At 35.2% G+C, this 72,089-nt stretch overlaps 3 protein-coding genes and 1 non-coding gene across 6 annotated transcripts; 3 read left to right on the top strand and 1 right to left on the bottom strand.

Moving 5' to 3' along the window:
• Positions 1–8,668: 8,668 nt before the first annotated feature.
• LOC146929079 (uncharacterized) lies at positions 8,669–10,103 on the top strand. The gene is made up of 2 exons (XM_085707208.1): positions 8,669–9,082; positions 9,996–10,103. Exons 1-2 carry the CDS (start codon positions 8,669–8,671, stop codon positions 10,101–10,103), a joined length of 522 nt encoding a protein of 173 aa, XP_085563334.1.
• Positions 10,104–16,263: 6,160 nt separating this feature from the next.
• Positions 16,264–19,947, top strand: LOC146929078 (transcription initiation factor TFIID subunit 11-like). Its single transcript, XM_085701158.1, has 4 exons — positions 16,264–16,661; positions 16,764–16,851; positions 19,273–19,372; positions 19,550–19,947. Exons 1-4 carry the CDS (start codon positions 16,294–16,296, stop codon positions 19,675–19,677), a joined length of 684 nt encoding a protein of 227 aa, XP_085557284.1. The 5' UTR covers positions 16,264–16,293; the 3' UTR covers positions 19,678–19,947.
• Positions 19,948–29,894: 9,947 nt separating this feature from the next.
• Positions 29,895–40,135, top strand: LOC146929077 (uncharacterized). 3 transcript variants are annotated; one of them, XM_085701161.1, is made up of 16 exons: positions 29,895–30,031; positions 30,896–30,973; positions 31,975–32,024; positions 32,157–32,210; positions 32,384–32,436; positions 33,068–33,140; positions 33,497–33,558; positions 33,911–33,979; positions 34,604–34,709; positions 36,467–36,531; positions 36,709–36,809; positions 37,610–37,705; positions 38,792–38,859; positions 39,005–39,050; positions 39,650–39,732; positions 39,834–39,895. In XM_085701161.1, the coding sequence occupies exons 1-15, from the start codon at positions 29,909–29,911 to the stop codon at positions 39,728–39,730; spliced, it is 1,125 nt and encodes a 374-aa protein (XP_085557287.1). In that variant the 5' UTR covers positions 29,895–29,908; the 3' UTR covers positions 39,731–39,732; positions 39,834–39,895. The 3 variants fall into 3 exon arrangements, 2 of the variants coding, with proteins under 2 accessions (XP_085557287.1, XP_085557289.1); XR_015005958.1 differs by lacking the exon at positions 38,792–38,859 and having other exon boundaries at positions 39,650–39,731; positions 39,834–40,135; XM_085701163.1 differs by lacking the exon at positions 38,792–38,859 and having other exon boundaries at positions 39,650–40,135.
• Positions 40,136–59,617: 19,482 nt separating this feature from the next.
• On the bottom strand, positions 59,618–59,724 carry LOC146929076 (small nucleolar RNA R71). The gene has a single exon (XR_015009057.1). It is a non-coding gene; the product is annotated as a small nucleolar RNA R71 (small nucleolar RNA).
• Positions 59,725–72,089: the final 12,365 nt, after the last annotated feature.

Below are 72,089 nucleotides of genomic sequence, written 5' to 3'. Positions count from 1 at the left end.
TTTGTGATCATAAGTTGGTTTTGTTCCTTTAATTGGATTGTAAGGAATTATGTGGAAATGTGGCAACTATGTGTTGATTTATGTGGAGATGATTGTTGATGTATATATGTGACAAATATATGTTGATTTATGTGGATATGATTGTTGATGTATATATGTGACAACTATATGTTGATTGAATTGTGGATGTTGTTGATGATTGTATATATGTTAAGTGGTGGTGAATTGTTGTCGATTGCATATATACTAAATGTTGATGATGATCATTTTATGAATGAATGGTGGTGAACATGTTTATGTTATGTTGTTTGTTGAACATGTTAAATGTTGGTGGTGAATTCATACATGCTAATTTTAATGGTGATATTGTTGGTGAATGCATGTATGCAAAGTGATGGTGATGGCGAGGTGAATTGTTTATGTGAACATATGCATTGAGTCGAGTCATATGTTCATGCATTCATGACTGATGGTGGCGGATTTTATATCCAATTGAGGTGATTACAATGTTTTTGTTGCATCGAAGGTGACGACCTTGAGGTGATCTGGTACCGCATGCATCTAAAAGAGTCTAGAACATTGCATGCATTTGAATTGTTGATAAGTTGTGTCATAATTGAAGATGTGACTTGGTGAATTTGTGCATTGGTGGATTTTGATGAATGTTGTGATTGTGTGGATTAATGAATTTGTACATTTGTGAATTTTGTTGATGATTGTGAATAATCGAACTATGCTCTAATTGCATGTTTCACTTGCTTGTGCTTATACACTTGGTGAATCTATTTGATGATAGTTACTTTGGTAATACTAATGAGGTGAGAATTGTATATATATATATATATATATATATATATATGATGTGTGATGTTCTTTGATAATGATGATGGCTTGCTTATAACTTTGATATGATGAATTGTACTTGTTGAGATAAGCATGCTAGATGAGTAATGAAGTGAGTAATGTTTTCATTGATTGATATTGATAAATGATGAGCTTTTGTTGACGACTTGATTAAATATGTCTGTTATGCTATGATAATAATGTGATAGCTTAAGGTGCAAGTGATGGGGGATAATAATCATGTGATGCTAGTATTCTAGGAGGGATGGTTATGTATATGATATATGTATGAATCCTTGAATGCTATGTTTATTATTTGTTGATTATGATTAATGTAATGCTTACCCCCAGTGGTTTCGACCGCCTACCTGTCTGTATGGATGGGTAGACGTTGTGCAGGATTAGTCGCTTGGTGAGTTGCTTTCGGTGGTTGTTTGGATAGCGGGAGCTAGCCTCCATTATCATTTTGGAGTTATAGTCTAGGGCTCTGATTAGGTTGTGTTGGTGTCCGTAGTTGTCTGTTAGACTTATGTTGTTTTGAGATGTACTCATTGTTGAGATGTGGAGAATTTTTATGTTGATGTTATTTGACCATGACATGTTTTTATATTTGGAGATTTATGTTGTATTCGCTGCGACTGTTAAAATATTATATATGCCTGTATGTTGAGATGTTTGGTTATTACATGAGACGTAGCGTCTATTTCTAGAATATATTTGTATGTTCGTGTGTTTTATCGCTTTAATAGAAGTAGGGCGGTTACATGGAGCATCCGGATAATCTCATCTGAGGTATGTGTTTTATCAATAGTACTCCTTTGATTGCAATTATTGATACTGGTGCTACTCATTCTTTTATCACGGTTAGTTGTGTTGAGCGTTTGGGTTTGGTTGTGACTCCGTTGTCTCCAATGATGGTTATCGATACCCCGGCTAGTGGTTCGGTGACTACTTCTTTAGTGTGTGCTAAGTGTCCTGTTTGTTTTGGTAATGTTGATTTTGAGTGGGATCTTGTGTGTCTTCCGTTGAATCATATGGATGTGATTTTTGGTATGGAATGAATGTTGACTTTTGGTGTTAACATTAATTGTTTGACCAAGGGTATAACGTTTTCTAAGCCGGTAGCTGAGGAAGGTGGGAAGTTTTTGGTCGCAGAGCAAGTAAAGAAGTATTTAGACGGCGAAGCTTGTGTATTTATGATGTTTTCATCCTTGAAGGAAAGTAGTCAGAAAGGAGTCGATGATTTACCGGTAGTGCAAGAGTTTCCAGAAGTTTTTCCGGACGACATTACCGAGTTGCCGTCGGAGAGGGAAATTGAGTTTGCAATTGATTTAGTACCAGGAACGAGTCCTATCTCGATTGTGCCTTATCGGATGTCTGCATCAGAGTTGGGTGAATTGAAGAAGCAGTTGGAAAAGTTGCTTGATAAGCAGTTTATCAGGCCGAGTGTTTCTCCGTGGGGTGCTCCAGTGTTGTTGGTTAAGAAGAAGGATGGAAGTATGAGGTTGTGTTTGGATTATCGGCAGTTGAATAAGGTGACGATTAAGAATCAGTATCCACTTTCGAGGATTGATGATTTGATGGATCAACTGGTTGGTGCAGAAGTGTTCAGCAAGATTGATTTGAGGTCAATATATCATCAGATTAGAGTGAAGGCAGAAGATATATCGAAAACTGCGTTCCGAACAAGGTATGGACACTATGAATATTCTGTGATGCCATTTGGAGTGTCTAATGCGCCTAGTGTCTTCATGGAATATATGAATATAATATTTCATCCTTTTCTGGACCGTTTTGTGGTGGTGTTCATCGATGATATTTTGTTGTATTCGAAGTCGGAAGAAGAGCATGTAGAGCATTTGAGGATTTTGTTGGGTGTCTTGAAGGAGAAGAAATTGTTTGCTAAGTTGTCGAAGTGTGAGTTTTGGTTGTGTGAAGTGAGTTTCCTTAGTCATGTGATTTCTAAAGGTGGTATTGCCGTGGATCCGTCGAAAGTTGATGCGGTGTTGCAGTGGGAATCACCTAAGTCTGTTTTTGAAGTTAGAAGCTTTCTTGGTTTGGCAGGTTATTATCGGAGGTTCATTGAGAGATTCTTTAAGTTGGCGTTCCCATTGACGCAGTTGACTCGGAAGGGGCAAACTTATGTTTGGGATGCTAAGTGTGAGAAAAGTTTCCAAGAGTTGAAGAAGAGGTTGACTTCAGCTCCAGTGTTGATTTTGCCGAATCCAAAGGAATCGTTCGTTGTGTATTGTGATGCTTTTAAGATGGGTCTTGGTGGTGTGCTCATGCAGAATCGTCAGCTTGTGGCTTATGCTTCGAGGCAGTTGAAAGTGCATAAGAAGAATTATCTGACTCACGATTTGTAATTAGCGGTCGTTGTGTATGTATTGAAGATTTGGAGGCATTATTTGTATGGTTCTAAGTTTGAAGTGTTCAGTGATCATAAGAGTTTGAAGTATTTGTTTGATAAGAATGAGTTGAATATGAGGCAAAGAAGATGGTTAGAGTATCTTAAGGATTTTGACTTTCAGTTGAGTTATCATCCCGAAAAGGCGAATGTTGTTGCTGATGCTTTGAGTAGGAAATCGTTGCATATGTCTTCTTTGATGGTTAAAGAGTTGGAATTGATTGGGCAGTTTCGAGATTTGAGTTTGGTTAGTGAGTTGACGCCGGATGGTGTGAGGTTGGGAATGTTGAAGCTGACGAGTAATATTTTGGAAGAGATTAGGAATGGTCAGAAGGAAGATTTGAAACTTGTGGATCGTGTGGTGTTAGTTAACCAAGGTAAAGGTGGAGACTTCAGATTGGGTGAGAACAGTGTTTTGATGTTTCGTGACCGTGTTTGTGTACCAGATGTTCTTGAGCTTAAGAGACAGATGGAAGAAGGTCATAGAAGTAGTTTGATTATTCATCCCGGAGCGACTAAGATGTATCAGGATTTGAAGAAGTTGTTTTGGTGGCCTGGTATGAAGAAGGAGATCACAATGTTTATGTATGCTTGTTTGGTTTGTCATAAGTCTAAGATTAAACATCAAAAACCGTCGGGTTTGATGCAACCATTGTTTGTGCCAGAGTGGAAGTGGGATAGTATCTCTATGGATTTTGTCGGAGCGTTGCCGAAGACTGTTAAGGGTTTTGATTCAATTTGGGTGATTGTTGATCGGTTGACGAAGTCAGCACATTTTGTTCCTATCAAGACCGGTATGTCTATGGCGAAGTTGGCTGAGATCTACATTGAGCAAATTGTTAGGTTGCATGGAATTCCTTCTAGTACTGTGTTGGATCGGGATCCGAGGTTTACTTATAAGTTTTGGGAGAGTTTGCAAGCTGCTTTGGGAACTAAGTTGAGGTTGAGTTTTGCTTATCATCCCCAGACTGATGGTCAGACGGAAAGGACTATTCAGAGTTTGGAAGATTTGTTGAGAGCTTGTGTGTTGGAGCAAGGTGTCAGTTGGGTTGAATGTTTACTGTTGATTGAGTTTACTTACAACAACAATTTTCATTCTAGTATCGGAATGACAACGTTTGAGGCCTTGTATGGTAGAAGGTGTAGAACTCTGTTGTGTTGGTATGAGTCAGGTGAAAATGCTTTGTTAGGACCGAAAGTGGTGCAAGAAACTACAGAAAAGATTAAGATGATTCAAGAGAAGATGAGAGCGTCTCAGAGTAGTCAGAAGAGTTATCATGATAAGAGGAGGAAGGACATTGAGTTTCAGGTTGGTGATCATGTGTTTTTGAGAGTGAATCCTGTAACCGGTGTTGGTCGTGCTTTGAAGTGTCGGAAGTTGACTCCTCGTTTTGTTGGACCGTTTGAGATTGTTGAGAAGGTTGGGGTTGTAGCGTATCGGATTGTGTTACCACCATCTTTGTTGAATCTTCATGATGTGTTTCATGTGTCTCAGTTGCGGAAGTATGTGTATGATGTGTCTCGTATGATTCAAGTGGATGATTTGGAAGTAAGAGATAATTTGACCGGTGAAACTTGAGCAGTTAGAATTGAGGATCGTGAGGTGAAGCGTTTGCGTGGCAAGGAGATCGTTTTGGTAAAATGATTTGGGTTGGACCAACTGGTGAGAGTGCCACTTGGGAACCGGAGAGTAGGATGAGGGTTTCGTATCCAAGGTTGTTTCCTTCAGGTAATTTTCGAGGGCAAAAATTCTTTTTAGTGGGGGAGAGTTGTAACAGCCCGATTTTTGTTAGATTTATTTTATTATTTATTTATGTATGTTTATATGTGCTCATATGTGATTATTTGCCTCTGTGTGTATTTTTGGGTTGAGAATTGTAGAATTTGATGTTAGAAGGGTATTTTGGTCATTTGGAGAGTAGGGGTAATTTAGTAATTTTGATGAAGACTATTTTTAGTGCTTAGTGATAGTTGTTATATTACTAAGTTACTAGAGAGTGTAGTAATATATCTTTTACCGGTAAGTGACCGTTAGTGCTATATTTTATCGTTAAGTGAGTAGTAACATGTTAGGTTGGAATAGAAATGGGTTAGGTCCATTAGAACATTGTTAGTTGAGCCTAATTAGATAGAACCTATATAAACTCTTGTTTGTAGAGAAAGTAGAGTTTTACCAACATTTTCATAATTGAGAAGAGATAGAGAGAGGAAGAACAAGAGAAGATAACGGTTTGAAGAGAAGGATCTAGAGAGAGCTAGAAGAGGCTAGAGAATCAAGCTTTGGGAGCTAAAGTGAAGCCCTAGTTGGAGATTGTGAAGAATTAAGGTAAGGGGGTTAGAATTCAAGCATAATCAATAGTTGTAGTTAATCCCTAATTCTTTGATTAAGTGATTAATTTGATTTTAGATGTAGAAATTCGTGCTTAATTGTAATGATATAACTATATGCATGAATTTGAATGATAATTGTGTTGTTGTTCTTGAATTTGTATGTCAAAATGGGTAGATATGAACATGATATGTTTTTATGTGAAATTAATGATGAATGATGTTGTGGTTGTTAGATTGAGGATGAATTCATGATTAGATGTTGTTGTTGTTAAATGTGTTGTTGATGAATTGATGCATTGGGTATCATGAATTGGTGAATTGGTGATGATGGTTGTTCTTGTTGTTGAAAGTTGTAAAAGTTTGGTGAATTGGTGAATTTTGTTATGTTGATGTTTTAATCTCCAAACTTGTACATGTTTAAGTGTTTTGAAGCATATATGACCTATAAACATCTTTGGGATTAAGTTTTGGGGTTTGGGAGAATCAAAATGGGAATTTTGGATGAAAATGGGTTGGAACCCGTAACTGAATTTTTGACAGTCTGAAGGAGGACGCTTAAGCGTTCTCACGACGCTTAAGCGAGCGACTAGCATGCTGCCAGCGTCCTCCAAGAGTGCACAACCCAGAGTTACTTGAAGTTGGACGCTTAAGCATGCAGAGGACGCTTAAGCGTGCTACTCCCAGTTCAGCCACTTTTGAATCTTCGTTTCGTGCACTTGGGGACCAATCCGAGACTTCTAAAATGTTTCTTTTAACTTATTTAACCTCTGTTTATGCATTTAATCCTACTGGAACATGGTTTGAATCGAATTGGACTTGATTTTGTGAATTTCCACTTAACTTTTGAAAAATGGTCCAAAACGACAATTTTCCGAAAACTCGTTTTTCTCCGGAAATTGAAGTAGGGTTAAGGTTGTATAAAGTTTATATGAATTCTAAAAATGGTTGTGATTGATTTCATAAAGTTTTAACATATTCTGCCATGAAAATGAGAATTTTTATGAAAAGTGATAAAGAGAGACGAACTTCGTGATTTTCATGATTTCGTCGCATTTGGCCAGTGAAACGCCAAGGTATCCTTTACTGCACTCATATGTGGCCTAGAGGTATACTTAGTTGAGGCATTGGAACTTATCTACTTGGTTTTGGCTCAATTGCTCAATTATTTCTAATGTTGTGATTTTGAGAGACGAATTTTGATAAAAATGGTTTTAAGAACCGATTGTCCCATGAATCCTTTATGAATAGATTGATATGATTATGAGATGATGTATGGATGGCTGTTAGGTGATGAATATGATGTTTGTGATCATATGTTGTATTTGTTCCTTTATTTGGATTGTAAGGAATTATGTGGAGATATGGAACTATATGATATAGTTGGATGATGATTATAGCCGTTGATTTATAGCCGTTGATTATAGCCGTTGAATCGATGTGAACATATGCATGGTGAATTGAGTCATATGTTCATGCATCATATGTCGTGTCGGATGTTATATCCATATTACCATTGACTATAGCCATTGATAATGATGTTTTTGTTGCATCATGGGTGACGACCTTGAGGAGATTTGGTACCACATGCATGTATGTGTCGAGTTTAGGCGCATATCATATTGCATGAGTCTTGATTGTTGAATTGAATGATGAATGTTGATGATGAGTGTGCTTATGAATACATACTTATAATGATTGAAGTTGTTATATGAATATGTATATGGAGGTTAAATGTTCATGATGATTAGAGGAGAATTGAACTGTTATTTATGTCAAGTTAATTATATTGATTATGATTGATGTAATACTAACCTCCAGTGGTTTTGACCGCCTACCTGTCTGTATGGATGGGTAGACGATGTACAGGGGTAGTCCGCTTGCGGTGAGGGCTTGGATAGCAAGAGCTAGCCTCCGTTATCATTTTGGCGTCGTAGTATAGGGCTCTGATTAGGATGTGTTGGTGTCCTTTTGTTATTCTGTTGGATTATTTTATTATTGAGGTCTACTCATTGTTGAGATTTGGAGAATTTTATGATGAGATGTTATTTGACCATGGCATATGTATTGATTTGGAGATGTATGATTTGTATCCGCTGCGACTGATGAGATTATATATATGCATGCCTATTGTTGTTTTTTATGAGACGTAGCGTCTATTTCTTGAATATTTGTTATATTTGCGTGTTTTATCGCTTAAATAGAAATAGGGAGTTACAATAAACAGAAATAAAAAGACATAAGAGTAAGAAGAAGTCATTTTATTAATATATGAACGATACATTACAATAATTTTCAAGCTTTTTAAGCTTATTACATAATATCCTAAAACTATTTGTAATCTTATCCTATTACATAAGCTATACCAGTGGCTCCAGCCACTAGTGGAGAGGAAAGAGGGTGGGAGGAAAGAAGATGGCGGGGAAGAAGAAATGATGTTGGTGGGGAGACAGAGGGGGCACAGGGCCCCTAGGGAACAAGAGACCATGATGGTCAACATGACACCTAGGCAAACCAACCTCACACCCAGACTGACCCCTTCCCTATTGACCGATCATATGACCCCTGATGGATTTCCAAAGAGGTCTCTTTCTATGAAAGGCCAACGATGGAAACACATCGTTGTAGAAGAGGAGGAGAGGGTGGGAGAGGTTTGTGTGAGAAATGGTGGGGGAGATGGATGGTATTTATAGGAAGGGAGGGTTAAAAAACCATTGATGGTAGTCAAAAATGAGTAAAAACACGGTTTATGAAGCTGACCACCGCCCATAACGTTTATAAAACGCTTTCTTTGTCGTGCAGACTACCGGCCAAAACTTCTGCTGCAGTCCGGAATATATAATCCGGATTACACATGGATTCCGGATTACGTATTTCGGAAAAAGACGATAATGGGGTGTCCCAAAGGGAAACTTGGGACGCTGTGTATGGTGAGGGTTTGTTCGGATTTTAGAATCCGGATTACTTCAGCATTGGATTCTTCTATGTGCCTACATTGCACCGACAATTTTTGTGGTCCACAGCGCCCAAATACCTCTATAAATAGGGGTCCCTGTTTTCATTACAAGTAAACTACACCAGAAAAAAATCATGGAATTCCCTGGCTTTGATCCGAACACCAAGCTAGCGACAGTCAACTACAATGGTGGAACACCACCCCATCTATTTAGGATTCGCGACGATGTCACCCTCTTCGGGCTGAAGGATGAGCTGTATCAAATCAACCGTCAACTCAACCACAGAGACACAAGGAGGGTGGTCGGTGTCGAATATCGATGTCCATTGTTTGACTCAGCCGAATCTCTTCGCTTCAGCCGGATGAAACTCACAAACGACAACGATGTGAGAACCATGTTCTCTGTCTTTGGTCAGCACAGAGCTAGAGGACCGACCGAGTTGGATGCTTCGTTGGTTAGATCTGCTGAACAAATTCTGAAAAGTTTGCACCGGCCCAGGAACTATGAAGAGATCAGGGCTCTGCTGGAGGGACCAGAGGAGGAAGAAGTTAGTTTAGATGATCCGTGATAATGTGTTATGTTTTAATTAATCGTGTATTTTATGTTGTTTTAATTACGTGTTAGTTATGTGTTGTTTGATTAAGTTGTTGCATTATGTTTTGAATAATATATATATATATATATATATATATATATATATATATAAATTATTTAAACTTTCATTATGTTTTAATTTACGGCAAAGATGTTCATTTAATCGATAAAATAGCCAAAGTTATGCTTTTCGGATAACGAAATCCGGAACAACATAGGGCGTAAGTGTGTTTCAGAAAACGTAATCCGGAATGACTCAGCATATGATTCTTTTGTATGGACCACATTGCACCAGGAACTTATGTGGTCCACAACATCCAAGGGCCTCTATAAATACATCCTCTCCGGTTTTCACCTTCAATACCATCAAAACACACAAACACACCAAAGCAAACCATGCAAATTTTTGTCGCTGTTTTAAATATATAGATATCTATATAACGGCATGATGAAGATCCTCAGCAAGCTGTCAAAAATATATAGATAGTCCTTGATGCCTCATTGATAGATATATAACTCAAAAATATCAAGAGGTTTCTATGAGTTAGATCTTACTGCCTGGCAGATGAATATGTCATTTGGCAAGGCAGCAGGATCTAACTCAAAGAAATCCTCTTGAAGACACCTTGCCTTTCTTCATTGTGTTGCAGATCTAACTCCAAAGAAGAGGTTCTTATGAACTCGATCATGTCGGTCTGCCGATCGTAACATGTCAGTTGGCAGACTGGCATAATCGAGTTCAAAAGCTCCTCTTCGAACACCTCCCCAAAAGATTCATCATTTATGTTATTATGGTTTTTTTAACTTTTTATTTGTCTTATGTTGTTTCTTTTTATGTTATGTACCGTTGTTCTATATTTTTCCAGGCCATTCGCCAAGAAATGCTCGAAATAAAAGGTCTGGTGTGGTCCGGACTATACAATCCGGAACAACTTCATTGTTTCCGGATTTCAATTTTCGGAAACCCTCAGTAACATTTTGGCCGGTGCGGTTTCACCAAATGTTAGGCCGGTTAGTGGAGTTTTAATGCATTTTTTTACGGCTTTGAATATGGAACACGTTTTATTTGACTGTAATTAAGACCTATGACTTATATAAGGCTATAAAAAGGCTTGGATCTTCAACATTTTCCTTCATTCTTCTTCACCTCCTTTCTTACATTTTCTTCAAAAAATTTAAGTTTTTTAGGTAACTTTTAGGAGTGTTTGTGGTGTCATGGTCATTGTTGACCGCTCATACGACCCCCTGCAATTGCATTGCAACTTATGCGGGGGGTCGTATAACGGTCAACAGAGACCCTTGACATCAAAGAAAGACATAAATATTCATAGCGTATGCATCCAGATTTTATATTCCGGAAACACTAACAATCTGGTTCGGAAAATATAATCCGGACCAGGGGTATTTTTGGAATTTTTACAGGACCCGTGAGAAGGCAGCAGGGTGGGAAAAGTAATAGTCTATATATATATACACTAGTGTGTATACCCGTGGACCGCACGGGGAAAATTGTTTTTAAATTAAAATTAAAAATAAAATACTTTATTTTTACCAAAAAAAATGTTTTTTTTTGGTAAAATTGTTTATTAAAAATATTTTTTTTACCAAAAAAAAAATACTTTATTAGAAATTGTTTTTTTTATTACCAAAAAAAAAAATACTTTATGGTTTATATCCTACTACATGGTTTATATATTTCAAAATGTGTTAAATTTGAAATAAAATATTGAGATCATGAAAAATAACACAAAAATAAAGAGGATTTATAAACTTCATCCTATATCTAAATAAATTTAATAGGAACAATAACAAAAGTTTAGAAGACCCTTAAAAAAACATCAGTTAAAAGATGAAATGCTCCCTTAAAAAAATGCAATGCACGGAATAAAATATGATAATACGGTTAATGATTTAGGGGAATTTAATAATACATTTTTTTTTACAATAATAATACTTTAATGTTCCCCTAAAAAAATAACATTTGCTTTATTGTTGAAACATACATTATAATTGCTCAAAAAGAAAGAAACATACATTATAAAAATTTATAAATAGATTATTAGATTACATAGTATTTTAGGGAAAATTTCGTAAATTACATGGTCATTATATTCTTGTCAAACTTTATTTAAACTATTGTCTCCTTTTTTTTCCTTCCCGAAGGGAACACTCTCCCTTGGGTTGCATATACTCCGTCGAAAGAATTCTTCACTCCTTTTGTTTAGTCCCATTGCAACAAATCTCTGCACATCACTTATGTATGTAACTTCTTCAGCAGCCACTCTGAGAGGAAAATAATCGGGCAATACATAAGTAGCATAAATTTAAAACTAATTTATGTTAATTGGAATATGGTTACAACTCCTAAGCGCTTTGGTGGCCTAGGTATTCGTGAAGCTAGACTTACTAATTTAGCTCTGTTTGGTAAGTTAGTGTGGAACATGTTTTATAATAAAGATAAATTATGGGTGAAAGTTTTTTCCCATAAATACATGGGCAACACATCTTTATGGATAAATAAGAAACATAATAAATCATCAATCACTTGGCGCGGTATTCAACATGCCATTACAAATTTTGCTGCAGGATATAGTTTTCGTGTAGGCTCAGGAGACTCATCGATTTGGAATATTGACTGGACACAACTGGGTCCCCTCTGTCAATTGGTCTCATTTGTTAACATCAGTGATTCAGTTATGTGTTTGAAGGATGTGTGGGAGGATGGTAGCTGGAACTTGCAAGGTCTTGCCACTATGATACCAACCGATATTGTTCAATATATTCATCAGCTTCCAGCTCCTAATAACTTGGATGTACGACTTCCAGATGCGTGGACTTGGAGACATGCAAAGAAAGGTGAATATACTTGCTCGAGTGGATACTATTGGCTTCTTCAACAAAATAGAAATTGGAATGTGAATTGTAACATGAATTGGCTTTGGCGCCTTAAAGTACCAGCAAAACTTCAGCACTCTCTATGGCTTTGTTTTCATAATGCCCTCCCTATTAATGCCCGTCGGCATCATTGCAACATGGTAGCTTCTCCAAGCTGCACCCGTTGCTCTTCACCCATAGAGGATATTCTTCACTGTTTACGTGATTGCCCGCACTCTAGAGAGCTTTGGCTCAGCTTGAATATGGGGCGCTATAATAAATTTTTCTCTGAATTTGATGTTAAAGTTTGGCTTCATGAAATGACAAAGAGTACTTTCGCTATTTTGTTTATTACAGGAGTATGGTATGCTTGGTGTTGGAGAAACAATACTATTTTTGAAGATCAACATTGGCGTATTCAAGATGTGGTGCGAAAGACCTTTTTGTTACATGATGAATGCATTTCTTACTATCCCAATCTTGGTTTGGACCCACACTCATCACGCCTCTTAGCTCATTGGATCCCCCCTCCGGAAGGTACACTTAAACTCAATATTGATGGTAGTTTTCTAGAAGATTTGGGTTGTTTAGGTGCTGGTGGTGTTGTCTGCAACCACAATGGAGATTGGATAGCTGGTTTTTCTCACAATGAAGCTGGAGGTGATGCGTTACTAGCGGAGTTACGTGCTATCCAGATAGGTCTTGATTTTTGTAGTCTAAAAGGCTATGTCAAAATTATTTGTGAGAGTGATTGTTTGGAAGCAGTTGACCTGATTATTGATGGTCGTGATCATACCTTACATACTTATGCTACTGTCATCCTTCATATTAGAGATGCTTTACATGAAAATGTTAATACAACATTGGTGCATGTTCTTAGGGAAAAAATATGTGTGCAGATTTTATGGTTAAGGAAGGATCACATGCAAGGTGCTCTGCTCGCTGGAACTGTCCTCTGCCTGACATAAAATCTTTCATTCTGAGAGATAAGCTTGGAATTTAGTTTTTCCTCTCCCTCTTTTTTTTTTTTTTGCCTCGTTACTTTGTAACACTACCAAAAAAAAAATTTAAAAGTAATTTCGTTAAAAAAAAAATTAAAATTAAACTAACTTGGAAGTTACAACATGTTTACATTTTGTGTGTGACCAAATGAAGTGTATAAATTCTTATCACACGTTGAAAATGTGATTAGGTTTTTACATGATTAATTTTCAAGCTTCAATATGATCAATAAATTTGTTTCGCGTTTCCTCCACATTGTCAAAAACTCCTATCATCAAGAATTTTTTTATCAGAAAGTACCTAGCATATTAGACCAAACGGTCAAAACAAAACATACCCCATCAGAAAAATTTAAAAAGTATCTGGAAAATAAAAGACAGATGAAGTTACAACGGTAGAAGAAGATATACAAAAAATGAAGATGAAAACATGTGAAATTACATTTTACCAAGGCTCCATTTCAATTGAATTAAGCAGTTTTTACGAAGAAAAAAAAAAAAAAAAAGAGAATTGTACACTATATACACATATTGAAAAGAAAACTAAAGTTGCACATGATGAACCAATCCCACTTTACCATAATCTTACTTCAATTTCCAAATGTTTGCTAAGAACGGATTCTCGTGGTAACAATGCATAGAAGCCAATTCTTTGTCAAAAATGCTCGGCTGCAATAAACAGGAAAAATAACATACACAAAATATTATACCCAAAAAAAAAAAAAAAAGAACATACACAAAATGAATTAACCATAAACAACAAATTTTAATTAGGCAAGAGACTTCTATAAAAAAAAAAAAAAGGCAAAACTATATCATCAAATTATGACCAAAACCGAACAATCACTGCCAAAATTCAGAATTGGGCCTAATCAATTGGAAGGTCTGATTTAACGGTAGTAATTTTTTTGCTTTCCTTATGAAAGTCTATTAAATTTGAATGACCTATAATATCATACTTAGATATCACCAATATAATTGAACATTCATGAAGAATATTAATCTGAATACACAATCTTTCCATATAAGCAATTATCAAAACACTTCATTTTTATTTCATACTTTTGAAACCCCACGTCCGTAAAACCTAAAAAAAGTGTGACATTCTATATAGCCTTGCAAATTCAAACTCTATATTCACCCTTCATACCCCTAATCCAAGTAATTTTGAAACAACTAATTTAAAAAAGGGCAACCCGGTGCACTAGAGCTCCCGCATATGCAGGGTCCGGGAAGGGGTCCCACCATTTGGTGTATTGTACGCAGCCTTACCCTGTTTTACACAAGAGGCTGTTTCCAGGACTTGAACCCGTGACCTTTCAGTCACATGACAACAACTTTACCAGTTGCGCCAAGGTTACCCCTCATTAAAAAATCTGACCACACCATTAAAAAAATCATGCAAGGATAGAGTCAGTGAAGATGGGAGGCAATCATCTAGTTAGATTTATAACGTAAAAAATTCATGTCTTTGGCAACAATCAAATCAGTAAACCAAGAAAAAATAAGAACAAAGCATAATAGGCATAGAGTCAGTGAAGCATTTGTAGAAAAAATTAAAGGAGGTCTCACTCATAAAATTTGCTGTCATGTTCGTTTTGTCCTGTTCAGGATCTAGCATTCTTCAATAAAATTTGCTGTTAAAAAAAAAAGGAAAAATAACGGTTCTTCTTCTTGGTTTAATGTTACATTTAGGGAAAAATATTGAGAGAAGGAAAGAAACTGAGAGAAGAAGAAGAGACAAACCATGACTCACGATAATACCAACAGCAATGAAAAATTTCACAATTTGAAATATGCTCACCTATAAATTAAACTAATAAAAAAAAATAGCAAAAGCAAATAATGAGAAGAAAGCATAAGTAAAAGAAAATGATGAAGATGAAAATAAGATAAGATAAAAGAAAATGGAGAAAGAATGAGGAATACCTGATTTGAAAGGTTGAACATTCCCGTTAGAAAATATATAAGCACATGGGAAAAAGGAAGCATTCAGTGGGAGAACTGAGATGTTGAACATTGCATGCATCGTGAAGGTTCAATATCAGCATTTGATGTTTTTCAAGTTGACTCATTCTTGTTTGTCAAAAAAAAAGTTGACTCATTCTTGAAAACAACAATTTTAACCCAACACCGGTTTCAATCGGGAGAGGATCCTCTCCAGTAAAATTACCTCCTGTTTTCTCCTGTGAAACAATCTTAGCCATTCATTCCTTTTAATGACACCTTAACAAATCTTAGCCCTTCATTCATTTTAATGTGTCATTTTCATTTTTCCTCCTTTTCACGTTCTGGCTTATGTGGAAATTATAGAAACAGCTTCATCTTCTTCCATAACAGCACATACAATTCTTTAAGATATTTCACCAATTAAGTTAGAGTTGTAAATATAAAAAACCTTCAATTTGTTCAACCTGGGAAAACTCAGGCAAAGAAAACAATAGCAATAAGGGACAAATCCAAATACTCAAATTCACCAATTCACCAATCTCATCATAAACAATTCAAACAAAAAATAATGAGAACAATGACTTGAATTGAAATTTAGTATTCTGTAATCATTGTAATCAAATTAAGATTTTTTTTCAAATTATCACTATAATCATGTAATCCATTCAAATGATTGGAATTGAAATAAAATTCAAATTAGTATTCACTGTCAGTACATAATCATGTAATCCACCGTCGTGGTACGCCGCCGCCGTCCCCGCACAACATAATGAAAGAAGGATTTTGAAGTTGAAGGAAGATGGAAAATAGAGAAGGAAGGACAACCTCCGCTGTGGTGCGCCGATGTCACCACACTTCTCCACCGTCACTACTATTGTGTCGCTGCTTTTGAGATGGGTTTGGGAGGAAAGTAGGTTGAGATGGGTTTATGAAAAGATCGTGAAGGAATGGCTGTGAGGAAGGAATGAAACGAATGAAAAGAAACGAAATAGAGAAATGAACGAACTTGTCCAAAAAAAAATGAATGAAGGGCTAAGATGTGTTAAGGTGTCATTAAAAGGAATGAATGGCCAAGATTATTTCACAGGAGAAAACAGGAGGTAATTTTACTGGAGAGGATCCTCTCCCGGTTTGAATCCTCCATATAACATTGAAACTCTGATTAAATTAATTTAAATATTTATTTAATTAATTCATACTTAACAAATAAAATAAATAAATAATTAAAACATAATTAAGGAAATGTTACTATTAATAGCAACTTTAAAAATAGTAAAGACTCTCATTTGTTGACAAATGGCAAACTTGCCAAAGAACTAACCTTGCTTTATTATTATGTATGTATAGATATACCCCAGCGAGAGTTTCACTTCCAATAACAACTTTCCAACAGAATCGATCAAGATCAAGAATGAAGCAATCAATGGATCCATTGGAAGCTGCATTCGAAGAATCACCACCAGATTCTCCAATCAAAACCGAACCAGAACCCGTAAACCCAAATTCCAATTCCTTGATTTCACTACCCTCTCACATCCATCATGAACAACAACACGTTCACGTGGAAAACTCAATCTCAAATAACACCAAGAATAATAATAGTAATAAAGATGATGAAGAAGATGAAGAAGAAGATGAAGATAATATGGATGTTGAACTCGCTAAGTTTCGTGCTGTTGGTGATCCTCACAAAATGGCTAAGATGCAGTTTGTTACTAATTTCATTATTTTCTTCAATTTCATGTTATTTTTCTTATCATATTACAAACCCTAATTTTTTTGTTGTTTTTTTTTCTTGTTGATACGTAGTTCTATTCTGTCACCATTCACTGATGAACAAATGAGTCGTTATGAGTCATTTCGTAGGGCTGTATTCCAAAAAGCAAAAATGACACGGGTAAGTTTATTATCTTTTGTTCACTTTTACTATTTTGTTTTTTCTTATATAATCATGGTTTTAAATTGCGGTTTCGGTCGTGGCAATTTCGATCATTGTAGTTGCTGCGACGTGCATTGTGCATTGCAGCTGTTGCTGTGTTAAATAATTTTAAATTTTTACTAACAATATAAATTGTCACCGTCGTGCCATGACACTGTTTAAAGTGGCACCACCTTACCCACCATAGCAGAGTCTCAATTTCCCCTGTAGATACCGATTAGGAGGTGCTTGAGATACACAATTTGAGAGACCGTTAGAGTAAAGATTTTTTTATTAGATCTAAAACAAATTGGGATTTGGGGTTCTAAATTTTAATTTTTGGTGAGAAGGTTCGAACCAACATGGCCGAAACCGTGTTATGCAGTTACGATGCAGCCATACACGTGATTGAAGATAACACTACACTTGCGGTACAATGTTGTTGTGAAGGTTACCGCAACAACAATATTGTGGTCGTAATTATGGTTGCGGACCACAATTTGAAACAATTTTTTCTACCTCTGTCTTATCTATGTGATTTTGTATTTGGTTGCCACTTAGCACTGTAATGCTGCAAACCCTTAAAAATATTCCCTTGCTAACAAACCTGGAAACCTTTCATATGACTGTGGAAAATAGTTAAGAAACAATGCTATATAAAGTAAGTGATATGATGTATGAAAAGTAAAAATTACTGAAGTTCTTAGATTATATTCATAGTACAACAGCTAAAACTTTTCATAGCCATTTGAAGGGTTATTGTCATCATTCTACAGCAAAAGTTGCAACATATTAGTAACCGTTTTGAATTAAAACCAGAGTTAAAAGTTCATATAAATTATAATATTATACTTATTCCTCGTCTAGATGCACCAGCATTGGCAATTAGGAAAATGTCTAAAGAACTTAGTTAGTAGTAGTATTAGACAGCTTATAAAAATCAAACCAAATAAATAAGATAGCATTAAAAATGATAAAAGGAAGCCAACATATTGTAAATAATAATATGCATCTTATCAAAACATAAAACAATGTAAACGAACGATGCAGGTTAAAGATGATGGTGTATCAGATAGAAAGAGCATATAAGCAAGAAAGTGATTTTTTTTGATTAAAATCAATAAGTAGAAATGAAGATAAAATGCAAGTAACAGAGAAAGAATGGAAACCGCGACGTCAATGTAAATAAGTGTTGCTTAATAGCAGCTATAGAGCTATTGCTTACCGGAATTTGAACAAATTACAATTGTTCCAAAATACACTATTTAGTCCAAAATATTGTGAAATAGAGGCTATAGGTTGCTATAGCACTATTGCGTAGTGGAAATTGAATGAATCACTATTTCCGTGATTCGCAATTGACAACACCGATGTAAATGCACACATACTATGTATCAGATATAGGGCTGTAGAATAATTGGTGTTAATAGTTCAGGTTTAGCTTGGTTTTGTTGAGTGGATTAAATGTTCATTGTGTATATTTGAGTTTTTGAGGTTAGAGAATGAGTTTTAAATAAAAGAGCTTTCAGGTTCGATGGTTCTTAGAGGAAACTAATGAAACTAACAATTGTCTTTAAGACCTGGTTGTTTTGATTTTGGCCATGAGGATAGTAAAGTGATAAAAGCATTGATTGTTATATTGATTTGTTATGATGGGGCCAATAATATCAATCATTGATTATTCATCAATGATCAATATTACTTTAAACTCTAAAGTTACTTGCTCACTGTGGAAAAGTCCTATGTGTTTGTTTTATTTACATTCTGTTGTGGGAAATTGAAAATAAATCAGTGAACAACTTCTTCCCAGAATATAAAACAAACACATTATTAGGTGATTTCATGTTTAATCTCTTTATTACTTGATGCTCGGCTAGGCTGATACTGTGTCCTTCAACATGAAATCATGAATTGACCTTCAACATTCTGTTTTCTTTTCTCCCAAACTGATTAGAGCAAAAATTAATTATAATGTCAGGACTCGAATGATCCCTATACCATCGTAGACGCATAACTCTGTCAAATATGAAATTTTTAAATGTTGAGTTCAGATTATTTATAAAGAGCTACAATTCGTTTTGGATCTTCTCTGGTTTTGGAAAACAGAATACAGTTTTTTGCGTCCACATGATCGGTTATTTATATGGTAGGGATCCCATGGTTTTTTCCCATTGCATATATTTGCTTAAGCTAAATTTATTCACGCGTTCTCCTTGTATATTAGTCAACCATGGTTTCTGTCAAGTTAGTTTGTGCATTGATGCTGCTTTTGAACTCATGTGCTTCTACAGTAGATTGCAGATTCCCATTTTTACACTTCAATTTGCATGAATAATTTACGTTATGGTGTGATAAGATTGCTCACAAGTTTCCTATTCTCTCTTCGTTGCCTCAAAGCAGGTATTAGCAAACATCATTGGGACCCAGACAGTCTCTCAGCCAATTACGATTGTAGTATCAGGGATTGCAAAAATGTTTGTGGGTGAAGTTGTGGAAACAGGTAGATTAATTTATAGTTTCCCTTTACAAACATGACACGCTTTCTTTTAAAATAAATAAATTAGAATTAGAAAACCGCAAATGATTATAGGATAGTAAATACTCCTGCACATAGTGTTTCCAAGGTAAAATTGTTGCAGTGCATTGTTTCCATTAGTCAAAGTTATTATTTTTGCAGCTAGAACAATTATGAAGGAAAGGAGGGAATCTGGACCGATTCGGCCAACACATCTGAGAGAAGCATATAGACGACTAAAGCTTGAGGGAAAAGCCTTTAAGAAAACAGTCCCGAGGCTCTTTCGGTAATTGACCAAATATGATTTTTTTGGATCATATCATTGGTTTGCAACAGTGACTTGCCTACATGAATTTTTTTTGATCCTGATGTCCAGATCTTATCAAATTAATTGGAATGAGATTTTTTTTCTTTCTTTTTAGTTGTGTCAGATATCAAAATTCAATTCTTTTACTGTATTATAATCTACTACCTTTTCCTTCATCAACTTGTAACCATAGAAAGTTCTTACAAACAATAAATTCGAGTATACACTGACATATTTTATATTTTATGTTGAACTTCGCTATTTTCTGTTTTTCAATGGAAGATCATTGTGCAAGGATCAAAGGAATGCAATTTGTCTGAATTTTTCTTCTAAAGTAGTTAGATGGATGCTACTAATTTATGGCTTGAATCAACAGGAAGTAAATTCAATTTTATTACATATGCAAGTTTAATGATTGCACAAAATTTTCAACTTGGTATGCTTATGCTCAGCACAATCTTTGCAACTTATACTCAATTAATTATTGTTGAAAATTCTCTACTGCATTAAGAAACTGGAAAGCCTGATTGGAGGCATTGTGACTGCATATTCAACTGCACTTCTCTTCTGTGTCTTGCTTTCAATTTCAACAACTTTACTGGCACAATCCCATCAAAGTTCAAACATAGGGAATCTAATGTTTCATTACACAGATTGCAGGATTTGATATTAAGCAAAAATAAGTTAAAAGTTGGTGTAATTGGTTCAAATTTTGGACCAAATATACCGCTAGATACTTCTTAGTCAAAAAACAAAAAGTAGTACTAGAATTAATATTCTTAGATTTACAAGGTATATTGATGGATTTACTACAAGGACTAAGCAAAGTAAAAACATGTTAACTGACATGAACATGAGATGAGATTTGCACTTCTTAAAGACCATCACAATGTTCACCCCGAACCAATCATCTGCTAGGTTTTCAGATCCTTTACAACACATTTGTAAGTGAAAGCTGAACTGTGCAAGATAAAGATTGATACAATATAGAAACATAGATAAGGTTGACTTTGAAATTCGGAGAATACAAAACATTAGTGATGTATAAATGAGGAGAGAATTGTATATTACCAGCTTGAGTAAACATGTAATATCCTGCTTGTCAGTATCGGTATATTACCCGTTGATCGTGCCAGAGGAATTAAATTCATGGAAAGTAAGTTAATGGATAATATTTTATGAGATGTCAGCTTTATACGGGAAAAGTATCGGAGTCGTTTTAAACACGCTTGATGCAAGGGCATAATTGTAATTTCATGTGGAAAGGATATTTATTTGTGTTGGGCATAAAATATCTCATTTCCTTCTTATCTTTCTCTCTCTATGTTGGATAGAATTTTCTTCCTTCTCTCTTCTCTTCTCTCACGCCACCTCCTTCCTTCTTCTCCACCAATCTTTCTTAAAGTTTCATCCTTCCATGGTAAGCTTTTATACTATGTTTCCTTGTGATCTCTTGAGCTTAAGGAAGCTTGGTTTAAGTTTGGTTTCTTTATTTCTCCTCTCAAGAAGTTAGGGTTTTGGTTATGTTGGAAGTGGAAGTTTGATCTTGTGCAAGATGTGGTTCCTCCATGAACAAAGAAGATGGCTTTAAGTTGAATTCATGAGCTAAGGCTATGGTTGTTGGTTCAACAAAGAACTTAGGGTTTGAGGATGGAGTGATAAGTTGAAAGAGAAAACTTAAAGATTTATAACCAACAAGGATCATGATGCTTTGGATTGCAAGAAAATAACAAGATTGAGATGGTTTGAGCCAAGGAAAAGCAAGTGATCAAGAGCTAGGGTTTTGAGGTGTGAAATGGAAGTGATGCTTGGGAGCTAAAGAATCTTGTGCAACTTTGTTTAGGTGAGTTCCATAGATAGTTTTCCCACCCTTTGGGATCATGATTATGCCATGCTAGAATATTATGAGAACTATGATAATTCTAGGGTTTATATGTAATATGTTTAGTTCCCCTTTTTAGCCATGCTTGCTATACTTGCCAATACTTGCCATGTAAATGTTTTACAAGTTTCCTATGACCTCTAAGAGTCATATCATGCTTAGAGACACTTGGTTTGAGGATTTTGGGTCAAAAATACCATTTTTAAGTGTTCTGGACTGTCATAACTCGTCGGGGAGAGCTATTACTCGCCACAGCGAGTAGAAAGGAGCAGAACCAGTGTATTGCTCACCTCCTACTCGCCATGGCGAGCAGCTGCTCGCCTCCCACAAGGAATTACTCGCCTAGGCGAGCAAGTGGTGCCTTCAGGTGCTGCTTGCTCGTTTCAGGCAGTTTCGGTGTTTTTCGTTCCGGACTTTCTCGTCCAGTCTTTTATAAAAGTAAACCCCTCAAACCAAGGTCCTAAATGATAATCAATGAAAACAAGATTTTTATGATAAAGAGATAATTATTAAGCATGTTATTAAGGCATGGCATATGAGAGAATCATGTCATGAATCGGGTAACAAGTTATTCATTAAGCTAGGGAAAACTAGAGCCTCGACGTAGTTGTCGAGAACTAGCTAGTTAGCTAGAATCCTTAGAATGATAAGATGCAAAGTATAAACTCTTCGCACATGATCAAGAGTGATATAGCAAGCATGTTAAGTCGTGGTTTGATTAGTTAATCTCTCCTACATGATTAAGATTGTACAAGCATGAACAAGTATGAAATTTACCGCTAATCGGATCGATCAAGGTTCCGAGGTAAACATGTAAGCATGATTAGGTTTATCCTACATGAACGACAAGACCATGATTAATATAATGTAGGTGGCATGTCTCTTGCTATCCACGCCAGGGGGATACAAGGGGTTCTCATTATGAGAACGATTCAAACCGTAAGGGACCCGCATGTCACCGAGTAAACAAGATGTAGGTGTTCGTGTCTCTTGTTATCCACATCAGGGGGATATGAGAGGTTCTCGACTCAAGGGGAACGGTTCAAGTCGTAAGGGACCCGCACGACACCGAGGGAGTCCGATGTACGTACATCGGTCATGATGGGATTGTTCTCGGGGTTACTCCACCCGGGGCTCTCCGTAAAATGAATCAAGATAATGATTGTTTGTTCAACGCTAACTTAATGAATGAACTTATGTACGACCATGCATGTTATTTTTATGATTATGTTCATGATTATGTAAGAATGATTCCATGCACGATTAAGTTCAAGAACAAGAGCATTAGATGCTATAAGACAAGTACAAGACATGGAATAGAGCAAGTAAAGTATGCTATACCGGTGACGACCTTAGGTTTCCCTAATCGTCCAGTTTAGAATCGTGCCATGATCATGATATGCTTAGGCCTTGATACGTAGAGCGTATTCTTGGCAATGCGGTTTTAGATTCCCTCTCGACCGCCATGACACGTATAGGAAGTGAAGCCTATAACATGTGAGATGAACCTATGACGGGTCTAGTATGCACTACCGTCTAGGAAAGTATGACCACACACGTATAATCAACCGTCAGATTGTATTGTAGACACGTGGTGACTGTAGGTTTCCCTTGAGGTTACCTATAGCCTAGGATTCAGGGGAACTAAATGAGACATTATGTCTCATCCCAATCCTTATTTGTTTCAGATAAACAGGTTGGATGGCACGCTAGTAGCTGAGTGGATGTTTCAACAAGTGGTCGTTCGTGCCGCAGCAGGATGCTATGGATTTCAAGGACGTATTTATTATACCTTGGAAAAGATGAGTAGTATTATCTTTGTACGAACGCATGTTGTTGTAAATAATATTCATTCGAAGTTTTATTGTTGTATATTTTAATGTATCCAGTACTAAAACTTAACGCACGTGCTAGACTTTCTAGATACGTCTAGTATGGGTGTTACATTTGGTATCAAAGCAGGTCGATTCAGATCGTGCCTTGGGTCATTAAATTACAACTAAGGTAGTGGGGCCATTGGGTTCCAGGTGGATGTTCTAGTTGTTGTTGTTAGCTGAGCCTGATCAACTCAATTTAACATTCGACGATTAGAACGGATGCCTGAGAGCTGAATAGGACCCAGGAGGAACGAAGTATGTGATGAGGAAGTTTGATCGTGCCAGAAGGTGGCCGGTGAACTTAGCAAGTAGAAGTGTGAATCCTCCGGGAATGTAAGGCAATGTTAAGAAGAAATGTTCCGACAATGTCGGGTAAGAAGTTAATGATACTTCGTGTACCCGTAAGTGAAGAAGTTGGATATATATATATATATATATATATATATATATATATATATATATATCTAAGCATGACGGAAAGTTTCGGTAAGAGTTGTTTTTGGAAAGGGTTTATGATATTTTGGAATGTCAATACAAGGTTACAAGATAGGGAGAAGTCGACATATGTTGACGGAGTTAGCATGCTCTCAGGAATAGCAATATATGAATAAAGTTAAGGACATGTATGTTCGGAAAGTTGCGTAAGTGGCAACGTAATGAGGTAAGCTATTCGTAGTGGAGGAAGTTAAGGATTCAAGAGAAAGTTTTATGTTATCAGGATTAAGGCATTGATTTCCGATGTTAATGAATATACAACAATAAAACTACATGTTAATGAAATTGTGAATAAAAAATAGCGAAAAATATGTATTCAATTTTTTATTATACTAAAATAGACCCGTAGTACTATTTTTTTGGAAGTGTGTTAGATTATTATTTTTTTTTGCAAGATTATTAAGAAATAAAAAAAATAATATTGAAGGAGTAAAGTGTAGATTTTAAGATAAGATGGGAGGGTAATGTAATTCAAGCTTCTCTTAGGGGAGGGGAGTGAAATTTTTTCTAATATGTTTTGAATAAGAGGGGAGGGGAGTGTATATTTTAACATAAAAGGAGAGGAGAGTGTAATTCAAGCATCTTTGAGGGCAGAGGAGTGTAATTTACTCTTTATATTTTTCAACAATGTAAATTAAATAGAGATTTTTTTAGAAAGGCTCGTTTGTTACATATTAAAATAAAAGTGATTTTCACATAAAATAATTTAGAGATTATTTTTTAGAGATTTTATGAAAAATCAGAATCTATTTTGTGTTTGTTTACCGTAGTAAAAATCACTTTTTTAAAATAATAATTTAGTTTGTTTGGATACAACTATATAAAAGCGATTTTTTGTTACAAAATTAGTTTAGAGATTATATTTTAGAGATTATATGAAAAATCAGAATCTATTTTGCGTTTGTTCACTGTAATAAAAATCACTTTTTTTAAACAAATAATCTAGTTTGTTTGGATACAACTATATAAAAGGGATTTTTTGTTACAAAATTAGTTCAATCTTTTAAATTATATTTTCTCTCTCCTCTAAAAAAAATCTATTTTATTTTAAGCTGCTCCTAACAGCTTCTCATTTGAAGCTGTTTTTAGATTATTTTTAGATTCTGATTTTTTTAAAAATCTGTAACAAACGGATGCAAAACTCTTAAAAGTGATTATTTGTTTAAAAAAAGTGATTTTTTTCTTAAAAAATCTATAACAAACGGGCTCTAAATTATTTTATATCAAAATCACTTTTATTTTAATCCGTAACAAATGGGCCCTCAATCTTTAGATCCATATTTTCTCTCTCCTCTAAAAAAAATCTATTTTTTGAGAATCTGCTCTCAATAGCTTATCATTTGAAGCTGTTTTTAGATTTTGATTTTTTACAAATATGTAACAAACGGATGCAATATCCTTAAAAGTGATTATTTTCTTAAAAAAGTGATTTTTTTTCCTAAAAAAAGCTATAACAAACGGGCTCATAAATGCATATTAAAAAGAAATAAATACTGGAATTCTGCTCTTTACCCAAACGGTTATGCTCATTCCCAAAGTAAAAGTCCAAAATGCCCCTACGCAACTTAACTTGCGTCGCGTGAGTTAACATGCACTAGTTAGAAAATAAACGCAACTTAAGTCACGCTGCGTGACTTAAGTCACGTTGCGTGCTGTTATTAGCCCAGGTAGAACCTTATTCTGCCTCATTTTCTAACACAACACACTCAAATCTCAATTCTCTCTCAAATTACTCAACTCAAAAATTCCTTCAACTTCAAATCAAACAACACTACAACAACAAGAACAAGTAAGCTTTCACTTAAATTATGTTGGTATGATAGATTTTTTTTGTTAATCTAGAATTTGTTAGGTTTATTGTTTTGTTAAAATTTTAATTTTTTATGCTAGAAATGATAGAATGCTACATGCAAATGACTTATAGTGCTTAATTGTTATGATGTTTAGATGTTTGCATGATTATGTTAGATTTTTTACACTTAGATTAGATTTTTTTAGATTTAGGGTTTGTTGCATTTTTTTTTTTTGCAATATATGATACAATGTTACATGCAAATGAGTAATATTGCTTAATTATTTAGATGTTTGCATGTTTATGTTGTAGTTATAATTTTTAGGGTTTATGTATAATATGCACACCAAATGTTTGATGAAATGTTTGAATGAGTTTTTCATTGATTGTGCTTAATTTCTTATTGTGTAGATTTGAAGCAATGGTCGGGTGGATCGACGTTCATGCACAATTCAACGGCAGAGAACCTCAAAGGTTGAAGGTTCGGTGCCTTGATGTAACATTAAGAGGTCTCAAGGATCAACTAAATGAATTCAACCAAGGAGTCAACCGCAGAGACACAAGGAAGGTGCAAAATGTTCGGTATAAACGTCCAAAGCTCGATGAGGGGAGAGTATCATTCACTTGGGTGGAGTTAAAGAACGACGAAAACGTGACGAGCATGTTTTGGGAGCACACCAAGTTCCAGTGGATCGATATGCGGGTGACGTTGCTGAGATCAACTGAAGATATCATCAATAGCTTGATTCCGCCAGAAGATCGTCATTAGTTAGGGTAAGGTGCATTCCAACTACAACATTTGTCTTACCTCTGAAATGGGGTAATTCAAATTTGTCAAACGGCGAGGACTCAAGCATTTCGCTCGACATTCATGTTTTTCCTTTGAAAAGATTAAATTCTTGTTAGGCTGGTTTAGATGAAGGTATTAGGTGTCATGGAATGGACCTCATTTCGTTGGCACTTGGATACCATCATCTAAAGCAAGCCTAACAAAAATTTATTCTTTTCAAAGGAAAGCATGAATGTCGAGCGAAATGCTTGAGTCATGTTGTTTGGCAAGTTTGAATTTACCCCATTTCAGAGGTAAGACAATTGTTGTAGTTGGAATGCACATTCCAACTACAACAATTGTCTTACACTGGATGAGGCAATTCAAACTTGTTAATCGGCATGACTCCAACATTCGATGAGCATGTTGAACGATGGTATTCAAGTGTCAAGGAATGGACCTCATTTCGTTGGCACTTGAATACCATCATTCGAGATGCTGATCGTATGTTGGAGTCCTGCGGCTTAGCAAGTTTGAATTTGCCCCATTCAGTGGTAAGATAATTGTTGCAGTTGGAAGGTACATTCCGGAATTTAATGTAATTGTTGACATAAATGTCGTTTATGTATATTTTATTCGAAATCACGCTATCACATTTTTTATTCGAAATCACGCTATCGCAATATTTATTCGAAATCACGCTATCGCAATTTTTATTCGAAATCACGCTATCGCAATTTTTATTCAAATTCACGCTATCACAATTTTTATTCGAATTCACGCTGAATTTATTCTAATTGATTTATTTAGTCTTATTCGAATTTATTATCTTATTAGAATTTATTAATTCAATACGCAATCGTAAAATAAATGCAACAATTAACAAAAATAAAGAAACAAAAATAATGGATATAAAATATCATTTTATTAATATAATTCTTATTACATTTACAATGGGGTAAAACTAAATCTGCGAAAAAATAAAAACCACCAGAAAACATATCTTCCTGGGGTAAAACTAAAAGTAAACCACAAGAAAACCAACCTCGTTGGGGTAAAACTAAATCTGCACATTTAGTTTTACCCAATGTGGTTCTTTTTCCAATAAAGCTGCTCACTACTTATCTTTTCCCCAGTATTCCCACTACTTATCATTCTTTCTCTTTTTACACCAAAATAAAGAAGGAAAAAAAGAAGGAAAGGAAGAAGATTCATAGGGGGAGAGAGTGAGAATGAGAGATGGTGTGAGGAAATGGGGAAGTTTAGGGGTGTATTTATAGGGGAGATTGTAACATAGGTTATATCTACCATAAATAGGGTCAAAAAACGTGTAAAAACTTAACAAAAACGTGTCAAATCAATTAAAATACATTGAACAAAGTAAAAAAAAACGTGTTCTTGAGCCCAGGATTAACACTAGCGTGAGTTAACTCACGCACAGGTTAACACTAGCGTATGTTAAGTCACGCTACGTGACTTAACATGCGTTAGTGTAATATGAACGTGACTTAAATCACGCACAACTTAGCACTAGCGTGAGTTAACTCACGCTAGTTGGGCCGGTGGTCACAACTCAAGAACACGTTTGTTGGACTTTGGTCGGTTATTAAACCATGGTTTTATTGAGTTTTACACGTTTTTTTTTACTGTTTTTTGACTGCATTTAGTGCATATAAAACCTATGCACTAAATAATTTTCAATTAGGCCTTTTTAGGCCTTTTTTTTGTTACATTTAAGGACTTTATTCTAAATTAATTTATTAACTTTATTCAAAATTATTTTGTTTACATTAATCTAAATTATTTTCTTAACTTTATTCTAAATTATTTTGTTAACATTATTCTGAAATTATTTTGTTTACATTAATCTAAATTATTTTCTTAACTTTATTCTAAATTAATTTATTAACTTCATTCTAAACTATTATGTTTACATTAATCTAAATTATTTTCTTAACTTTATTCTAAATTATTTTATTAACATTATTCTGAAATTATTTTGTTAACATTATTCTAAATTATTGATTCGATATTATTCTTTAAATAAATACAAATATAAATAAAAGTAAATGAACTAAATTAATATTTATTCATTAAATTTAAATACAACATTAGAAACTAAAAGCAAATATAAAATAAATGAACAAAATTGACGCATATAATAATATCTCATTTTATTAATAATTCATACATTACAATAATTCATACAATAATTTTGAACTTATTCACTAAGAGCCCGTTTGTTATAGCTTTTTTAAGAAAAAATCACTTTTTTTAAAAAGATAATCACTTTTAAGAGTTTTGCATCCGTTTGTTACAAATTTTTTAAAAAATCAGAATCTAAAAATAATCTAAAAACAGCTTCAAATGAGAAGCTGTTAAGAGTAGCTTCTCAAAAAATAGATTTTTTTTAGAGGAGAGAGAAAATATGATTTAAAAGATTGAACTAATTTTGTAACAAAAAATCCCTTTTATATAGTTGTATCCAAACAAACTAGATTATTTGTTTAAAAAAAGTGATTTTTATTACGGTAAACAAATGCAAAATAGATTCTGATTTTTCACAAAATCTCTAAGATATAATCTCTAAATTATTTTATGTCAAAATCACTTTTATTTTAATCCATAACAAACGGGCCCTAATTCTACTTATTTTCTCCTTGGGGTAAAAAGTGATCAATCTTCGTGGGGTAAAATAGTGAGCAGCCTTCTTGGGGAAAATACATCATCAATCCTTGGGCTAAAGTTAAATCTGATTTTTTTTTACCACAAGAAGTTCTTTTTACTTATGGTAAAAAGTTTCTGCGGTTAAAAAAGCAGATTAAAATTATCCCAAGGGTCGATCACTTCCTCAAGTCGGCTATTCACTATTTTACTCGGACGAATTTTGATCACTTTTTACCCCAAAGAGAATATTGAAAAAAAAAACAAAGAAAGAAGAGAATTAGAGGGAGAGAGTGGGAGGAGATAATGTGAGGAATATGGGAAGTATGTGAGGGTATTTATAGGTACAAATGGAAACCTAGGTTGTATCTAACTTAAATGTGGTCAAAAAACGTGTAAAATAGTGTAAAAAAACGTGTGGATTGAATGTTGAAAAACTGACCACAGACCAAAAAACGTTTGTTCTTCAATTCTGACCACCGGCCAACTAGCGTGAGTTAAGCTGCGCTAGTGCTAAGTTGTGCGTGACTTAAGTCACGTTCATAGTACACTAACGCAAGTTAAGTTGCGTAGGGGTATTTTGAACTTTTATTTTGGGAATGAGCAAAACCGTTTGGGTAAAGAGCAGAATTCTAAATACAGTCTCTCTCAATTTTTTTTTATTTATAGTAACAGAGTTTACCGAGTATTATACATTGAGTTTCCGTGCCGTGTCGTCTTCAATTTCAAACTTGAATGATTGCTATTCGCATGTTGAACTCGTCTCCATTCCCGCCCCCTGTTCCTCAAAACGCAGTCGTTCCCCGCCATACTATGTCTTCCTACTCCACCGTCTCAATTCCCTTCTCTCACCTTCAAGTAACACCTCTCTCTCTCTCTCTCTCTCTCTCTCTCTCTCTCTCTCTCTCTCGTTTATAGTTATGCTCTGACTTGTTTCGCTTTCTCCCAACTACTATTGATTCTTACTTGAACCTATAATTTGAAGATTTTGAAACAAATTTGAAGCTATAATTCTTACTTGAAACAGATTTGAAGATTTTGATTCTAAATTTGATTTTTGGTGTATGTTTCGTGCAGTGATGAAAACTGATTTTGAGTGAATTGATTCTGTAAAATTGATTTCGGCTGTGTTTGGAAACATAAAAGTGAGTTGAATTTAAATTTGTCTGAGAATCAATTATAAAATCAAAAGTAGTTACAGATTCTGTTTTCAAGAAGAAATCAGTTCTAGAGGCAAAATCAACTGTACTAGAAAGAAACCAAATATGTCAGAATCGATTCTACACCTCCATAATCAATTTTGGTCATTTTAGAAGTGGAACCAAACATTCTGGCAAGAATAATTGATTTTGAATGAATTGCTTCAGTAAAATTGATTCTGACTAAAACTGAATTGAAAATGAAGTGATTTATGTTTGAACAAATGGGAGTTGAATAATAATTTTGAGTGTAAAAATCAATTTTAGAATCAGAATCTGCTATTTCTAGCTTCTAGTAGAATCAATTATGGAGGAAAAATCAATTATACTTTAGAGGAACCAAACATGTGAAAATCAATTCTACACCTCTAGAATCAATTCACTGGAACTCAATTTTTGTCACCACTGAACCAATTATTGATACTTGGTTGGTTTGGTGTTTGACTATGGCAGTCAATTTTTATCTGTGTGACTATATAGTTTTTGATTATTGATTATATTCTTCTGAAATTTATTGTGACAGGATAAGAACCACGACTTGTCATTGAAGATCGAAGAAGGTTTTGGACCTAATGGTTTGGGGATTCTATCAGTCACTGATGTATGTGCATTTTTTCATTTTCATTTGTTTGTATTTTTGTTAGAATTATTACTGATGAATCACAATTGCAATTTTTGTTTTTTAGGGAGGAATGAATTGAATTTGTTTATTGGATAAGCTACGGTTGAATAAATTTAATTTTTAATTTTGTTTGTTAGTTAGTGTTTGCATGTAAAGTTGAATCAAGTCTTTGAACCTTAATCAAACTAGGAAATGCTGCGATCAATTTTTGACACATTCATGCATTGAGTTTATCCGTGGCTGGTTGATCGAGATCCAACAGTCCAAATTCCAATGCAGTTTATAAAGTTTTAAAATAGGAAAATACCGAGCTTGAAATTTGGAGTGTTCGATCTTGATATAAGGACCAGGGATGTGCCAACTTCATGAATGTGTGAAACTTTTGACTGTAGGCTAACCTAGTCCATTTCAGGTGGGTTTCAGGTACCAAATGATTAAAAGCTGTTAAAAATGGCTTTATTAGGGCGGGTTCGGTTGCCCAAAATTAAATCTAGTAGTGCCCAAACCCGCCCGATCCAAGTATTTAGAAAGTTTAAGTTCCCTCACATTGTTCAGCATTATGCCTGCAGCAAATTGTCCCATCAATAACCTAAATGTTAGCTTCTTTGGTTTGCTATTGGTGGATGATTTTGGATCGAATCCGACTGTAACCAATGTTCACACCTAAATTAAACTACGAAGAAAAGAGTCAAACATATGGCTAGGTTTTTTTTTTTGAACAATTTCAGAACTATCAAACTTATGGGAAGTTTCTCAGTTTGAACTTATATCTTGTGCTAGTTTGTATAATGGTTTCTGTTCTGAAAAATGACAGCAGAGTTAGGCGATGCCCATTTCTTGTCATTAGCTCTATCTTATCCTAAAAGTGATGATTGTAGATATGTTATAAAGCTTCAGAACTGGAAATTGATGGGTTTATTTTCTGGCTGTATGTACTACTATTTGTATTTTCATAATAACTTACTTGGAATTAATTATAGGTCCCAGGATACTCTTCGTTGCGCAGAAGTCTTTTGCATCTCGCACCAAGGTAAGTGTTTTGATATGCTATTTCTGCTTTTAGTCCTAGTAGTGATTGATGATCCTATCAGTAGAAATCTTTTGCATCTCGCACCAAGGTAAGTTGTTATTGATGATAACATTTTTCCTTTCTTTATGTCAGATTGGCAAATCTTCCTAAAGAAGTAAAAGATGATCTTGAAGATCCTAACAGTAGGTAACCTATCTTTTTTTAAAACTTCTTACTATTAAATTTTCACTTCCACTTAATTCCGCCATCGCATTATGCAGTTTAAAGTTTTTTGTTTTCCATCGGTCCAACGAACCTCACTTGTTATATATTATAACAGCAAATGACTTCTGATTCTTCTATTCACAATGAATTTGTAGATATAATATTGGCTGGAGCCATGGGAAAGAGAAACTTGAATCTGGCAAGCCTGGTAATTCTCTCATCTGTTGCGTATAATGAATTCTTTTTTGGTTTCTCTTTGGGAAACCTTAATTTGCTTTGCATTAGATTTTGATAATTCCTTCTCTCTCTCTCTCTCTCTCTCTCTCTCTCTCTCTCTCTCTTGTTTTTGTAACCTATGCTATATATTGGCTGATTTTATTTTGGATATGCATATTTATTTGACAATGTTGATGCCTTTTTAATTTCAAAGTACCTTTTACACTGTATTTTGAATTTTTGGTTTAATAGGACGCCTTACTCTGGGATTATTTGATTATTTTTTGGTTTAATAGGACCTCTTTGGGTCATTGAAGATTATTTGATTATTTCACAAGTATATTATGCTTACCATTGGTATAGGAGAAAAAAGAAGTGTAATTTGAGATGCTCAAGTGGTGCTCTCGAAATGACTTTCTGACAGAGAGTTCTTCATATCACAATAATAAATCTGAACTGTAATAAAAGAAAGTGACTTCAACTATATATTACATCTAATTTGTATATGTTATTTTGCAAATTCTAATACTTTGCTGCATGAATGCATTTTGGTAAATCAGTTAGTTATTTACATTTTTAAGTGAGGCCGGTTTCATTTATCGACTTTTTTCTTATGAGTGCAGATTTATTAAAAGGATCTTTCTATGCCAATCCCATACTTGATACGCCTACGACAGATAAATCTTTGATACAACGGTAAAGTAGATGAGGACACTTGATTTGTTTAAAAAACTTTAGTTGTTTCTTGCTGTAGGTGTTTTTTTTATCTTGTATATGGATATAAATATTATTGAGCAATTCTTTCTATCATTATTCAATTGTCACATAACTGAATTATACTGAGTTATCATCTCTGTCTAGAAGTTATCTTTTCTTATCGCTTGAAATAAATGTAGATGCATACCTGTAAAATTATATGTTACTCTTTATTGTGATTTATATATTTTATATGTTTCTTATTTTTTTATCATCATCAATTCTGTATTATACTGTTTGTGATTCGATATCTCTGATCATATCATTGCAATTCCTTGGATTTTGTGTGCCTGTAGGTACCCATCATATTGTGGATCAAATATATGGCCCAAAAGCACATTACCAGAACTTGAATTGGGTACACCCTGAAGCCTAAATTGACTTTGCATTTGCAGTGCTTTTTTCTTGTATTGGGGATATAGATTTCTGTGTTTATTATCTGTTTTCTTTCCTTGGCTTTTACACGAATGAGCATGCAGTTGCTATGCCTGTGCACATATAGGCATCCAACCATGCTGTTTGATTTTGTATACCCGTTGTCAGTTTTTGTCTCTTTACATTACAAGTACACAGAAGATACTCAAAACTTTAAATAGATCATATCTAAATTTAACAGTAATAACTTGTCCCAGATTATTTGATCTTTATGTTTTGTTGGATAGTAACATGATTGGTTACATGTATACTGTTCTTTTGTTTCTGGCATGTAGCTTTCAAAGCACTTGGGAAGCTGATATTTGATGTTGGATTGATGGTGGCATATCACTGTGATCAATATGGTATGGCATCTATTGTTATTTGTATGGCATTAGACAAAGGCATTTCTAACTGGCGTTACCCTAGCTTTTTATTTATACATGCTGTAACTTGTTGGAAGTGGACCAATTAATTTTTCCTGAGGACGGTAATTATTTGGCCTATTTTGAATATTGACTAATACATTTATTCTGATATTGAGGTGGTTCTTATACTGTTAATGCTCTAAATAATTTTAGGTAGATTTCGAATGAGTTTGGGCTAGTGATTATTCTATCTTGAGAAAAGAACATCTGATTTATTTTTTACACAAGAAATATCTCTAGTGATTATTCTATCTTGGAAAGAAACATCTGATTTGGTTTTAGCCTTTAGGTGGATTATAATGCTCATCGAATTTTTATTGCCTTTTTTTATTATCTTACATTTCTCAGTATGCCAGGAATCATCTTTAAGTTTTAAAGTTAGCAAAGTTTCAGATTCATTAAGGCCGTAGGTACCTTATATGACTGGTGGTGCACTAAATCATGAGAAGAATGGCACCTGTCGCATTCTATTTTCTTGTTCATAACCAACTTTTTATACCTATAATTTTTCCCTCAGTCCTATTGCTTTTCTGATCAATGTTCACATTCAAAACTTGTCAGTATCCAAAGGAATGAAAATTCGTAAGGATGAAGGTCTGGAATCAATACTTAATCGCTCCCGCAGTCACAAAGGACGTTTGCTATATTACTTTCCTGCACAACAAGGGTAACTTTCTTTACAATGTGTCTTTTATTATTAGAAATTAGAAGATGTTAGACTTCCTATTAGGAAACGAAACTGAATGTGGCAGTTTCTATTACGTCAAGCAGTTGTTTTAGGGAAGTTATGTTTGAATATTAATTATCAATAGAGTCAGTTATATTTTCTCAAAAAAAAAAAAAAAAAAATAGAGTCAGTTATATGTTTTAAGGATAAATATTAGAAGGGCCAGACATAATAGAGGATTGTCTGGAAGTTATTGAGTGGTTATTGGGAGAGACCCAACTCTCAAGCATTTGGGAAAGGGAGAGGCCAAGGCTCTCGAAACCTTGGAGAACTTTTATGTTTGATTTATGTGTTATTCTCTGTACTTTAATTCTGTTTGTATCAATAAATATTATAAATTGTTCCAAATCTGTTTTGTGTTGAACCAATATCTATCAGAAAACTTTTATGATCATATCTTACATAACCAGCAAGCATATGTTTGTTGATTTACTAAAAGTATTTAGCGGAATCAATATGTGAACATTGTTGACTGGACTTTATTGATACAATTTATTTGATCTGTCTTTTTATTTGACCTTTTAAAGGTATACTACATTATTACGAAGTCAATTTCATTGAAAATTAATCACTCAAATTTCCCTCAAATTTCACTCAAATTCAACCCTAGATAATGGAGACTTGTTGTTTAAATTTAATCTTCCTTTACATTCAAATATCCTAATATGCAAGTTTCTTTGTTTTAATTTCATAAAAAAATATTTTGTTCTACTTTTCTAAAATGAAATTGATAATAATATGCACCGGACCTATGAGTTTGATATTAAAATTAAAATTTGACTTTATGATTTCTGGATAGTGTTTCCTTTTAGCCTTAGTGCAGGATTGAGCCTCTAAATTCACAATCACTCCCAAGCCTTAAAAGACTTAGGCTGTTACCAATTGAGCTACAAGCCTTGTTTCTACTTTTAACATTTTTTATTCACACAAGCTGTTAAAGCTCAAATATTAGCTCTTTTGAAATGCTGATATGATGACAGCAGAAGAACAGTTACATTTTGGACACCGCATTAAAACGCAAAATATGACCTGCAAGCAAAAATGTTTGATAAAATCAACACCTTCACTTTAATGATATTTAACTCTTGAAATACTGATACGATGGTAGCAGAAGAACTCAGAAACCATAATTTTAGGTAAATAAACTGTTTATTGTTGAATTGGAAATTGGTGAGCTCAAAGCTCTAAAATGGTTAAAACAGAGAATGAGGGGAAAAACCAGAGTTCAATGAACTCCTAAACTATAGAGCAATCCTTCCTTACAGATTCTAACAACTTTCACAATGAGTTACACATTACCCTTCCCTCTTTTTTTTGGTGGTGGCCGGGGTTTGAACCCCGGACCTTGCATATATTTTTTCATTGTCCATACCAACTGAGCTAAGCTCTTCCCTCTCTATTATAACAGAAAAAGTCCCTAAAATTCCGGGATATCCCAACATTTATTCCCTCATCTTCTACAGCTTTGTAGAGGCTATACTTGTGTGAATTGGGCTCAATGATTGGGTCATCACACCTGTTGGACTCTGGAGCCCTATCAAGAACAATTACAGTTTATTTCTAATGATGTTTAGATTGTATTATAGCTTTCAAGTTTAATGTCATTATCCTTGAATTAAGAAAATATTTCTAGGCTATCCTTTAGTATATGACTGACAGTATATTAATATTAATAAGTTACACATGACTTGTTACAGAATCTCAGGTGGCAACTCGATGTCTTCTTGGTGTGGATGGCATACCGACAATGGTTCACTAACAGGTTATTAACGCATGTTTATTTGCATATCACATTGGTTCTGCTTTACTATATTTTCATGCTAGTCAAGTTGATTAGTGAACCCATGGATTTTAAAAACAAACTGTTTCTGAGAGTACTAATGTTGAATTTCTTCACATGACATAACTCTTGCAATGTTGATTTTGATTCTATATGTAGGTCTCACATGTGGTATATTTACAAGAGATGGTGTAGAAATACCTTGCCCTGACAGTACTGCTGGTCTTTACATCCGAACAAGAAATGATCAGATTGTCAAGGTACACATTCTTCTTCTGGAATTGCAAGTAACTGCAACATTAAAATATTTTCTTGGTTTATCTTTCATTCAAGTAGATGAATCCTTCTCTCCTTTATTATCAAACTTATAATATGCAGATTTTTATGTTGGTAAAATTATTGGTAAAATGTCTCCATTCTTTTGATAGTGTTCAATAGTGTTGAGAGTCCGAAATTTGATGAGATATGACCTTGAAATGTGTTTATAAGTGGGACGCATCTCTCATCCATCTTAAAAAGCCAGTTTTGTAGGGTTTAGTTAAACCTAACTTAAATTCTATGCAGTAGTTTGGACAGTAATTTTTTGGGGAAGTTTTTATTACATATTGATGCATTATATGTATCTGGTTAGGATGATTATTTTAGATCTATTGAAGTATGCTATTTTTTTATGGTCAATAGATATGTCAATTAAAATGACTGCAGTGTCATCACAGACCTTGTACTAATTGAATGAATCTCCTTTATGTCAGTATTCATCACAAGGACACATGATTTATTCATGGAATTTTAGGATTGCATTTTAGCTCTTTCCCTTATGCTTGGGGATGAATAAATTCAATATAACACATCAGCTGTGAGAAATAATGCTTGACCTTAAACAAGAAAGCATTTCATGGACCTTTTTTTTTCCTTTTTAAAAATAGCCCAAAGGAAACCGGCATTTGGAGGGTTTAAAATTGTAAAATCTGATATGGTATTCGTAAATGGTGTGAATATGATGCTTAGAACTTCTCTGAATTAGTACAATGCATTTTACTCATTGTATTTTCTCTTATAGGTTGTTTTTGGAGCAGATGATATAGCTTACCAAATTGGTGAAACTGCCGAAATACTTTCAGGAGGTACTCTTCGTGCAACACCTCATTGTGTTCAGGTAATTAATTTTTTTTATAAGAAGGCACATAACTTATTTCTCTATGTTTTGTGCTAGACTTGTAGCATTTTTTAGTGTCACCCTGTTGAATCAATTCTGTTTATATATTCTTCCTTCTTATTTTCTCTTTGACATCATTGGCTTCTTGTATTGTGCTCCATCATGCTTTTTATTGATGTCATAATTATATCTTAGTTTATTTTCTTCTAGTGATTGCTAGTGTTCTTATTTAATAGAAGGAATGCAGACAAGACACTATTATTGGTTAAAGACTTTGTTACTTGCATTCCTCTTATTAAAATGCTTTATAAGAGTCATGTCAGCATTGAAATATGAAGTGTTTTTCCTTGTTGCAAATTATTTGTTTCCTTTTCAAGTACTTGGATTCGGGTACTGGTGGTATTTTAATATTCGATGATGTTGGACAAGATTTTTTGGAGGCCTGCTCATTCATTGATAAATAGGTGCATAACACCTATTCTAATGGCTGTTCTGTGCATAACAAACTTGCTGTTCTGTGTGCGACAAACTTGTAATAAAAATATTCTCTATTATTATATGCTTTCCACTCTTGCTATACCAATGCCTCAAGGGTAGTTGTTAGCATTTTCCAACTTGTAAAATTTGATATATCAAATGTTTATTAATTTATTCATATTTATAAATGGATTACTAAATAAGTATCACCCTTAGTAAAAAAAAAAATTGTATGTCTAGTACTCTTTTCTAGTGTGCTTTCTTTGCTGTTGGCGGCAATCCAAAGCATGTCCAATGCCAAAGCAACATATTGTTTCTGTGGACTCAATGGATCAGATGTTGGCCCAAATTCACCACTTGTCACTCAGATCATAGCTTTACCTTGCCTGGATACTCTAATGAAGTTTTTTTTTACTCTTTACTGTGTTTTCTTTCTTGTTGGGTTCACATGTTTTGACCTAAAATATGAATGATATACTACTTTTAGTTTTCTTTCTTGTTGGGTTCACATGTTTTGACCTAAAATATGGATGATATACTACTTTTAGTGTTCTTTCTTGTTGGGTTCACATGTTTTGACCTAAAATATGGATGATATACTACTTTTAGGCTCCAAAAGGGGAGGAATCTTCTGATGTTGAACGCTCGACATTTGCATTATTCATGCAACCTGATTGGTATGTTCTATGAGAACAACTAGGCTGTTCTGTTGCTTAAATTTTGTTTAAAGTTGTCTTCAATCGTAGAATCACAAGTTAGCGTGAGGTCAATGATGAATATGATCTCAATCTATTATTGTATATTGATAATTTTTCTTTTCAGGGATGAAAAACTCAGTTTTCCCGAGGAGGTTCACATTCATAAAGAGGTTTGTGTATTCCTAAAAGTCATTATTGTTTTTCACATTCAGCCATTAGTTGCATGGACACTTCTGATTGAAGGCGGGTTCCGGTGTCCGAAACACACGACACGACACCGACACTTGTGATTACGTTGAATTATGTTATTTTCTCAAAATTTTACCGATGTCGACGTGTCCGTGTTAGTGTCTGTCCAATGCCGGTTACATAATGGATAAAAGATGATGTTATAAAACAGAAAAATAAAGAGACTTTGCAATTTCACATGTGACTTTTTTATTTGGAAGAAATAATCATAGTTTTCATAGAAGTACATATATGACAATAAAGTTCTTCATGCAGAGAATCTAGTTAGTCATTTAGGTATCTTGCATAACTTCTAAATTAATTGATGATAGGACCGTTGAATGATTTTTGTTTAACTAAACTACTAAAAATCCATCACAAACACAGAATTCTGAAATCCACGAAGATAGTTTTCTACATAACATTTCTCCTCATCTAGATAACAGACTATACCTTCTACCTCTTCATTTTATTAAATAGATAATCCACATTTCTTGTCAAAGAATGGGTTGAAATTTTCAATTTTTTTCTTTCTCTACAGCTTATTCCATCAAATGCTTCCCTTACTTATGGAGAGTATTCAGAGATGGTGCTTGACAAATACTACGACAAGAAACAGTAATGTATAAATTTTAGCTACTGATGTTGATTTGCAAGTCAAAAACAATGTTTTTTGGCATTTACTTTTGTTTCTAAGGTTTCTTTAACTCATGCTTATTTGCAAGGTCTCACCCTGGAAGTGATTGGTTGGAGCTTAGCCAATTTACTAACTGTTAATTCATGGGAGTTAAATGAAGTTGTGCAGAAGTGTCATGGCAATAGAATAAGAAATAGAAAATAATTTTTTTTACTTACGTCAAGTGGAAAAAAAAATAAAACTCGAAGGCCAAGAAAGGGCATTTTAATTAGGTTCATTAGATGTTAATTAAATTGTTACATTACTGTAAAATAAAATTAAATGTTACATCTATAAATATACTATATATAAAGAAAACTATCCCTTTCAACACTTTTGGGATAAACAAAATTTAGTATGGATTTTTTTGTTGTGATAAGAATTTGAACTTTATTCATGTTATACATCGAAAAAATATTGGAGTTTTAAAACTATGTCACGTGCACGTGCTACTAGGCTCTTTTATGGGATAAACAAATGTGGTTTTACTTTATACAAAATATGAAACACCTCTCATATGCTCGGAGGAGCTTATGTTAATCTATATATTTCATTCTAAAATTGGAAAAACATAAACAATTGGAACAAAATGTAATAATACTAGTGTGAGACAATATTTGATTCATAACTACATTAATGAAGTTTGACTTTAGTAATACTTGATTTTAAAACATAGGTTGATTTGATTTTTCAAAATGTGTCATCTTAGTGATAAGAGTTTGGCATTGTAATCACAAAGGACATGGTTAAAATCCCACTTGAGACAGTTCTAAATTTAGCCATTAGCTCCACCTTATTAAAAATAGTTTCCCTTTCCATTTTTTTTAACAAAATAAACTATTTTGATTAAAATATAAAAATTAACTAAGTTTTAATTTGATGGATCTATTTTTTCTTTCTTTCTTGGTCTTGTAGCCTATTGGGTGGAGCTCAAACATTTAAATGTGAAGAAGTGGGGTGTCTGGGGTTCTAACCCGGCCCCTGCATATATTATGCAATGTCCCTACCAATTGAGCTAAGCTCAGAGAGACTAATTTGATGGATCTTGAAACCCGAATTCAAGGTATGCAGAAATTATGTTATTTTTTTATAAAAAGGGAATTTATTTTAGGCACGCAATATAATATATGCACTAATTGATGTCGGAAAATGCAATTTTTTAATGCACAATTGAATGTCATATACCTTTTTTTTTTAAACTAGAATGACGCATTCTGCGTCATTCAAAATATATTAACCAAAAAGAAAAGGAAGTACAAAATGGAAAATATCCACTTTCTTGAAGAAGAAAAAAATTGTCTCCACAATTAAGAATATAAAAATTAAATAATATTTATATATTATACACGGACATAAAAAAATTACTTTAATATGTTTATACTATTCAACTATATTAATTTATTTGTCAAAAAACTATATTAATTTAATTAATTTTGTTAGTGAAAATTTATTATTATCATTGTAAATTCTTTCAACAAAATAGTTTACTTTAATTTTTGTGATTGAAAATAATAATGAAAATAGTAAATATAAAATTTATTAGTAAAATCATATTAACGCTTTAAATCATTATGCTTAAGTTTCTTGTAAACTTTAGTAATATAATTTTTTTTCTTTATAAAAGTTATGAATATATAAAAAAAATTATTGGTCAAAATACCCTTAATTTTTATTAATTATATAATTTATAGGATTAAAAAAGTCATAAAAATAAATATTAAAAATATAAAAAAAATTGATTAAAGCATTCAAACATTCAACTTACATTTTATTCACATATAATTATGCAGGTTTATTAATCTTTATTTATAATAATCTTAAAATATAGAATAATTAATTACTAATTTACCTCTTTTAAAATTCTTTAAACTTTTAGCTTTGACTAAGTTTATAGTAAAATATTGAAATCATTCTAAGCATCAACGCCTACAAATACACTCTTTTGAACACTTCCAAGATATCAATATCGCTCCCCCACCTCTCTTTAGGCTACTTTTTATTGCATTGAGAAATGGCCAAAGTTCTAGTCTTGGTGTTAGCCTTACTCCAAGTGAGTTCTTTGGCAGTTTTTGCTATAGAGGTCAATACTCACCACCACAATCATCCTCATCACCCACCTTTCCCAACCCCTGCTCCTACTCATCCACCATCTTCTTATGGTATTCATTCTCTTCGTCTAGATCATCATTACAATAAACATCCTCCCCATCACCCACCTACCCCAAGTATGGCCCCTGTTCAGCCACCAACTCCATCCCCCATTAAACGCAGACCTCGTCGTCCTTATCACCGACCTACCCCAACCCCTGCTCCTGCTCATCCACCATCTTCTTATGGTATTCATTCTCTTCTTCTAGATCATCATCACAATAAACATCCACCCCATCACCCACCTACCCCAAGTATTGCCCATGTTCAGCCACCGTCTCCATCCCCCATTCCATCTAATAGCCTAGATCATCCACACATTGAGCGCAGACCACGTCGTCCTCGTCACCCACCTAGCCCAACCCATGGTCCTGGTCATCCACCATCTTCCTATGTTATTCATTCTCTTCGTCTAGATCATCATCACAATAAAAGTCCTCCCCATCACCCACCTGCCCCAAGAAAGGCCCCTATTCAGCCACCGTCTCCATCCCCGACTCCATCTTATAGCCTAGATCATCCACACATTGAACACATACCTCATCCTCGTCACCCACCAACCCCAACCCCTGCTCCTGTTCAACCACCATCTTCATCCTTTGTTTAGTAGAAACTTTGTAGTGTTTCAAATAATGAGTTATATTAATAAATTAATGGTTCTTTTAAGAAAAAAATTTAAATAAAATTATTTTTTTGGTGTTGTTTATTTTATTTTTTTGTCATTAATATGATTGGTACATTTTTTTCTTTTGTTTTTTTAAAGTTTTATTTCATCGAAATTAAGTTTATGTGTGTGGAATTCAACATTGCATCACAAGTCTACAATTACTTTTTCAAATATATGTTTGATCTTATAGTAATATTTTATCTTTGTTATTATAATTATGCTCCTCCTTACAGGCTTTTTATAACATTTTAAACCCCGAAATCCATAATTATGCAATAAATTCAATAACTCAAGAGTTTATATGCTACATCTACATTTTTCCAAAACATGCATAACTTGGTTTTTCATAAAATTCGCAAAGGAAGACAATTAACGTACGTAAGATCTCCTCACCAAGTAATAATCCTCAAAACATGAGTAATAAACTTCAACATAATATCTCAAGTTCAAATAGAAAACCATGGTCTCATCAAATAAATCCAACAACGGATAAATGAAATAAAATAAAACGCCCGACACCCTAATCAGAGCATAACAAGACTCGAGCAAAAGAAAGGAGGTAGCTCCATGCTATCCTCAAGAAACTCACTAGCAATCAAAGCTAAGCAACTCAATCCTTCAAGCGATCTATGCATTCTTACATATAGGCAGGCGGTCAACCAAACGACCATTGAGGGTTAGATAATATTCCACATAATAAACATAATCAAATAAAGGCATTCGAGGATTTCAAATAAATACACATCTACATATTCAACATTTCTAGAATACTAATTCCACATGAATATTATCACACCACCATCATAGTATATCAATCAACATATACAAGACCACAATTTCATGTCATCACAACATTCATCATATTTCATCAATGCACATGTTCACCAACTCACATATTCAATTATGACACGTCTCACCAAATTCAAGTGCATGCCATGTTCGTAGACACTTCTACATGCATGTGCTACCAAATTTTGGATTCGGAGATAATTTTACCGAGATTCCACTACGTGATTCCCTCCAACTACATACTAACATAACTCCCACCGGTTATGTTCTTCAACAAAGACTCGAGATGACTATGAATGCATGGACATACATGTAGAGACTCGACAATGCAAAATTCATAACATTATATTATATAACCCCTCCATTATATAATATCTTCACCCAAAAACACACCATTGCATTATCAAGTATTTACATCCATACAATTCATCAAGTCATATTCAACAAAGAATCATCAACATATTCAACATCAACATTCATCACCATAAGTAAAACACAACCGTCTCACAAAACACAATTTGCATAAAGACGACATATAACCACATCATGATAATCAACATATCAATCACCCAACAATCATTGTTTCATTCTTATTTCATCATATTATAATGTTTCTAAAACCATTTAAGATTTATCCGATAAAGAAAACTCATTTTCGACAAAGTTCGTATATTTTTACAAAATCGTCTATTTCCAATTTTCTTAACAAAATAAAAGTTCCAAGTCCTTACACATAGTTAAAAACATCCCTACGTATCATCTAACATCTTAGTTAATCAATCATAGTATTTTGGTTTCACAAGGTTCCTTAATTTTCTCAAAAACTCAAAGTTCGTCTCAGTTTTTCTTCCTTTTCCAATCCAATTTAATCCTAGAATAAACCTATGCTTAATCACTCTTAGAAGTCCCATTAAATTCCATTTAATAAGGTTTAGGAGTTTGGGAACCGTTGGCATACTTAAAAGTACCTTAAAACACGAAAAACAGGGGTTTCCGAACACATATGGGTTAGCACAGTCGTGCCAATAGGGCGCACGGTCGTACCATCCAACCACATGAAAACACGCACGACCTTGCCACAGGGGCCCACAGTCGTGCCACCTTGACAGATAGAAAGTGCTAATTTTTCGTTTTGCGATTTCGCGCGTAAATTTCTGATTTTTGATCCATTTTCAATTCTGTTTTCAATTTCGTTTTCACTAATGCGTCCCAAACACTTAGACCATTCAAACTACACTTGAAAACATGGTTTTATAACTGAAAACAACTTAATTAAACTCACCCCAAGTTGCAAGCAAATAAACCCCAAAAAAGGGCCCAAATGATCTTGAAAAAATGCCTTACAAGAAGCATGCGTGCTAATGACCGAGCCTTATGAATTAATTTTAACCCAAGGCGTTGTAGAGGGTTTCCAATTAACTGTGATTGTATTCTTGTAGCTCCTTTGATGGAGAGATCAAGATCTAGAAAGAGAGAATCAGAAGGTAAACAGTTTTCCATCAAATTGTTGGCGCTCATGGTCACAAAATAATCAACTTGTACTAAGGTGTTGATCCTTAATACAAATTGAATTCATTATAATTTTGTAAAGCTAGATAATCATTTGACAAGTTATTTTAGTTTTATCGGATAAACAAAATTTAGTACGGTTTTTTTGTTGTGATAAGAATTTGAACTTTATTCATGTTATACATCGAAAAAATATTGGACTTTTAAAACTATGTCACGTGCACGTGCTACTAGGCTCTTTTATGGGATAAACAAAGGTGATTTTACTTTATACAAAATATGAAGCACCTCTCATATGCTCGGAGGAGCTTATGTTAATCTATATCTCTCATTCTAAAATTGGAGAAGCATAAACAATTGGAACAAAATGTAATAATACTAGTGTGAGACATTATTTGTTTCATAACTACATTAATGAAGTTTGACTTTAGTAATACTTGATTTTAAAACATAGGTTGATTTGATTTTTCAAAATGTGTCATCTTAGTGATAAGAGTTTGGCATTGTAATCACAAAGGACATGGTTAAAATCCCACTTGAGAAAGTTCTAAATATAGCCATTAGCTCCACCTTATTAAAAATAGTTTCCCTTTCCATTTTTTTTAACAAAATAAACTATTTTGATTAAAATATCAAAATTAACTAAGTTTTAATTTGATGGATCTGTTTTTTTTCTTCTTGGTCTTGTAGAGTAGTGGCTGGAGCTCAGACATTTAAATGTGAAGAAGTGGGGTGTCCGAGGTTCTAACCCCGACCCCTACATATATTATGCAATGTCCTTACCAATTGAGCTAAGCTCAGAGGGACTAATTTGATGGATCTTGAATCCCGAATTCAAGGTATGCAGAAATTATGTTATTTTTTTTTATAAAAAGGGAATTTATTTTAGGCACGCAATATAATATATGCACTAATTGACGTCGGAAAATGCAATTTTTTGATGCACAATTCAATGTGATATACTTTCTTTTAAACTAGAATGACGCATTCTGCGTCATTCAAAATATATTAACCAAAAAGAAAAGGAAGTACAAAATGGAAAATATCCACTTTCTTGAAGAAGAAAAAATTGTCTCCACAATTAAGAATATAAAAATTAAATAATACTTATATACTATACATGGACATAAAAAAATTACTTTAAGATGTTTATACTATTCAACTATATTAATTTAATTAATTTTGTTTGTGAAATTTATTATTATCATTGTTAATTCTTTCAATAAAATAGTTTACTTTAATTTTTGTGATTGAAAATAATAATGAAAATAGTAAATATAAATTTTATTAGTAAAATCATATTAATGCTTTAAATCACTATGCTTAAGTTTATTGTAAACTTTAGTAATATAATTTTTTTTATTTATAAAAGTTATGAATATATAGAAAAAATTATTGATCAAAAAACCCTTAATTTTTATTATTTATATAATTTATAGGATTAAAAAAGTCATAAAAATAAATATTAAAAATATAAAAAAATTGATTAAAGCATTCAAACATTCAACTTACATTTTATTCACATATTATTATGCAGGTTTATCAATCTTTATTTATAATAATCTTAAAATATAAAATAATTAATTACTAATTTACCTCTTTTTAAATTCTTTAAACTTTTAGCTTTGACTAAGTTTATAGTAAAATATTGAAATCATTTTAAGCATCAACGCCTACAAATACACTCTTTCGAACACTTCCAAGATATCAATATCGCTCTCCCACCTCTCTTTAGGCTACTTTTTATTGCATTGAGAAATGGCCAAAGTTCTAGTCTTGGTGTTAGCCTTACTCCAAGTGAGTTCTTTGGCAGTTTTTGCTATAGAGGTAAGTACTCATCACCACAATCATCCTCATCACCCACCTACCCCAACCCCTGCTCCTGCTAATCCACCATCTTCTTATGGTATTCATTATCTTCGTCTAGATCATCATTACAATAAACATCCTCCCCATCACCCACCTACCCCAAGTAAGGCCCCTGTTCGGCCACCAACTCCATCCCCCCAATAAACGCAGACTTCGTCGTCCTTATCACCGACCTACCCCAACTCCTGCTCCTGCTCATCCACCATCTTCTTATGGTATTCATTATCTTCGTATAGATCATCATTACAATAAACATCCTCCCCATCACCCACCTACCCCAAGTAAGGCCCCTGTTCAGCCACCAACTCCATCCCCCATTAAACGTAGACCTCGTCGTCCTTATCACTGACCTACCCCAACCCCTGCTCCTACTCATCCACCATCTTCTTATGTTATTCATTCTCTTCTTCTAGATCATCATCACAATAAACATTCACCCAATCACCACCTACCCCAAGTAAGTCCCCTGTTCAGCCACCGTCTCCATCCCTCATTCCATCTAATAGCCTAGATCATCCACACATTGAACGCAGACCTCGTCGTCCTCATCACCCACCTACTCCAACCCATGCTCCTGCTCATCCACCATCTTCCTATGGTATTCATTCTCTTAGTCTAGATCATCATCCCAATAAACATCTTTCCCATCACCCACCTGCCCCAAGAAAGGCTCCTGTTCAGCCACCGTCTCCATCCCCCACTTCATCTAATAGCCTAGATCATCCACACATTGAACACAAACCTCATCCTCGTCAGCCACCAACCCCAACCCCTGCTCCTGTTCAACCACCATCTTCTTCCTTTGTTTAGTAGAAACTTTGTAGTGTTTCAAATAATGAATGATATTAATAAATTAATGGTTCTTGTAAGAAAAAAATTTAAATAAAATTATTTTTTTGGTGTTGTTTATTTTATTTTTTTGTCATCAATATGACTGGTACATTTTTTTCTTTTGTTTTTTTAAAGTTTTTTTTCATCGAAATTAAGTTTATGTGTGTGGAATTCAACATTGCATCACAAGTCTACAATTACTTTTTCAAATATATGTTTGATCTTATAGTAATATTTTATCTTTGTTATTATAATTATGCTCATCCTTACACGCTTTTTATAACACTCTAAACCCCGAAAGCCATAATTATGCAATAAATTCAATAACTCGAGAGTATATATATGCTACATCTACATTTTTCCAAAACATGCATAACTTGGTTTTTCATAAAATACGCAAAGGAAGACAATTAACTTACATAAGATCTCCTCACCAAGTAATAATCCTCAAAACATGAGTAATAAACTTCAACATAATATCTCAAGTTCAAATAGAAAACCATGGTCTCATCAAATAAATCCAACAATGGAAAAATGAAATAAAATAAAACGCCCGACACCCTAATCAGAGCATAACAAGACTCGAGCAAAAGAAAGGAGGTAGCTCCACGCTATCCTCAAGAAACTCACTAGCAATCAAAGCTAAGCAACTCAATCCTGCAAGCCATCTACGCATTCTTACATATAGGCAGGCGGTCATCCAAACGACCACTGAGGGTTAGATAATATTCCACATAATAAACATAATCAAATAAAGGCATTCGAGGATTTCAAATAAATACACATCTACATATTCAACATTTCTAGAATACTAATTCCACATGAATATTATCACACCACCATCATAGTATATCAATCAACATATACAAGACCACAATTTGATGTTATCACAACATTCATCATATTTCATCAATGCATATCATACTTATATCTAATCTTTGTTAACATTGCTAATGACTTTGCAAACCCTAAGCCTAAATGGTTTTGGCTCCAAAACAAGGGAGGCCGTTGGATCTCATCATTTGGCTAAGCATGCATCTCATCCTTTGATCTAATTTGAGTCAAACTTTCAAATTTGATGTATATTTCCTATGCACTTATCCAAGTTTTGACTCATTATCCTCCAATTCCCAAATTGACTCCACACTTATCGATGCCCACCTCTTTCTCCTTCATTTTTAACGTTCTTTTCTCTCCTCTCCCATTCATTATTCATTCTTTACGTTTTGGAATTCAAATTCTCTTCCCCCTTTGAGTTGTTCTCAGACATTGAAACAAGAATTCTCTCCTGTTGTCGTTCTCTCCGTCGCCGCAGCTCTCTCTTGTCGCCCTCTCTCTCTTTCTCTCTCTCTCTCTCTCTCTCTCTCTCTCTCTCTCCATTTCGAACATCAATTTTGTATTATTCATTTGTTGTTCAGGTTTGTGGATATTGGGTTGTTTTTCATCAATGAAATTGTGCTTCTTTATTGTTTAATCCCTGTAATTTTTAGACTGTTATATGCACTTTCACACAAAATCCACTCAACAATACATCACAGATGTTAAAGGAGTTTATAGTCAGTTGTGACAAACCTCCTTCCAAATAAATTTGTAATTTTCCATCCTATTTCGAACAAACGAAGCAAATTACAGTAGCGGCGTTCTTTTGTTTAATTTATATTGTTTTAGTTTACATTATTATTATTGCAAGTGCTGGTAGAAATTATGGAAAGACAAAATTATGTAATTCAAACCTTGTGGTTTTTTTCGATAATGCAATGGTGCTTTTTTGTTCTTTAATCCCTGTAGCTTTTGAATTGTATGATGCACTTTCACATAATATCCTTAAATAATGTCTGCCATATGTTATAGAAATTCAATTACTATCAAATGAGGTTTTAGTCGAAATGGCCACGCAAAACATCAAATTATGTTTCCAAATTCACGTTCTAAAGTGTACAGACGAATAAAAATAGATAGGCGGCGTTGTTTTGATTAATCATCACAAAATTGCAGCAACGACGTAGTTTCGATAACTCTATATTGCTAAAAATTGCGGCAATGATATCAGTGTTAGGGACCTGATAATTTTGTAACAACGTTTATCATAGATGATCTCATTTTATTTTGAGATTGCTGCGTTTGCCGCAAATAAGTTGATTGTTGGCGTGTAGTGTTATTATATCCACTTACAGTGAATATATTTTGTTGGCAATATCCAGAAATTAATCACAAACTCCGTAATAATACCAAATGCGGTATCAGTGTTGTTGAGCTATTCACACTTTTTTTAAGTTTTGGATTGCGGCGTTATCATCGCTAATCGTTCAGCATTATGATAATATCATCAGGTTTATTATGGTGTTCATCAATTTCTCTATTCATGTTAAATAACATTGAAACTTCATGTCTATTGGTGTTACAGTTGAGATATATGATTTGCAGTAAGTGTCATTTATTTGAATTTGATTGCATTACGAATGAGATTCGGAGAGTGCTTTCTCATGTTATGTTACATGATTTTTGAGCCATTGTTTGGACGTGTCTGTCCAGCTTCAAAGTCAGGTCATTAATTTACATTTGTTGTTACCGAAAGAGCATTAATGTCTATTAATGCGGTCATTCCTTTGTTTACATACCCTTTGAAGGCTCAGACTTACACATTTGTGTTGGAACAAAATGTGTTTAACAATGAACCTTAAAGAGTTTTGATGATAACAAGGTATTAAAAATTGTAAATTGGACTAGCTAATATTTGTTCAAGTGTACATGACCATAATTAAAAAGTTACATCATCATTGGTTCTGAATGAGCAAATAAAGAGCAAAGGAAACAACAAAATTTGAAGCTTGGACGCTCCTGAAGGCAACTTGCTACTGAAGAGAAAAAGTGCTCCTGAAGTTAAGTCGCTTCTGAAGTAAGAATAGTGCTCCTGAAGAATAGTGCTCCTGAAGACAAGAGGTCCAGAAGTCATATCATCAGAAGCTGTATCATCAGAAGCTGCATCATCAGAAGCTGCATCATCAGAAGCTGCAGAAGCTGCCTCATCAGAAGCCATTTCACCAGAAGCTGAATATCAACTGGATTTGCAAAGATTCAAGAATTGAAGAATTATCTCTGCAAAAGCTGTCTATTGGATTCGAAAACACAACAAAGGATTAGTGGAATTTTCCAACGGTCATTTCAAAGGTGTTTGAAGGCATGTGCTTGCAATTTGGACGAAAGCGTTGACATTTGTACGAATTGTACAACCACGTTCTCCACTACTCTGTTTTGTGTCCACGCTACAAGACAAGAAAACAGCTCCAGAATACGGCTTCTCCTGCATAGATGTTCCTTTGGATAAGGAATGGATTTCAAATTAGTTCTTCATAGGACAACAACCAAATCAGGCAATAGATCAAAGGTGAAAGATCAAGCTTCAACAACGACTCTTTGGTGTGCTGGCAATTTCACAACGTCTCTTTCACACCTCTATATAAAGGAGTGAAGACCTAGAGATTTGGTAATGCTGAACGACAGACTCTCAATATTTTTACAAGTGTCAAACCTCTGCTGAAATTGTTCTGCATTCACTTAGAATTTTTGTGTCTCAAAGTCATATCTTAGAAATTCTTAAGTCCATTGAGTCTGTATCTGATTTGTATTGTGAGCACCTCTGATTGTATATCAAGTGTTCAACCTTAAACAATTTTCTGTGTAATTTTGTTTAGTTAGGAAGTCTCTTGCAGTTGTGCTTGAGCAGGAAGTCTCTTGATTGTGTTCTTGAGCAAAGGAAGTCTCTAGCTTGTGTGCTTGAGCAAAGGAAGTCTCTTGCTTGTGTGCTTGAGCAATTGTAATCAGATATTACTCTTAGTGAAATCTCCTTGGAAGTGCAAGGGGGACTGGACTACTTCCGGATTGTGGAAGGAACCAATATAATTGCTTTGTGTCATTCTTCTTCTCTCTCTCTGTTTTATTCCGCTGCATTTAGATTCTGATTATCACTTCAGAAGCTGTCTCACTTAGCTTCTTATCAGTGTGTTCAGTTTTTAGGAGAAACGAAGAATTTTTAAAAACACAATTCAACCCCCCCTTCTTGTGTTTTTCTCACCTTCAATTGGTATCTAGAGCCTTGGTCTGTTGTGAAACACTTAACCGTGCAACAGTCAAAGATCTGAGAAAAACATGACTACTCCTCCTCCTGGTTCTGGTGATACTAGCTATAAAAATGTCTCACATGATTATAGTGATAGTAAGAAATCCAGTGTTGGAAAGATTCCAAAATTCAATGGAGATGCTGAAGAATTTTCTTCGTGGAAGACCAACTTTTACAGTTACATCATGAGCCTAGATGAAGAATTATGGGATATTTTGGAAGATGGTGTTGGTGATTTAGTCCTCGATGAAGAAGGAGCTGCTGTGGATAGAAAGAAACATACTCCTGAGTTGAAGAAACTCTACAAGAAGCATCATATTATCAGAGGAGCTCTTGTCACTGCCATACCCAAAGCAGAGTACATGAAGATGAGTGACAAGTCCACTGCCAAAGCTATGTTTGCTTCTCTCTGTTCAAACTACGAAGGCAGCAAGAAGGTCAAAGAAGCTAAAGCTCTCATGCTTATACATCAGTACGAGTTATTCAAGATGAAGGATGATGAAACTATTGAGGAGATGTACTCAAGGTTTCAAACCTTAGTCTCTGGGCTACAGATTCTGAAGAAGAGCTATGTTGCTTCTGATCATGTAAGCAAGATACTCAGAAGCTTACCTGCCAGATGGAGACCAAAGGTGACTGCCATTGAGGAAGCTAAAGATTTAAACACTTTAAGTGTCGAAGATCTTGTTAGTTCTCTCAAAATTCATGAGTTAAGTCTTAATGAACATGAGTCTACTAAGAAGAGTAAATCAATAGCTCTTCCATCCAAAGGCAAGTCATCAAAAGCTCTCAAAGTGGTTGAATCTGAAGAGGAAGAACAATCAAGTTCAGATTCTGAACCAGATGCTGCTGAAATGGCCATGCTCTCAAACAGACTTCAGTATCTGGCCAAGAAGAACAGAAAGTTTCTCGCCAGAAGGGGTAACTCCAGAAGCTCAAGGAAAGAAGATCAGAAGGGATGCTTCAACTGTAAGAAGCATGAACACTTCATTGCTGAATGCCCTGATCTTCAAAGAGAAAAGTCAAAAGACAAGTCAAAGAGGTCTACATTCAAACCAAGCAAATTCAAGAAGCAGATTAAGCAGAGTTTAATGGCAACCTGGGATGATTTGGGAAGTGAATCTGGATCTGATAAAGAGGAAGCTGATGAAGATGCAAAGGTAGCTGTTGGGTTGGTAGCAACAGCAATTTCAGAAGCTGGATCAGATTCAGACTCAGAAGATGAAAACGAGGTATATTCCAAAATTCCCAGAGATGAACTTGTTGAGTCACTTAAAGAACTTCTTACACATTTTGAAGTAAGAACCAATGAGTTGAAGGATTTAAAAGAAAAATATGCTGATTTGGTAAAACAGCAAAAATCAACTCTATTGGATCTGAAAGTTTCTGAACAAGGACTTAGGGGCTTTGACTTCATGTGTAAAACGTATGAAGATCAGCTCAGGTTCTTATGTCAGAAGCTACAAGAAAAGTGTAATGAAAAATCTTTAAGTAACCATGAAATTGCTCTTGAAGATTTTATTATATCTGGCATTGACAGAAGTAGAGTGGCTTCTATGATTTATAGTATTTACAAGAACAATGGCAGAGGAATTGGTTTTCCAGAAGTGAAACTTGAGAAAACCAATCTAAAATCTTGTTGTGAATGCATCAAGGAAGGTCTGAAAACCTTCTTTGTACCAGAAGGGGCTGAGTTGGAAACTGTTGTTCAATCAGAACCTGAAGCTTCTAGTTCTAAGGCTAAGATTACTTCAAAGCCAAAGAACTATAAGTCAAAGGCTATGATCAAATCTGATTCCAAGACTTCAAAGGTTAGGATCCTGAAAAGATCAGAACCTATTCCTCAGAGTCTGGTGAAACCAAAATCTGAGGTTCTGAAGTCTAAGTTTCAGAAGAAGACAGTTACTGCTTCTGAAGTACGAAAACCTAAGGTGATGGTTAATCAGAAGCAACCCAACTCACAGCACAAGGTACAAGAAGTGAAGAGTAAAGCCTTAAGTACTAACCTTCCAGGACCCATAGGACAATGGGTACCTAAATCTAAAAATGTCAATGATGCAGGTATGTCTAAGAGCAGTGCCAAAGCAAAGATCATGGTACCTAGACAGCGGTTGCTCAAGACACATGACAGGAGACAAGTCCATGTTCCTCAGCCTAACAATGAAAGAGGGAGGAAATGTGAAGTTTGGAGGCAACCAGTCAGGCAAGATCATAGGTACATGAACTATTGGTAATTCCTCTACCTCAATTAATAATGTATGGTTGGTAGATGGTCTTGAACATAACCTTTTGAGCATTAGTCAATTTTGTGATAATGGTTATGATGTGCTTTTTGAAAAACCCAACTGTACAGTAATCAACAAGGAAGACAAATCCATTGTGTTCAAGGGAAAGAGAGTTGACAATGTCTATAAAATCAATTTTTCTGAACTGGCTGATCAGAAGGTGATTTGCCTACTATCAGTGAATGATAAGAAATGGATGTGGCACAGAAGGTTGGGACATGCTAACTGGAGGTTAATCTCTAAGCTTAGTAAGTTACAACTTGTGAAAGGGCTACCAGACATTGACTATCATTCAGATGCACTCTGTGGTGCATGTCAGAGAGGGAAAATTGTGAAATCATCTTTTAAAACCAAAGACATTGTTTCAACCTCAAGACCTTTAGAATTACTCCATATTGATTTATTTGGACCAGTGAGTACTGCATCCTTATATGGAAGTAAATATGGATTAGTCATTGTTGATGATTACAGCAGATGAACTTGGGTGAAATTCCTGAAAAGTAAGGATCATGCATATGAGGTATTCAGTAACTTCTGCACACAAATTCAAACTGAAAAAGAGTCAAAGATTTTGAAAATCAGAAGTGATCATGGTGGAGAATTTGAAAATGAGCCATTTGAAGCTTTTTGTGAAAAACATGGAATCATCCATGAATTCTCTTCTCCTAGAACTCCACAACAAAATGGGGTTGTAGAGAGAAAGAATAGAACTTTACAAGAAATGGCCAGAACCATGATCCATGAAAACAATTTGGCTAAACATTTTTGGGCAGAAGCAGTGAATACAACATGTTATGTTCAAAACAGGATCTATATTAGACCTATTTTGGAGAAAACAGCATATGAACTCTTTAAAGGAAGAAAACCCAATATCTCTTACTTTCATCAATTTGGATGTACATGTTACATTCTAAACAACAAGCTCTACCTAAAGAAATTTGATGCCAAGGCCCAAAGAGGAATCTTCTTAGGTTACTCTGAAAGGTCAAAGGCATACAGAGTGTATAATTCAGAAACTCTCTGTGTTGAAGAATCTATGCACGTTAAATTTGATGACAAGGAGCTTGAAGATAAAACTTCAAAGCAAGATGAAAGTTTTGCAGAGATACAGGTTCCTGAAGTTACTCCAGAACCTGATCAGATAGCTGAATCTGAAGATAGTCCAGAAGCTGAACCCACATCAGAAGCGCAAGATGAAACTGCTTCTGATGAAGCACAAGATGGCTCACATCAAGCAGATCCTCCCAGAAACACATTCAAACACAAGTCTTCACATCCTGAGGAGCTAATCATCGGAAACAAAGATAGTCCAAGAAGAACAAGATCACATTTCAGACAAGTAGAGTCAATGATTGGACTAATCTCAATGATTGAACCTACAACAGTTGATGAAGCACTTTCAGATGATGGATGGATCCTAGCTATGCAAGAAGAGTTGAATCAATTTCAAAGAAATGATGTGTGGGATCTGGTACCCAAACCTCAGCACAAGAACATTATTGGAACAAAATGGGTATTCAGAAACAAGCTAAATGAGCAAGGTGAAGTAACAAGAAACAAAGCCAGACTTGTTGCACAAGGGTATAGTCAACAAGAAGGCATTGATTACACTGAAACGTTTGCTCCAGTTGCAAGATTGGAAGCAATCAGGTTACTTCTTTCCTATGCAGTTAATCATGGCATAATATTATATCAAATGGATGTCAAGAGTGCATTTCTCAATGGTGTCATAGAAGAAGAAGTGTATGTCAAGCAACCTCCTGGATTTGAGGATATTAAATATCCTGACCATGTTTTTAAACTGAAGAAATCACTATATGGCTTGAAACAAGCTCCCAGAGCTTGGTATGATAGACTAAGTAATTTCTTAATCAAGAATGATTTTAAAAGAGGACAGGTTGATACAACACTCTTCAGAAGGACCCTTGGGAAAGATATTCTTGTTGTGCAAATATATGTTGATGATATAATATTTGGTTCTACTAATGCATCTCTTTGCAAGGAATTTTCTGAGTTAATGCAGGATGAATTTGAAATGAGCATGATGGGAGAGCTGAAGTTCTTCCTGGGCATTCAAATTAATCAATGCAAAGATGGAGTCTATGTTCATCAATCTAAGTATACAAAGGAGCTTCTGAAGAAGTTCAAGCTTGAAGATTGTAAAGTGATGAACACTCCAATGCACCCTACGTGCACCTTAAGCAAAGAAGATGAAGGAGCTAAAGTTGACCAGAAGCTGTATAGAGGTATGATTGGTTCTTTGTTATACCTCACTGCATCTAGGCCAGATATTTTATTCAGTGTATGCTTGTGTGCAAGATTCCAATCAGATCCTAGAGAATCTCATATGACTGCTGTCAAAAGAATCTTCAGGTATTTGAAAGGAACAACTAATCTTGGACTCCTTTATAAAAAATCCTTAGATTATAAGCTAATTGGATTCTGTGATGCTGATTATGCTGGTGATAGGATTGAAAGAAAGTCAACCAGTGGCAATTGTCAATTTCTGGGTGATAATCTTATATCCTGGGCTAGCAAAAGACAAACAACTATTGCTATGTCTACAGCAGAAGCAGAATACATTTCAGCTGCAAGTTGTTGTACACAACTACTTTGGATGAAACATCAGTTGGAAGACTACCAGATAACTGCTAACAGTATTCCCATTTATTGTGATAATACTGCTGCTATTTGTTTGTCTAAAAATCCAATTTTGCATTCAAGAGCTAAGCACATTGAAATCAAACACCATTTTATCAGAGATTATGTTCAAAAAGGAATTTTAGATATACAATTCATTGATACTGAAAATCAATGGGCTGATATATTTACTAAGCCTTTAACTGTTGAAAGATTTGATTTTATAAAGAAAAATGTGAACATGCACTTTGTATCTGATTAAATGCTTGCTTGCTCCTGAATAGGATTTTAGGTTCTGAAGTTAGTTCAGAAGCAGTAGTCCATCAGAAGCTCTTTATTGAGGTTCTGAGGAAAACTCGCTTCTGATGATGACGTCAGCATCTGAAGTCCAGAAGCTGGATTTTTTGCTTCTGAATAGTTGAATTAGTGGAAACGTTGGGAGTTACTTTTTAAAGTAACTTCTGGCCCACTAACTTGGTAGTTACTCTATGAATTTCTGACGTGGCCTGTATGTGTTGGTGTATAACTAAAAGGGCAATGATGATTTAATAGCTTTGAAAGTACTTTTCACGCGCCCCCAATTTTGTCATTAATGTTATGTTTGTTTGTCTCTTTTGAATTGCAATCGTTTTACTTTTAACACTTTGTCAATTCACACACTACTCACTCACAACAAACATATTTGCTTTCAAACCTCTTGCGAAGTAAGCGCATTCTCTCAAACCTAGAACCCTAAAATCTTCATCTTCTTCAAATCTTCTTCAATCATCATCAAATGGCATCATCAAGCTCAAAAGTTTCAGAATCTACCTCAAACATGCAAAGCGTACCAGAATCTGGGTCCGTCTACAAAGAGAAGACTATGGATATTCCATGGAAATCCTTAATAGTTCAAGTAGAATCACCGGTGGATTTTGCTTCACTCAAGAAGTACGAAGTGAAAATGGAAGGATTGATAGAAACTCAGAAGCTGTCTGAGTATTTCAAGATGCTAAATGGGCCAACGTATGTGAACTTGATCAAGGACTTTTGGTTAAGAGCTGAAGTGTACAATGAAAAGCCTGCAAAAGTCGTAAGCAAACAAGCTGGGTCAAAGAAAGGGAAAATGACCATGGATATGAATCCTACATCATTTGATAGCTTAGAAATAAGGTCTGAAGTGATGGGTGATGAGTCATAGATAGTATTAATTATTGCCTTATTTAGTTTAGTTTTATTTTAGATTTGATTTTATTTTATTGCATTTTATTTTAGTTTAGAATATTTTACTTCAAATTGTGTTTTATTTTATTTTAGGAATAAATATATGGTGGAAGGTGTCTTGGAGCAAAAGAAAGAGGACTGGAGCAAATACAGCACAAGAATACGAAGATACGGGACAAAAATATGTTCCCACCAAGTCAGAAGCTTGGCACGGCCAGTGCCAACATGTGGCACGGCCGTGCCACCCTCCAGAGCCACTTTTGCTGCTTTTTCTTCAAGGCCAAGTTACCCTGTTGCAGCTTTACTGTTTTACCCTTTTAGTTGCTTAGTTTCTAAGTCGATTGTAAAGCTATAAATAGAGTAGCTCTCGACCATGAACAATCATCTTTACCTTTGTTTATTTCAATTGCTATTTTAATAAAAGTCTTTATTTTCCCTTTTACTTTCTTTGCAATTTATTTTACCGTATTTCTCTCTTCTTCCTCCATGTCTACGATGAACATGAGTGAGTAGACTTCTTAGTCTTAGGATTATTGGGGAGTCTAATGACTCAATCCTAAACAAAACATGTCTAAACCCTAATTTCTATGTAACCCTAATTTCTAATCTAGATTCACCGTCTTAACATGGATTAACAATTATCAAACTGTGGAAGCGAAAGCGGAGGGTTTGATAATCGTTAATCCATCATCCCAAACATCAATTCATAAAGCGAGAGCGGAGCTTTGATGTTGGAACAAGTGAATCTAGACAATAGTTGCAAAACAGTGAAATAGTCTTTGCAACTATTGAGACAAAGAGTAGTTTCAATCCTCTATGCATCTTCTAGTAATCATGTCAGTGAAATAGGCTTGGTTGCTAGAAGTAAACTCTCACCGGACTTTCATCGGAAAGGTGAGGGGCTAAGGGAAACCGGTCTTTAGAAATTAGTGTGTAAACCATGAAGTTAGAAGTTTAGGTTTTGTCTAGTGAAGGATTAGTTATTAAGATGAACCAATGATCCTAAGGCCCCTTTATTATTATTGTTTTTACCTTCAGCAATCAAACCCTTTCTAATCAACTTCCTCTCCTCTAATCATTCATTAAAAGTTAATTGAATTGACCAACTCTCTAGCGGAACGATACTCTACTTACTACTATTACTTCGATAGGCCGTGCGCTTGCGGTTTGGCTCTATCAAGTTTTTGGTGCCGTTGCCGGGGAGTTAACTAATTTAATTAGCTTTTTCTTAGTGATTAGAATTCTCTCTTCTTCTTTCTCTTTTTCTTTTTATTTTTTTTTATTTTTCTGTTATCGTTAACTTCTTGGGTTCTCAACCTTGTATGCGAAGAACTAGAAATCAAGCGGTATTCATACCCGAGATCGAAAGGTTCTTACATAGAAGGAGGAGAGCAGCACAAAATAACACCGCCATGGCCAATCGCACTCTCAAAGAGTATGCAACGCCGTCTACGGCTGAGCCACAAGCTGTTATTGTGTACCCAACGGTTGAGGATGACAACTTTGAAATCAAGCCTGCCCTACTTAACTTGGTGCAGCAAAACCAATTCTCGGGATCCCCCACAGAGGATCCCAATCTTCACATCTCTGTTTTCCTACGAATTAGTGGAACCATGAAGGAGAACCAAGAAGCCGTAAGACTTCATCTCTTTCCCTTTTCCTTAAGGGATAGAGCTAGCGCTTGGTTCCATTCCCTCGAGGTCGGTTCCATTACTTCATGGGATCAGATGAGGCAAGCATTCCTTGCCCGTTTCTTTCCACCATCTAAAACCGCTAAACTTAGAGACCAAATCACGCGGTTCAATCAAAAAGATGGGGAATCTCTCTATGAGGCGTGGGAGCGTTTCAAGGAAATGCTAAGACTTTGTCCCCACCATGGCCTAGAGAAGTGGCTTATAGTCCACACTTTTTATAATGGCTTGTCTTATACCACTAAGATGTCTGTTGATGCAGCTGCAGGTGGAGCGCTTATGAACAAAAACTACACGGAGGCATATGCCCTAATTGAAGACATGGCTCAAAATCATTACAAATGGACCGACGAGAGAGCCATCTCTAGTTCTTCATCCTCCAAAAAGGAGGCAGGTATACACGAAGTCTCTAACTATGATCACCTTGCTTCTAAAATTGATACACTAACTGAAAAACTTGAAAAATTCAATGTTAGTGCTATCAATTCTGCATCTACTCCTTCTTGTGAAATATGTGGTATAGCTGGTCATGCTGGTGTTGATTGCCAACTAGGTAGTGCTATTAATGGTGTTGAGCAAATGAATTATGCTCAATACAACCAAGGGATGCGACAAAATCAAAATTTTTATAAAAACCAAAATCCCTATGGACAAGTAGCACCACCCGGTTATGCAAACAACCAAAGATTCACTCAAAAATCCAATTTGGAAACTTTGTTGGAAAATTCTATTGCCAACCAAAACAAACAACTTCAAGAACTCAAAAACCAAACTGGATTTCTGAATGATTCTCTTTCCAAGCTCAATACCAAGGTTGATTCTATTGCTACTCACTCTAAAATGCTTGAAACTCAAATCGCTCAAATAGCCCAACAAGTGGCTACATCTTCCCAAACACCGGGAGTCTTTCCTGGTCAAACCGAAGCCAACCCCAAAGCCCAAGTAAATGTCATATCTTTTAGGGGTAGTAAGTTAGGTGAAACTTTTGCTAAGGTTAAAAACATTGGGAAAGAGAATGTCAAGCCCTTAGGTGATAAAGTTGTGATAGAAGAAGCTAAACCACTTGAAGAAAACAAAACTCCATCCCCCTTAAATCCCGAAAAGCTTAAATTAGAGGGTAAGTTTGAAAAATTTGTTAACATACTTAGGAAGATTTGCATTAAACTTCCCTTCGCTGAAGCTTTGTCTAGGATGCCTCTTTATGCCAAGTTTTTAAAGGAAATTTTTTCAAAGAAAAGGGGTATAGAGCATAATGAGACAATAGCCTTGGCTAAGGAAACTAGTGCAATCATCCAGGAAGCACCCCCTAAGCTTAGAGATCCAGGTAGCTTTGCCATACCATGTGAAATTGGGAATGAAACCATAAACAAAGCCTTATGTGACTTAGGAGCTAGTGTTAGTTTGCTGCCTTTGTCTCTTCTTAAAAGGATAAGGATAGGAGAATTGAAACCTACCGAAATGGAACTGAAGATAGCTGATCGTTCTACCATGAAACTTGTAGGATTTGTCGAGGACATACCTATTAAGATAGAGGGGATATACATCCCCACTGATTTTGTAGTCGTTGACATTGAAGAGGACGACGACGTCCCTATAATCCTAGGTAGACCTTTCCTCGCAACCGCGGGAGCTCTCATTGATGTGAAACTTGGTAGGATAGTCTTTCAAGTGAGTGATAAAATGGTAGGATACGAGTTGGAAAATGTTATGAAGGGTCCCGCTCTTTACTCTTGTTGCATGCTTAATGATCATGTTGTGAAGGAACGTTTTATAGCGTCATCTACACAATATGATATCTTTGATCCATTCTAAGGACTCTTTCTAACCGTCAAGCTAATGACATTAAAAGAGCGCTTCGTGGGAGGCAACCCACGCATTTAATTGCTTTTGTTTTGTTTTTCTTTGTTTTAAGTTGTTTTTGTAGGTAATTGTCCAAGTTTGATTCGAAGAAAACCAAGAAATTGAAAAATTCTGAAGCCCCCAGGACCAGAAAGGTGGCACGGCCCGTGCTAGGTATGGCACGGCCGTGCCAAGTTTTTAACAAAAAAATGGTCATTGAAGTCAGAATGATGGCACGGCCCGTGCCAATAGGTGGCACGGCCGTGCCCGACTTCTAGCACCCTATAACATCAAATTTTTCTTCCTTCTTCCTCATTCACAAACCACAACCCTCTTTCATCTTTCAAACTTCTCTCTAAACCTCCATAACCTTCAAACCTTCAAACCTTCATATCTCCCTCAATTCTTAACCAAATCACTCCATTCTTTCACCAATCAACCACAAACTTCACCCAAAATAAAAACCACCAATCAAAAACATCTTTCATCCATCCAAACCCACAATTCACCAAAACCCTAATCCTTCAAAACCTAACCCAAACACCACAAAACCTTAACCAATCTCCATATCCAAACCAACAAAACTTCCTTAAACATCAACCCCAACCCTAAACCAATTCTTTCCACCAAAAATTTTCCCAAACCCTAAACCTTCAAAACCAATTCTACCAAAGGTCAATGGCTTCAAGAAGAAGTGGTAAAGAACCAGCAAGCTCTCAAGGAGGACCTCCCCCAAAGAAGCAAGCCCAAGTGAAGAATCATGGGATCCAGTTCAAAAACAACAAGCAAAGGGACAGGTATAAAAATCTTATCTCTAAACATCTGCACCCTTCTCGTTATCCTGATTCCCATACTTTAGATATGCTAGAGCTGCTTGATGATGTTTCTAGGTTGATAGGAAAGTTAGGTTGGACTGAATTGCTGAAACCTATGAGGGGTTATGAAAATTTCACTTATGAATTCTTGAGCTCAATAGATTTTACTAAAGATAAGATGAATTTTGATAACCCTAACCATAGAGTTGTTTTCCGGTTAATGAATATTGATTATGACATGTCACTTCAGCACTTTTGTGATGCCTTAGGCTTTGCAAATGAGGGATATATTCATGATCATTGGGATCCCAGCCTTAAACCGGATAACTATGACCCAGCTGCCTTTTGGAAACAAATCACCGGTCTTAACAAATACGTCCCTAGGGCGAACAAAGCTAGCAATATTCACAACCCCGTACTTAGGTACCTTCAGAGGGTAATGGCTTGCACTATTTGGGGTAGAACCGAGCTAGGAAACACTAGAACCGATGAATTGTTCATGCTTTGGGCAATGCTCCACAACCACCCCGTCAATACTTGTTTTTATTTGATTGATCACCTAGACTTTGTCGGTACTAGACCGGCCGGTAGAGGAGACATAGTGGTGGGTGGCATCATTACATATATAGCTAGGTGTTTTGGAGTGGGTGAAGATGAGGGGATCAAACCAATTGAGGGAAATAATAGGCTTAACATAGAGACCCTTATTGCTATGAATTTCATCAAACATCGTCCACCCCTCCATTACCAACTTAAGCTAAACGTGCCAATCATGTTTTTATTGCCTAACCCATCTCGGACTACCACCGAGGTGGAAGAAAATTGGTTGTATGTTAATGATGTGCAGGTTCTTGGTGATGATGAGGGAGAAGGTGCTAACTTGCACCACGATGAAGGAGAAGGTGCTAACTTGCACCATGAAGAGGGGCACCATGGCCATGAAACCGGTGAGCTTCATGAAAATCAACAATGGACATGGATTCACAATGAAATCGAGAGGATGAGCACCGAGCAACAAAGGCAAGGTGTTGAGATCTCCGGCCTTCGCAATGAAGTTCAAAAGGGCAACCGTGTCAATGATGAAAATAATGAGATGCTCCGTCGGATGATGCAACACCTCCAACTTCAAGGTCCTCCTTACGGACCTCAATAAACAAATGTGAGCTTTCCTCTTCCTCTCTTCCCTTCTTCTTCTCCCTATCTCTCTCATTCTTCTACTCATCTTCTTCTATTCTTCTTCTTCTACTCCTTCTTCTTCTTCTCTTTTAATTTCTTTTTCTTTTTGAATCATTGAGGACAATGCTTCTCCTAAGTGTGGGGGGGCCTAATAAAGTGTCTAGAGTCGTAGTGTTCCCAAACTCCCTTGAACTTTATTCTTTTGTTTTGTTTTTATAGCAAGAGGCATGACTAAGTAGCTTGTTTTTTAATGTAAAAATGGCATGAAAATTTTTGTTTTGTCTCTTCTTTAGGTCGCCTCTTGTACATGAAAATAGTTTCTTGTGTTTCTTGTGTTCTTGCTATACCCATATCATGTTTTATTGTGAAATTCTCCAATGAGAAAAGCACCCGGTTGCAATCCTTGAGTAAATGTATGAATAGGTATTTTAAGGAACACGTTCTATCTTTAGTGTTAACTTAGACCCTTTAAAGTCTTAAGAGTAAAAGTAGTATAAGTTTGTGTGGGAAAATTAATCAAATTGTTCTTAATTGTTATATTCTTATTAATTTGTTAATGTTAAATGGGGCGGGAGAATGGCACCAACATGTGGGGGAAAGGACAATCCCTAACTTCCTAATTGTGGTGGTGACTCCCTAATTTGAACCTAAAGTGAAACAAATTCATCAATGCTAGGGGGAAAGGACAATTACATCCAAAAAGACTTCCTACGCGGAGATGAAACAAACAATAATTTTGCAGCACTACTTAGGGTGATTTTGAATCTAGGGGGAAAGGACAATTACATCCGAGAAGACTCCCTACGAGGATAGATAGCCCCTAAGCATCTGCAGCCCCTTGTGCTTAATTGTTATATCTAATTTAATGTTTAACTCAAATTCCCATCACTCTTATATGAAATGAAGAAAGGACTTTTCTCGGTTACTTTAGCACTAAGGATAGAACTTATTCCTCATAATATCTGTCTTATACAGGAGCAAGAAAAGGGTTGGACTGCACACACACACTCACTTGAGACTTGATGTTGGGTAGAATAGGTTCATGAGAAGTATTTGAAATTGTAATTAGTGTACTTGAGGCAAGGCCTTTCTCTAGAGACTTATGTTCTTAATATTGCCATAAATCAATCTTTATTGCTGCTATGTTTGCTGCCTTTTGCTTGAGGACAAGCAAAGATTCAAGTGTGGGGGAGTTTGATGAGTCATAGATAGTATTAATTATTGCCTTATTTAGTTTAGTTTTTTATTTTAGATTTGATTTTATTTTATTGCATTTTATTTTAGTTTAGAATATTTTACTTCAAATTGTGTTTTATTTTATTTTAGGAATAAATATATGGTGGAAGGTGTCTTGGAGCAAAAGAAAGAGGACTGGAGCAAATACAGCACAAGAATACGAAGATACGGGACAAAAATATGTTCCCACCAAGTCAGAAGCTTGGCACGGCCAGTGCCAACATGTGGCACGGCCGTGCCACCCTCCAGAGCCACTTTTGCTGCTTTTTCTTCAAGGCCAAGTTACCCTGTTGCAGCTTTACTGTTTTACCATTTTAGTTGCTTAGTTTCTAAGTCGATTGTAAAGCTATAAATAGAGTAGCTCTCCACCATGAACAATCATCTTTACCTTTGTTTATTTCAATTGCTATTTTAATAAAAGTCTTTATTTTCCCTTTTACTTTCTTTGCAATTTATTTTACCGTATTTCTCTCTTCTTCCTCCATGTCTACGATGAACATGAGTGAGTAGACTTCTTAGTCTTAGGATTATTGGGGAGTCTAATGACTCAATCCTAAACAAAACATGTCTAAACCCTAATTTCTATGTAACCCTAATTTCTAATCTAGATTCACCGTCTTAACATGGATTAACAATTATCAAACTGTGGAAGCGAAAGCGGAGGGTTTGATAATCGTTAATCCATCATCCCAAACATCAATTCATAAAGCGAGAGCGGAGCTTTGATGTTGGAACAAGTGAATCTAGACAATAGTTGCAAAACAGTGAAATAGTCTTTGCAACTATTGAGACAAAGAGTAGTTTCAATCCTCTATGCATCTTCTAGTAATCATGTCAGTGAAATAGGCTTGGTTGCTAGAAGTAAACTCTCACCGGACTTTCATCGGAAAGGTGAGGGGCTAAGGGAAACCGGTCTTTAGAAATTAGTGTGTAAACCATGAAGTTAGAAGTTTAGGTTTTGTCTAGTGAAGGATTAGTTATTAAGATGAACCAATGATCCTAAGGCCCCTTTATTATTATTGTTTTTACCTTCAGCAATCAAACCCTTTCTAATCAACTTCCTCTCCTCTAATCATTCATTAAAAGTTAATTGAATTGACCAACTCTCTAGCGGAACGATACTATACTTACTACTATTACTTCGATAGGCCGTGCGCTTGCGGTTTGGCTCTATCAATGGGCATTCCTATAACCATCACTGAGGACGTTATAGCTAAAGCTTGTAGAATGAATGCAGAGGGAAGATTCCAAGAAATAGTCAAGAAGGAAGATGTCCTGCTACAAGGTTACTACAACACTCTTCTTGGTGGAAAGAAAGATGCCAAGCCTTCGGAAATGGAGATTCACAACAGGATGTTGGTGAAATTCAGTAATGATTGCTTCTTTCAAAGAGCAGGAGGGTCTGATCAACCCAACAACCAACAGAAGCTAGCAATTTACTTCATGGCTATTCTGGAAAAGATAAACTTCCCAAGATATGTAATGGATCATCTCTGCTGGGCTATAAACGAAAGCACTATTAGAGGAAGAAAACAAGTACCCTATGGAAGATTGCTGTCTGAAATCTTTTATCAAGGAAGGGTGCTGGATTTCTTGAAAAAGACAAGGAGTGCTTCTGATAGATGCTTTGAAGTTTCTACTGCTAAGAAGACTATCAGTAGCAGAACCTTGCACTCCATGGGTCAGTTCAAGAACGCCCCTCAAGATGAAAAGTGGTTGGAGTTGACCACAGAAGAAACTGATATTATCAGGGACTTTCCTTCCATCTTTAAGGAAAGCAATCCTGAAATCTTAGTCAAATCAGTAGCTGAGTACGTCCTGGAGGAAGATGCTAGCCCTCAGGAGGAAGCTGCTCCTAGAAAAGGAAAGAAAGTCAAGGGAACTACTGCATCAGTAACTGCTACTGATAAGGGCAAGCAACAGAAGGTTGCTAAAAGGAAGAGAGGGAAAACTGAAACTATTTTCCACAAAGAAAAGATGGAAGAAGCTCTGGATGAGCTGGAAAAAGAAGAGGTTGAGCCCAAGCTGAAAAGGAAGAAGGCTCCTCTTGATATGAAAAGCTCTATGGTTGAAGTGAATCCAGCCATGAAGAGGATGGCTAAGGAACGTTCTGATGATTATCTAGCAAATTGGCGAGAAGAAAAAGCTTTGAAGGAATTTGCTGGTGCTGATAATGTAGAGCAAGGACAGGTGGATCAGAACGAAAATCTTAGAACTTCAGAAGCTGATGCTTCAGAATCTGATGCTGCAAAGTATAAAGGAAAGAGGCAGAAAGTTGGTGCTGCTTCTATTCCCATAAAAAGAAGTAAAGGCAGATCAGAACCTATCATATCTAAGAAAGCATCTGGACCTATCTTCACTCCAATGGTGGAAGTTACTTCTGACATGAAGAAGAAGGTTGATGAAGAAGCTGCTCAGATGCTAGTTGAACTGCAGGAAAGGGAAACTCAGAAGAGAAAGGATAGGGATGAAAAGCTTAGAGCCTCAGGCCTTGAACATTGTGATGAGTTATTTAAGGATAAATCTGTAGAAGTTAAGGAAGTGGCAGTTCAAGCTTTGAAGAAAGTTGGAACCTCAGAAGCTGTTCTAAAAGCATCAGATGCTACCATGTCAGTAGCCGGCTCTTCAGTCAAGGTAATTCAGATTCCAGTTACCTCTACCCCCATCTCATCCTCTTCATCACAACCACCTGCACCTGAACCTACAGAAGACACTTCTGTTTTAGACAATCTTGCTCTCCACTACTTAGGTGAGCTACCCAAAGTTGTGTCAAACACAGAAAAAACCTCTGAAACAACTCCAGAAGCAGCTGCTTCTGAAAATGTTGTTTCAGAAAGCCTCCATCAACAAACACCTGAACCACATAAACCCACAACACCCCCATAATCACCATTAGCAACCATTGACCCCCAACTCAACAATCAAACAACAACTTCACCACAACAATCACCAACTGAAACTGAAACTGACTTTCAACATTCACCTGAACACTCCCCAGAACCAACTCCCATGGATATTGACAACTCTCAAGTCAATGTCCAAGACCTAACCTCTACCGCACACATTGCTTCTGACCAGCCATCAACCTCAACCCCAACTCAACACATCACCATTCCAGTTTCTAGCCCTGTTCAAGACCTTGAACTTAGTGATTCTGATCTTGAAATTCTTGAACAACCACCCTCAAACACCCTGGAATCTGGATATATTAATGCTGAGCTACTCACTATTCTCTCTCAAATGCATAATCTGGTGGATCAAAGGAGGACAATTGATCTCACCAACGCATATGAAGACTCCTGGGTATCACTTCAGAATCGAGCTGCTGAGTTTATTGAAGATATAAAGGCTAAGTGCATCAGAAGCAAGGACGCTTCTGTCAGAAAGTTAATGGAGCATCTGAAGAAAAGTCTCAGAGTCAGAAGTCCTACACTGCTCCTGGCAAACAAGCCATTCTTCTCAAAAATGGACTACTTGACCAGAGACGCAAGGATGTTTAAGCTTCTAAGGCAACAGATGGCAAAGCAGCAGCAAGAGGCTAGAGAAAGGGAACAGGCTCTTCTCTAGAGGCAATAATTTCTTGAAGAACAGTTGCAGAAGAAAATTGAAGAAATGGAGAAGATGAAGAAACAACAACAAACCAATCCTTAGTTGCACACCTTAGTGTTTTCCTTTGTTTGTTGTTTGTTTTAAGTTCTTAGTATCTGCTTCTGAAACTGTCTTGCTTTAATGATTATTGCTTCTGAATGCTTAATGGTTCTGAATGCTTAACTGATTCTGATTCTGATTGCCTGGATAGTTTAGTTATTATACTCTCTTCATGTTTGAGTTTTTTTTCTCACATCTTTTTGTCTCTTATGCTTATTTACTTTTATTTCATTTTTTTTGATAATGACAAAAGGGGGAGTATATGTGACAAGTATTTAAAGGCTCTGAGCCCCATTAATGGTATTTGAAATTTTTTGAAAAACTTCTATCATTTTTTTACCTTATTGGTATAAGCTATGAACGAAAGAAGGAGTATCAAAATTCAAGTAAAATTAATTGAACCATTCTTCTTATCTATAAGTTAATTCTTTCAATGATTCAATTTTTTAAGCTCTGATAATTTTATTGTGCGAAAAATGAATTTAATTAACCTGGATAGAACTTAGGGGGAGCTTACAAACCTCACCTTAAAGACTATCAGACTCAGGGGGAGTTTGAGCTTACAAACCTCAGATTCTGAGCTTACAAACCTCAGAACCCCAAAGTCAACTTGTTAATTAGATTAACAACAATTGATCAATTTTTAAATACTTTTGTTTGTCATCATCAAAAAGGGGGAGATTGTTGGAACAAAATGTGTTTAACAATGAACCTTAAAGAGTTTTGATGATAACAAGGTATTAAAAATTGTAAATTGGACTAGCTAATATTTGTTCAAGTGTACAGGACCATAATTAAAAAGTTACATCATCATTGGTTCTGAATGAGCAAATAAAGAGCAAAGGAAACAACAAAATTTGAAGCTTGGACGCTCCTGAAGGCAACTTGCTACTGAAGAGAAAAAGCGCTCCTGAAGTTAAGTCGCTTCTGAAGTAAGAATAGTGCTCCTGAAGAATAGTGCTCCTGAAGACAAGAGGTCCAGAAGTCATATCATCAGAAGTTGTATCATCAGAAGCTGCATCATCAGAAGATGCATCATCAGAAGCTGCAGAAGCTGCCTCATCAGAAGCCATTTCACCAGAAGCTGAATATCAACTGGATTTGCAAAGATTCAAGAATTGAAGAATTATCTCTGCAAAAGCTGTCTATTGGATTCGAAAACACAACAAAGGATTAGTGGAATTTTGTAACGGTCATTTCAAAGGTGTTTGAAGGCATGTGCTTGCAATTTGGACGAAAGCGTTGACATTTGTACGAATTGTACAACCACGTTCTCCACTACTCTGTTTTGTGTCCACGCTACAAGACAAGAAAACAGCTCCAGAATACGGCTTTGCCTGCATAGATGTTCCTTTGGATAAGGAATGGATTTCAAATTAGTTCTTCATAGGACAACAACCAAATCAGGCAATAGATCAAAGGTGAAAGATCAAGCTTCAACAACGACTCTTTGGTGTGCTGGCAATTTCACAACGTCTCTTTCACACCTCTATATAAAGGAGTGAAGACCTAGAGATTTGGTAATGCTGAACGACAAACTCTCAATATTTTTACAAGTGCCAAACCTCTGCTGAAATTGTTCTGCATTCACTTAGAATTTCTGTGTCTCAAAGTCATATCTTAGAAATTCTTAAGTCCATTGAGTCTGTATCTGATTTGTATTGTGAGCACCTCTGATTGTATATCAAGTGTTCAACCTTAAACAATTTTCTGTGTAATTTTGTTTAGTTAGGAAGTCTCTTGCAGTTGTGCTTGAGCAGGAAGTCTCTTGATTGTGTTCTTGAGCAAAGGAAGTCTCTTGCTTGTGTGCTTGAGCAATTGTAATCAGATATTACTCTTAGTGAAATCTCCTTGGAAGTGCAAGGGGGACTGGACTACTTCCGGATTGTGGAAGGAACCAGTATAATTGCTTTGTGTCGTTCTTCTTCTCTCTCTCTGTTTTATTCCGCTGCATTTAGATTCTGATTATCACTTCAGAAGCTGTCTCACTTAGCTTCTGATCAGTGTGTTCAGTTTTTAGGAGAAACGAAGAATTTTTAAAAACACAATTCAACCCCCCCTTCTTGTGTTTTTCTCACCTTCAATTTGTTCTATATGCAGCAAAACTTATTGTTACTTCTAATTATTAGTCAAGAGACATCAAAGCTTGCAGAATGGATGATGATGCTGCAAAGAATACTCGTAAAGCTTTGCACAGTTTATCAGGTATATACTGATCTTTAGTTAAAACTCATTTTAAGGGAGTTGCATACTATGAAAAAGAAAATGTATTCAAGCTGTCATTTTACTTTGATAATCATTCCAATTGCAGCTTATTTTTGACATTTAAATTATTACCAAATTATGTTTGTTGTACTGTATAAAATGGTTATATTGTTTCTTTCGTATGCTTCAATGTGTATAGTTCTTTGTCAATAATTTTCTTTACAATATTCCAAGTTTGAAAGAAAAAATCATGGAAGTCTACTTTTTTACAATCATTAATACATATTAGTTTGTCTTTTTGAATAGTCGAGCTTAGCATTTCACATTATAAACTTATGTTTTGCGCAAACTGACTATTCCTCTTATGTTAGTTTTCTGTCTGCTTATATATCCTACGTATTTATATGTCGAAATATGTACCGGAAACTTAGCATTACGTGTTCACATGTTGCTGTATAAGATCATATTTTGTTTAATAAGACAATAGATGTACGATGTGTAACTAATTTAAATGGCAGCATGTGTTGATTGGCGAAGAGCAGATGATGAGAACGATCTTAATTTTAAATTAATTCGTTTGGAATGGCGTACTTTCACAGTCGAATTCAATCCTAAAGTGGTACTTATCTACTGCAAAAAAGTAATTGTGTTTCTTCCTTCGTGAACATATTGGAAAGTTATTTCTATCATTCATGTTAATTCCTCATGTTTTTTTTATAGCCTACTTTGATCCTTCCAACACTTCTGGTGGATACCATTGGGCCTGCATTGAGGAGATCTGCAGTTTTGAATGATCTGTGTTATAATGAGATGGTCCGAAGATATTATTGACGGATGACAATGGGGATTGTATAAACACCACTTCAAATGTAGTGTATAAAGAGATATTTCAAAATGTGTGACAAGAAATTGTTGCCCCAGAGGATTGTTTATGTTTAATTATTTTATTATTTATGCAATGAATCATTTCACTATATATTTAGCTTCTCCATTGTTAATGTCCCGGGCGGTAGCACGGGTAAAAGTACCAGTGTTCACCAGCTCACATATTCAATTATGACACATTTCACCAAATTCAAGTGCATGCCATGTTCTTAGACACTTCTACATGCATGTGGTACCAAATTTTGGATTCGGAGATAATTTTACTGAGATTCCACTACGTGATCCCCTCCAACTACGTACTAACATAACTCCCTCCGGTTATGTTCTTCACCAAAGACTCGAGATGACTATGAATGCATGGACATACATGTAGAAACTCGACAATGCGAAATTCATAACACTATATTATATAACCCCTCCATCATATAAGATCTTCACCCAAAAACACATCATTTCATTATCAAGTATTTAAATCCATACAATTCAACAAGTCATATTCAATAAAGAGTCATTGACATATTCAACATCAACATTCATCACCATAAGTAAAACACAACCTTCTCACAAAACACAATTTGCATAAAGACGACATATAACCACATCATGATAATAAACATATCAAACACCCAACAATCATTGTTTCATTCATATTTCATCATAATGTTTCTAAAAACATTTAAGATTTATCCGATAAAGAAAACTCATTTTGACAAAGTTCGGCTATTTTCACAAAATCGTCTATTTCCAATTTT

This window comes from Medicago sativa, chromosome 4 (genome assembly GCF_051527215.1).
Source record: "Medicago sativa cultivar Bolivia chromosome 4, Bolivia_mono, whole genome shotgun sequence".
NCBI lineage: Eukaryota > Viridiplantae > Streptophyta > Magnoliopsida > Fabales > Fabaceae > Medicago > Medicago sativa.
This window is presented reverse-complemented; position numbering and strand designations above follow the sequence as displayed.

Coding starts and splice junctions, on each gene's coding strand:
- LOC146929077 (XM_085701161.1), top strand. CDS start 29,909: ATGATTGCTATTCGCATGTTGAACTCGTCTCCATTCCCGCCCCCTGTT. Junction 32,025..32,156: donor CTTTTGCATCTCGCACCAAG/GTAAGTGTTTTG, acceptor TCTTTATGTCAG/ATTGGCAAATCTTCCTAAAG. Junction 33,980..34,603: donor ATATCACTGTGATCAATATG/GTATGGCATCTA, acceptor AAAACTTGTCAG/TATCCAAAGGAATGAAAATT.
- LOC146929079 (XM_085707208.1), top strand. CDS start 8,669: ATGGAATTCCCTGGCTTTGATCCGAACACCAAGCTAGCGACAGTCAAC. Junction 9,083..9,995: donor AGGGACCAGAGGAGGAAGAA/GTTAGTTTAGAT, acceptor ATATTTTTCCAG/GCCATTCGCCAAGAAATGCT.
- LOC146929078 (XM_085701158.1), top strand. CDS start 16,294: ATGTATAGATATACCCCAGCGAGAGTTTCACTTCCAATAACAACTTTC. Junction 16,662..16,763: donor CACAAAATGGCTAAGATGCA/GTTTGTTACTAA, acceptor GTTGATACGTAG/TTCTATTCTGTCACCATTCA. Junction 16,852..19,272: donor AAAAAGCAAAAATGACACGG/GTAAGTTTATTA, acceptor GCCTCAAAGCAG/GTATTAGCAAACATCATTGG.